Raw genomic sequence first — 53,471 nt, 5'->3', positions numbered from 1 at the left:
TATGTAAATCTGGTATACAATTCATTCATCATCATCAATATCACTACCGTCATTCTCATTACGAGGTACACTCGTACTTGGCTTGAGTTCTTGATAGAAACCATGATGAACAGGCGGGATGTAAGCCAGGAGTGACATCAGGTCCTCATACTTTGCCTTTGTGATGGCACGGGTCTCACTGTATAACAAAGGAAGTGGAACTTGCTTAATTGCCGATGGTCTGTCCCTGATCAGTTTCTTGAAACTGACTGTCTTCCATGGCTCAATTTCACTCAGGGAATGCTTATAGAGCATCTCACCAGGATGGTCAGCTGTAAACCTCATCCAATGGATTTTCAGCCAGCCAACCTTGTCACCAGCAGTGTTGGTCTTTCTGTTGACAAGCTGGGATCTCACTGGACTAAATGACTTGAAGTCACCACGTTTCATTACTCTTACAACAAATGGATTCTGCCTGCGAGCAGCCCTGAAAAGATTATGCCAGTCTTGAGGTACATAAATCATTCCCACTTTCACCTTCTTCTGCTCAATACTCCCATATTCACGATCATTCGGGAGAAATGAGTGTTTTTACTATACATCAATTTGTGGTCAATCAGCTCAGCTTTTCCAATACTAATACAATACAGCCTAATGGGCGCGATATTAAAATTTCTGTTCTGTCCACCACATGTATCAGAGAAAGCAATTACATGCTTTGCATCATCTGGCTTTTCTTCATTTAAAAAAACTTGAAGATGCAACTAGCAACATCCTCTGAGCCTTGGCCACCATCACTTTTAGGCCAGATGTGGATATATCCCTTCCCGGTTGACGACTCAAGAATTCCAAGGTTATAAACGGAAAGCTGTCTTTTGTAAAATGACATATTTGTGGTCAAGCGTGGAGTTGGTAACACCTGCTGCAAGGCGAATGTTATCATCGACACATTGGAATCATTCTTGGCAAGCTCAATATCAGCTTGAAGTGTGTTGTAATCTGACTGGGCTTTTACGGTGATGGAGCTCCTGCTGAACCTTGAGCTGCCGCAACTTAACCTCATCAGTTTCTATCAGTATCAGTCTTGGGGCTTCCAAAAGCCAAGTTGTATTCCGTATTGAAAATTTTTCTATACAGTTTCCTTCACTGGAGTTTTGTCGTCATCTTCACATTTTTCCACGTACAGCTCATACATTTTTTCTGATGTCCAAATCAGCTGAAAGATATCGCCAGTTTGGGTTGTCTTTTCGACAGTAATGGCTGACTTCAGCTGGCATGCTCTCTATATGAGATTTAAACAACCTAATGTTTTCCTCGGGAATTTTGTTAGCAGGCTCGTGCTTCCCCCGTTTATCTGACTCTGGGGTCCCTTTTTCCTGCAACTTTATCACAGCACGAGAGACTCGGCCATAAGGTACACCGTGAATGGCAAGGAAGACTTTCTTGCACACTCTGATGGAAACACCATCGAAATTTAAATAATAATGCCTTGTGAAGTTTCGACCGGAGTTATCATTCTTGCTATACCTTTTTTGCACTTCAGTGGTTTCTATGGAGCCACAAAGGTAGGAATTTTGGGCATTCCAATCGCCCATTTGCCAAAAACTACTGAAAATGCTCAAGCGACCCTCTTTACTCACTTTATCAAAACATTTGGGTGGGCAGTGACAATCGCCTCCGGTCCGTTTTGCTTCGACTTTTCGCTGTTCACCTACTTTGGTTTAGGTGAAATACTCTTTACCTTGATTCCTATCCGTCTTTCTCTACTTCCTGACCCATCCTTCAGGATTTGAAACCCTTTTTCTTGCACGAATCGGAGCTTCGTCGTCCGCCATTTTGAATCTCACAACACGTCTGCGCCCGCGATTAAATGGTCAGCTATTTCTTGGGTTAGACCACTTTTTCAGAGAACGGTCACGGTCAATAACTTCCTTCATAAAAACCTACACCAGGTGCTTGGCAGCAGAGACGGCGCAACTGGAGGGGGAGTGTCTTGGCAGTTTGCGCCCATAAGCAAATGGTTCTCATCACAGTTTTGGATGTTCTTCATTATATTAAGAAAGCTCCTTGAAAAATATCAAATTTTTGGGTTTAATGTCAGTAACTTACACAATCATTTAAAATGTTTAGCTGGTTACTCGAAAACATGAGCTGGGGGACCTCCCCTACACAAACCGACTATTATTTTGAAACTCTTTTTGTCAATTCATATACTAGTAGAGTACTCTTTTTGGTTTATTTAGCTAGTACTAATGCAGTCTTTTTCAGGTCTAACTTGTAAGTCATATCAATGATATTATCCCTGATAAAGAAATGGCCTTTTAAGACAGCAGATCCTCTTGGAAAGCTGCAGCCATAGTCATCACGCCATCAATGGTCACTTTGAGTAGATAATACTCGTAGTTAGGGTCATCGCCTGCTGCAACTGCAACTACGCTACCTACTGCAGCCATGTCTGCAATTCTCACAGCAGTGTCAAGTAGTGTAGCTTCTGTATCATCTACAGCTTGTCTTATAGCAACAGAAGACTCCCTCTCAAGCTTCATCTCCCTCCACTCATCTATCCACTCTTTGTTACAACATGTTTCCTTATCCCCTGTGATGCAGCCTATGCAGTAACAGGATCTATCTCTGACATAGACTCTTCCCTGCTTGGACGTAGTCTTCACACAGTGGAGCTTTCTAATTCCCTTGAGCTCTTTGAAGGTCCTACCTTGCCGCTTTCGGTTGACTGCTTTTTCGCCAAGTGTTGGGACGGGCATAAAAGAACACTCTGCGCATCATCCCCACAGCATTCGTTCGAGAAGCGAAAGTGGAAGCTGATGGTGAGGCAAAGTTCTGTTCAAGGTATTCCTTCATGTCCTTACCATTCCGGATAAGGGCAGTCTTCGTTAGCACTGCTTGGCTGACCTTCTGCTTGACATAAGATCCAGCAGCATCCTGTTCACCCTTCGCATGTGAAGTTTCAAAGAAGCTGCGCTGTATTTGGAATCATAGTCGGCAAGACAGCAAGACAAATCGCCAACGCAATGACGAGACTTATACTGCTCAGCACATCCGTCTGTAAACTCATGAAGCTTGTTAATCTTTAGTCTCAACTGGTCTTCAAGGTAATCTTTAATGTGCTCCTGAGGTTTGTGGACAGAATGGTAGTCCTGTATATCGTCGTCCGAGATCACAAAAAAGTGCTCCTTGATGATGCATGGCTCGTCTTCAGTGCTGACCTTGCCGTCTACGGGTTCCACTGCATGCCTGTACAAAATTGTTATGTGGAGAGAGACTTTTGCTACATCAAAATACTGTAGCTCATCCTGCTCTCTGCAGCTATATCCTCCGAGTAGTCATGGACACACGGGATATCATAAAGAGGCAGATTCTCAATAAGATTGTCCATTTGGTCACGCTGCCATCTTGCCATGAATGAATAGTATGGATATTCTTGAAGAAGATTTTGAAAATAAGAGAATAACTCTTTTGGTTTGGTTTGCTTTGTCACCAAAGCGATTTTCCTTTTTTTTCTTGGCCATTTGAAAGAAACTTCCCTGTCGCCACATACTCGTAGTGCTTCCAGATGACCTGTTCTTCTGTGTCATCTGAAAGCTCCTGTGGTAGAAATTCCATCTGGTGAACCCCACACTGGCCGCACTACCGCATTTCAAATTGTGATAGTCGAGGCTGTCTGCCTTCTGGCACAAAGTTAAGTTGGCCGCTTCTGTAAGGTTGGAGGGAATCTGTATGTCGGCGACACCTTGTTTTTTGCACAAGAATTTGAGGAACTTCATTCAGTCCTTCAAGACGATCTTTGTTTCGACATGCTTCCTGCACAGACATGACCTCCTGTCTTTTTCTGTAGCAGCCCTAATGTAAAACGGCTTTAAACTCTCAAACTTGTGCTGCTTGATTCTGACATCAGGGTGCTGCGCTTTGAAGTCCAGGTATGCTTCCGTTTGCGTTTTTTCAAGAGCGTGGTTTGCATGCTCTATATATGTTTTCTTTCCGACTCGTTTTCTTGCCAAATCTTTTTTTGTCTCCAGTTGGACGGCTGGCGTCATATGCCCAGTAGTTGAAGACCAACTGCTTGGTTTCTTGGCTAATGGAATCGCTTCTCGTTTTTCTTTCCAGGTACAGCCAGCTCTTTCTCTCCCCCGATAAATTTTTTTTCCTTTCCTTAACAGCTTTACTCACACTTCGGCGACTGATATTTACTAGCTTAGAAAGCGATTTTTTTGCCTTACACTTCCTTACATTTTCTCCGAAACCTAAACTTTTTAGTGCTGAGTAACGGGCTCTAGTATCTTTTGCAGCTTTATTTTTTACTTGATTTGCGCCTTCTGCGATATCTGCAGCAAGTGCTTTGAGCGCTACTGTCTCTTTCTCTGGAGTTTTCACAATCCCCTTTTTAATCAGGATTTTTCTCGTGCGCGGACTGGGGGAAATCCTCTTGAGAAGTTCAGCCTTTTTTCAGGTGTTTTGGGAAGGGCTTTGAAAGATTTCTTTAGCGCGCGAGCCTTTGCCATTCTACTTTTGAAGGCGGAGTTAGTTTCCTCGGGATGTGTAGAATAGGCCTTGTTGTAATTCTTCTCTTTTCTTTTCTTTAAAACGTCTAACTGTTTCCATTGTTTGTTTCCGTATTTTTGTTCTTCTCTCCTAAGTATCGACTTCTTGTTTTTCTTTATGTTGTTTTTTAGCCATCGTCTTTAGGTATTGTCGTCGCGACCTCTGGCTCCGTGTTACATGCGTCTGGCCGGTCTTTGATTTTCTGTGCTCTTTAATTTTGGCGATTTTATGCTCATGATGTTGTTCGTAATTTTTTTTGTCTGACGATCGCTTTTTTTGCCATCTTCTGTTCTCTTCATTTCCTCATCTTTTCTGCATTAGAATTCGGGGTAATTATCTTTTTGTTATCCATTTTTAAACGCTTTTGTTTCGCTCTTTTTCAGGCCACGCTATGTTTGAAACTATTGTTGCGACATCAAATGTAACGCAACGCTGCTTAGTCAGACCCATTGATGGCATGATTTTTTTATTAGAGCCATTAAAATTCATCAAAACACCCCGCATATAACTAGGGAAGGTAATGCAGTCGTCTAGCACGCTTTTGAAGACGAACAGCAGCGGAAATCTGGCTTTGTTTGGGTTCGCGAATGGTTTCTTTGCGCTTGTAATTTGATAACTGTGCTTCGATAAACACAAGTCAAGACAGCGGGGATGTTACCGAAACAGTAAATTCAAAGGATCGGCGCTTTTATTACCTGGGACTGTACAAATTTTAAGTTGTCTTGAGTATTCGACAAATGAACCGTCATGTTGCTGAGTTGTAGCAATCGGTATGTAACAGAAACCGAGATATTGACTGAAATATAGGTATGTAACGATGTATTTTGAAGTAAATAATTATGCATTAAACATGTTTCCGAAACAAGAAAACTCTCGTAACTCGTTTGAGTTTTAAATGTTCGTAAATATTTCTTCGCAATTCGGTAAAGGTGACAATGAACTTCCCTGAGACAGGCTATCTACTCACTGGACTCACGGGCATTGATGCTAGCGGCAGAGTTCTATAAGGCGAGTCTGTCAAAAGAGTACAGCGTTACAAATGTAGTTGGTATTAACTAGGCAGCAATATTTTGCTCCAGCTCTCTCAAAAATGAATAAGACATGATAAAAACTGGGGTTTAACACAGCCATACATTTATTTACAAACTGATATGATTGTATTTTTAAAATGGATTAGTTTAAATAAAAATATTGAAGATTTCCCTCCGGTGATTTATAGCAGGGGCATGGTAGGGATCCATCTCTCGTAACCACAGAAGACATTGCAGGTGTTGTTGACATAACTTCCAAGTTTAATGTGGTTTGCTTCTCTCCTGCATTGAATTTAACCCTATGCTATGACCAAGATTTTGGTCAAGCTTCTCTGTGTGGGAGGGAATCGCATAGCCCACTGTCCAAACCTTTATATCAATGTGAGATATTTCCATACTCTAGTACAATGCAACAGCATTGCGCAACTTCACAGCAATGAACAGGAGACCATGCAGTTTTACTAGTTCCGCATTTGGAAGTGATTGTGTTTTCAGCAAGTGCTCTATGAGAGACGATGAGCGCAGTGAAAATGTCTTTGACTTTGACCCGGTAAAACGATATGAGAACTCCATTCCTTGTGGTCTCTGTAAAGGTATACAAAACAAAAACCCAGTAACGGTACGAACAGTGCGAGCTCGATGCAAAAAAAAATCCTTTACATTTTTCATTCAACATGGAACATTTCCAGCCTCGAGTTTAACTCGGGATGAATTTTTGAAAGCGAGCATTTACTGTCATAGATCTGACGACTGCAAAATGACGCTTGGCTACTTTGCCATCGCCTGCACATCGCGTTACACTGAGAATCGCTGTTAGTAGAACTGAGACATTCTACTACAGTTGCAATATAGTCTGGATACACTGTCTGAAAACGACCCAATAACAAACCGTCACCCGTCACCGTCATTGGTCACATCATGTCAAATCCCAAAGAAACCAATCAAAACCGCGGGTTTGATGTTGCTCTCCTGTCACATTTTCGAGTTTTGAGTTGCAGTGTCGCGTGGTGAACGACAGTAAAATTGGCGGGGAAAACATGACAAGTATTCAGACCTTGATGACCGTGAAAACAACTAGTGAAAACTACTAAACAGCTAAGGAACACAAGGAAATCTTGTTAAGAGGTTTAATACTTGGAAACAATGTTAATGGTGACTACAGACTAGAAAGAGAAAACGGAGTAAGCTTACACTTACGGCAGCTGTTCAAAGGGATGAGGTTCAGAAGAAGGAGTTTGTCAAAATTGCAGGTATGTGTATTGTTATAATGCATGTCCAAACCTTACTTTAAAGGTTTCCTTGGAGAGTGAGAAGTTATGTACCTATTTCAGCCTATAGAAAAAACATAAAATGTTCTTTGCGCGCCTTATTAGCTTTAGGAAAACTGGGTAAATTTGGTTTGGAAGAGTTCAGGAGCCGATATCTCTTAGGGTATAAAATTCGACCAACTGCTATTCCTAAGGGAGTAATTAACCTTTTTTTTAATTCTGTTATCTCTTAGGGAATAAAATTCGACCAATTGCTATTCGAAGGGGGTGTTTTGGCCTTTAAAATTTCCTTGAACCACACCCAATTTGTTATCGGAGTCCCCCTCGCACATCTTCACGACTCCTCCCTGGTGCCGGAGGAGTGGTGGAGATATGCTAAAAATAACTCAATTCTCAGACACAAATTAAAAAGATCCTGGATCAAATTTATTTCAACAAGACAGCACAGCAGAATAAGAAAATATATCTGTAAAGGGATGTCCAATATTCTACTCCATATTTGACAGCCAACTGCCACAAGCATAAAGCATTGGAAAAGGATGTGCTGAGTACAAGCACCTGCATAAGATGCAGTGAAAAATTTAAACAATCTCCAGGTGCATTTTCCCATCAGTATTGTTCACCTTTACTTTGGATTCACTGAAAAGAATGAAAAGAATTAATTGGATTCAATGAAAAGAATAATCATTGGGTTTTTGGTAATGGTGCAAATAGAACGAGTTGTGTAAAATTGGTAAGAAACCTAGAAAAGATAACCAAACAAGGGATATTCAAAATGCAAAATACATATCAATTTCAGTTCTTAGGCTATAGGCATGAGAAATGGCCCTGACTTTGGAGTCGGATAAGAATGAGGCAACAACATTAAAGTACCTCTATTTACCTGTGGGGCAACCCAGAAATGCCGAGGGTGGTATTGGCAGTAAGGGTTTTTGTTCTTAGAAAAGAGAAAAGGGAGGCTAGTGGTGTCTTATCACTTGCCCAAGGCAAACACTGCAATGGTTTTCCTTTGATGGTTTGAATGACTGTCTTTTTGTTTGAATGGTTTCAATTCCATGGTTTTACTTCCATGCATGGTTTTGTTGTCCATTTTTTTGATTAAGGATGGTTTGTAAGGTTTTCCTTCCATTCTTGAAGGTAGCCAGTTAGGGAAGTTAAGACTGTTACAGAATGGAAGCTAATGAGTGTAAATTAACGAGGAATGGGTAAGTCACTGAAGTACAGGCTAGCCAGTTGGAGGCAGGTAAAGTGGTGAAAGGCAGGTTAAGTCGATAAGGGTATGTGAGATGATGGAGGTTGGAATACCTAATCAATATAGATATGTTCAAATGAAAGTATTGTTCTTTTGTTTTTTACTTGCTCTTGTATAGATAAGGGCTTCTTGGTCCCCCCGCATAATTCAATGCGGTATTAACGATCAATAGATCGGGGTATCACCCTTGCCAAGGGCTCATTGTCGCCAAGTTTTTATCTGACGCTATCTTGCAACCTAGGGCAATGGGAGGCTAGAGGTGGGATATCACTTGCCCAAGGTGAACACCTAGGGTAGTGGAGGGAGGAAACGCCTGACATCTCCATTCTACACCCCCATAGATGTGTAGCCACTGCCCCTCAGGGGTTTACATGTCAGCCTTTGACCATGGCAGCTTTATCTGAATGCGGGAGGGAATTTGGCCAGAGTTGACTAAAACAAAAAGAGGAAGCTGATTAAAAAAAATATAGATGGAATAAGCTAAATCTAAGGATTGAAAATAATGTGACATTTGATAATTTACCATGACTTTAGATTTTATTGCTGATTTACAGTGATAGTAATAGTAGTAAGACATGTGTTCAGTCAACTCTACACCTCACTCAATTTTCAAAAGGATATAGGGATCCTTTTGAATGAACAGACATATAGGTAGTGCCAGGCTATGAATAGGAGCTTTCAAATTCTAATGAAGTTGTTCCAAGTAGGCAGTGTAATTTTTTACTACTTTTAGATGAAATTTGCCATGAATTGCCATAATGCCATTACAATGGCATTATTATGATATAATGAATATAATATATAATAATAATAATAATCTTTATTGAGGAGAGCTTTTTCATTTAAAATGATTTTCAAAAAGGACCTCGACTTATAAATAATAACAATAATCTATAAAAAATATATGGAAAAAAAATTAAGAGAAAAAAAATATATATAGTTGATATATCGTTACATTAAAAAATACTATGATAAAAAATACCTAGGTTAAAAATTGAGAAATACTGCGTTTAAAAGTACAAATATTTGTGCATCTCTTAATGTCCTGGCTAAGTGAGTTAAAATCCTTGACTGCATGGTACTCAGTTCTTTGTTTGCCCCAGTTTCTTTTCACACTAGGGAGCCTAATATTACATTTGTTTCTGGTATTATAATTATGTTGATCTTCGAGTTTTAACAGATCCATTTCATGCTCTACGAGACCATTTAAACATTTAAAGACATATACACATCTTCTAAGAAAACGCCTCTTTTCTAGAGGTAACCACTTAAGTTTGACTAAAGCGTCTGTTGCCGACGAGTACAGTGGTCTATCAAGTATTATTTTTGCAGCCTTGTTCTGGAGGATTTGTAAATTTGACATGATAGTGACATTATGCTTATCGCCCCAAACTAAATCTGCATATTCGAAAAGGGGCAGAACTAGACTATTATAATAAAGAAGTCTAGCTCTAAAAGGCAATAAATGCTTAATGCGCCTTAGAAGACCGAGTCTTTGGTTGATTTTGCCAGATAAATATTCAACATGCTCTGACCATGTCAAGTCGGAAGATATGAATACTCCAAGATATTTGAAATTACTCACATTAGATACATTGTAATTGAATGAATAAGTTTCAAATCTCAGATTCTGCATTTATTTGATTGAATAACAGTGCAAGACAGAAGTATAAATGCTCAAATACCACTAAGCCAAAAAATTAGGCAGAATAATTATAGGAAACCAATTAAATAAAATGAACCAAAGTAGTCCAAGGCAAAAGATTGTTCCACACAATCCCAGAAAATGCAATAATATTGTCTTTTCTCTGTACCTTTCAGCAGAGCAAGCATGCCTGTTAGTGACTAGTAATTGTATTACAGCCCTAAGATGATGTCTGTTTACAACTATTATGCGAGAACCAACTAATGTAAAGGATCCAAAATGCTGTTGCAATGGAAAGAGTAGTAACATAATAAGTAAAATAACTCACTGTCAAAGTTGGGCGGGAGCTTGATGTGCTTGACCTTAAGCCGCAAAGGCTCCTCCCCTCTTAAAAAAAGGCCAAACGAAAACGTAACAATCGACCAAAGCCACATTCCTTTAAATCCCTGTGAACACAAACAAACAACTTTATTAGAGCGTTTTTTAAAGATGTCTATAATGCAGACATTACGTTGCCAAATGGTCAAGATGAACATATATTTCCAATGAAAGGAAACATTTCAAAGATATATGGTAGATCCTCTTTTAGAAAGTACTGAGTATAATAAAAATAGCAAAATATTTTCCAAATTTGTAATGTTGTAATGTTTCATAAAAGCTGCCTTTCCAGTAGGCAACTATTAAAGAATTTTATAATTACAATTTTCTAACTTCAATTTCAACCATGGGATTGACGTTTCTTTGTCTCCAGAAAATGTATAAATACAAGGAATCTCTAGTCCATTGCCAGCTCCACGATTTATCCTTCATCCAGTTACAATAGCCATCCACTTGTTTGTTGCATGCTTTAGAAATCGGCTAACAAAAGACCCATGCGATATTCTCATGACGAAAAGTCGTCGATATAAACGAGCATAATGAGCAACTTTGCGTAGAATTAATTGCTATTAAGTAAAACAACTCACTCTCATGATAAGTAAAATACCTAGTTTGAAAATGAAGCAATAAACCAAAATATTACAGCGTTGTTGTTATCACGATAACTTTTAGATTTTAATTAAGCTCCCGTAAGAGACCAACACCTATTGTTCAAGTTTTTGGCGCCCAGTGGTTGCTTATGAGAGCAATCTCTCGTAAGAGACCAGCTCTGTTAACAACTACAATTATCAGTTCCCAAGGTGGTCGCTTACGAGAGCTTCAACTGTTTATTGAGATTAGGATATTATCATTGTTTTCCTCTAATATGCTATTAGACAGATGTCTATTTAGTTCCTGCTTCTTCCATCTGATGGACCCTTGATTTTGTGATAGTATCGGAGATTATCCTAGAATCTACTAGACGCCGTCGTCCTCTCTGATGGACCCCTGGAATATTATGGAATATTCGACTACAGAATCTATTGTGTCTGTCATGTTTGTAGAATGGACCTATATGTGATATTACCTGTTTATTTCTAATGCACTTTTTTGTGATGGTAATTAAATTGTTTACCTCAACTGTCTTCAAACAGTATTCTCTCATCTTGAGCATATCCTCAAGAGAGAATGGTGGCGCCTTCTTTGCCTCATAGGGCTTCATGCCGGCCCTCATGTCTTTTCTAGAAGGTCGGCGTTTCCTTTTATTTAGCGAACGTGTCAATGTCTTGACACCTTTAAAGAAAATGATAGAAATAAAACCTTGATACTGGAAAGATATTATTTATTCCCAAGGTCACATAATTGCTTAGTAATAAACGAGAATCTAAGTATTCAATATTTGAACGCGTCACGTGAGCCTAAGTTTGTATGAAATAGATAAAGCAAAAAAAAAAAATGTAATCACCCGACCTGCATTTTGTACTCAACCTGCAGCCGACCTGCAACCTGCATCTTGTACCCTCCGTGATAGAAATAAATCTTGAGACTCCCGCCTAATGCGCGAGAGTTGACAGCTATGCTACAAGTACAAGCCAGTCCAAAAATCTGTTTCTTGTACTGGTATAATCATCATAACAGACACTTACCAGCATCCTCCATAGGGTTCCCTTTTGGGATGATGTCTATAATTTTCCCATCATGATCCCTTTTAACTTGCTCACTGTATGGGCCAACATGCCCAAACTTCGGCATCCAGAATCTGTATGACAGAGTCATTAACCAATTATATTATTGCAAAGTGTCTTAATCAAGTGTAGTTAATCAATATGGATGTCACTAAACCATCAAACTAGAGTAAAATATCTCACATTAAAAATCACTGTACCATCAAACTAGACTAAAATATGTCATTAAAATAATTAATCTCAAAATTATTAGCTACTAGATATGATACTATATGCAATATTATGTTTAGAGAAAAAGTGAAGACATCTATAATTTATCTAATATGTGATAATTCAATTAAGCAAGTAAATAGGAAAAATATATTCTATTTTGTTTTCGAATAAGCATTGGATATAAACAAGAATCACAGTATCAGAAAATATCACAATATCAAGAGGTACAGCAAGGGAGAGTTAGATATCTACTTTATGCACACAAAATAGAAAAGAGTAGTGAGTGTTTTGCAATCTTTGAATTGTGTAAAGCATTATAAACATGTTGTACGAGTTTATATGAAATATAATCAGGGCTTAAAATTTAAAAATGACAAAAAAAATTGCCCGTCCATCTCTGTTGGAAGAGCCAATTATGAAAATATATAGTAAATAAATAAAATAAAAACCTGGAAAAACATTAACATTTCAATATTAAAAATATTAATATTAATACCTTAATGCTGCTTCCATTCCTTTTATGGAAGGTGGCGCCAGACCCTTGCAGGCAAGACTGCCAATTTTGGTGCCCTTCGGTTCGCCTAAGTATTCTAAAATATAAAAACAAATGAGTAAATTTTTGCAATTACAATATTTAAAATTATTATGGTTCAAATTATATAAAATCAACACAAACACAAAAGATGTGTGAATAGATCCATTTGGGGAACTGGATATTTCAAAAAGCCTTAATCATTTGAAAAGTAATATGTTCCTTGAACAAGGACCACCACTATATAAAAAGGCTTAGCCACACCCCTTTTGGAAGAATAAAATTCAAATTCAACATTGCATTAATAAATTGAAGTAATTTTTATTGCACATAGGCGGGCTATCCATTGTTAGAAGCTTGGGAAAATAAACCAAGGAAATGAAAAGAAAAACACTTTAAAATTTGAATTTGGGTATTACAGTACTTCTTGTTTGTAAACAAAACAAACTTAATGATGTGATATTCGGCTATTTGCAATTTTTCGACAAAGCATCGAGGCAACCTAGGTTCTTTTAAGTTTCTTCCTCTCGTGCCCGTTTGTTTTTCAACTCTCACTCACCTTGGGCATGCTTACCATCGATAATACAGTGAATACAGACATTTTAAAAACTGTTACCTCCTTTTTATACCACCTCTTTTCTCAGTGCATGTGTAAGAATAATGAGTGATAGTCTTGAGCATTTCATTCTTGGTGGCCAAGCGAGACCCTGCCGATACGTTCTCACTCTCAAACTCGCTGAGATCCTCAGAGAGTCCCGCACTCTCAATATAACACAGAACATTACTGCTTCTCATTTTGGGAGCCATGTTAAAGCTTAGATAAGAGCAGGGAAGTGGTGTTAGAGAATGAATGAGGAATTTTCAACGGCGTGATGTAATGACGTAATGCGAGCTGGCTCTCCTATTGGCTGAAAATGGTATGAATTCCGTATGAATCGTACGAACCAGAAACCTTCAAATAATCGTTCATTATATAATTATAAAGCGCCTAGGGCAACTATTGATTAGGCGCTCTATAAATGAGGGATCCTGATTTTGACGAAAATATCTGGATCACTAAGAGCCCAACTGTATAGCTCACGGGCGCAGCTTTATTTGGTGTAATAGCAACAAGAGACTTCATGGTGGTGTGGATTTGTAGGACGAATAACTTTTTGTCAAACTTGCGGGAGATTCCATGTTGATTTCTGTGCAATCAATGATGGCAACAAGTTCTGGATAGAGTTCCTTAAATTTACCAGGCGTGTAATGCTTTAGCTGTTCTTTTTGGGGCCATACAGTACACAACACCGACAGTTCTTTCTTCAAAAAGAAAATTCAGGTCCTGAAAATTTTAGATGTAGTTGAAACAGAAATACGAAATCGATCGGCCAGATCCCTTTCTAGAAGTCTAGGTCTTAACAAAACAAACTTCTAAAGGCTCAATTTCGGCCACCTTACAAGCGCAAGTGTAAGGTCACCCTAGCCAAATGATGGAAAGCGCCTTTTCATGGGTGTTTTCGAGGACAATGTATGTTGGAATGTCGGCGAACACCACCAAAGCGTATTACACTTTTGATCTTATCAAAGAACAACATATTTATAATGTCCTTAGATGTCACACCGGTCATTTTTCTGTAGGCTGTTGACTGTGAAAGCTGCGTTTTTCATCCTCTAGAACGGTGATTATTATTGGGAAAGGTTCTTTGTCAAGAATTTTCTTACTGAAGTAAAAAAAACAGGTCTTAGAAGTTGATAATAGGCGACGAGCACTTTGATCCGACAAGCGCCACAGATAGCCAAGAAATACAAAGCTTATTTATATCGAACAAACAAACAAAAGAATAAATAACAAGGGAAATACCTAAAAGAGTCTCTTTAAGATACTGTAGCTTCTTTGTAAATGCAATATTTCCATCAAATCATCATACATTATTTTACATCAAAAGTTTGTTCTCTACATACCTTGGAGTTTTCACACCAAACAGTCCATTCATGCCGTGAAGACCGACATCTGAGCTTTCTTTCTCATTGTTTGGATCTATACCACCTTTGGGATAAAGGCTGTAGCTTCCAAAAGGTGAAAATAGAATAAAATCGCCTGAAAAGTCGTTGAATTATATCACGGTGCTTGTCACAACGGTGAAAACAACGCTGAACGGTAAATAAATTTTTTTTCCTTCGATTTTCATTCATTTGGGCCCACTGATCATTCTTTTATTTAGGGCTTTTATTCAAGGGCTACAACATCTCAGTATGTCCAACAGATTTGTCTTGGCGGTCTTCTCCGCCAACGCCTAAAAATAAGTATTGAGGCCAACAAAAAAGTCGTAAATTTTGTAGATGTAACCCTCAATCTCACACCCCTGTACGTCCATTGTGATAGCAACAACGCGCCTCTCAAATATCAAGAATATACCCTTGGCAATCAACAGGCGCCTTAGTGAGATTCCCTATGGCCAGGAATTCGACAAAGCAGCAAGGGCATACCAAGAAGCACTAGAGAAAAGCGGATACCAGCACCAATTGGAGTTCTCCCTGACCAACGGGCAACCAGCAAATCAAAGAAGAAAAGGCAAAGGAACATTACATGGTACAACCCCCCCCCCCCCCCCCCCGTTCAGCAGAAACGTAAAAACAACATCGGGGGTAAATTTATCAAAATACTCTTGCAATTAGCTATTCGTAAATGCATAACCTTGCTATTAAAATATGTGCGCATTATAAACCGGTCTTAGACGGGCCATTTCAAAACTCGAAGGTAGCGTTGGCACGTATGTGGGACCCATCGCTGATAGTGTTAAAACCATATATAACAACCACTAGGCGTCTTTCAATAACAAAGGAAAGAAAGAAGCAACAGCATTAAGAAAAAACATTAAGAAAACGCATTTGGGCGCTTAAAGACGCTAAAATACCCTACTCGATCCCTATTGGAGCGTCCTGGCACGTGCCCCCGCATACAACAATAGATCTAAAAGGTGCAACCTCTGCATAACAGAGAAGTATTGTATGTTGTGACGTTCAAGTGAATGCTCATTAAACTAACATAATGAAATCCCATGCCATGCGCATGCCGCCATGTACGAAAATGCTGATATTGCGTACAATTGCACCTGGAAAGAGAAAAATAAAGCTGTCTCTAAACAGGCCTGTCGTGCCTGGTAAAAATGGGAAGTGTATTTTTCTTTATACAACAATTCTCGATAGTAAAACAATCAAATCGTTCAAGTGAGCATCAATACTTTTAAGATTGATACGGAGAACCGATCACAATTCTCAGCGGGAGTGAAATAGCCATGATCATTGAAGGCTTACAAATTTTTGTCAGGGTCACTCGACTTTATTATTACTCACCGTGGGAATGATTGATCAAAATACTCATAATGAATAAAAGCTTGCTCATCCCACAAATAATCCATCAATACAAGTGACCCTTATGAAAATGAGGTCTCTCACCAGCAACATAAGCCTGTTTCATTTTCTCTTGGAGTAGCTATTTATTAAATCAGATACTCCTGTGTTTGACCTCCTGTCTTTTTCCTTCTCGAGACAAGCCTAACTTTAAGTCGATAGACAAATTGAGCAAAAATTGGCCGGTTTGGCTGATTTCTAGCGATTTTCCTGGTTGTGTGCGCGCATTCTCCAAAGTCGCCTCGAGACCAAGATAACTAGACAATATGTTCTCCAACTTTGTGATACCGATTTCATCTTTTTCTTCTGGAATATTAAAGAACCGTTGATTGAACTTTTGCTGTATCTCTGCAGCTCAAGCACTCTTTCTTTACATTTTTGCTGTTCTCTTGTAGAGCATTCGTTTCGTTATTCAAGTTGTATCATGCAGTTGTTGTTTCGGTCATTTCTTACGTGTTACACAGCCAGAAGTCCCTCCAGTAACTCGTAATCGCCTTGCAAGCACTCACTAGCTAAAATCTTCCTCTTCAATACCGAGATTTGCTGACAGAGAAGACTGTTTTTTTTTTTTCGATTAACATTTCTTATACACTGCGTGCAAACTAAAAACTGACTGTCAGACCCTTCTTTTACTGATATTTTACCTCTGCAATTTATACAGATGTAAGACTTATGAACATCAATAGATAATTTTTGACCAATTGCCTTAATAATTCGGCTATTATCCGATGCTTTTTTTTCCTGCATGATTTGTTGGTTCTTTGGATACTTGGAGGTAATCTTTGCATTCAGCTAACGTGTTACTTGGAAGAAATTAAGAAACTCCCTTCTATAGAAACTTTGCTTTTACGTTTAGTGTTTTCATGCTTCGCTACATCTTTCATAGAAAAGCAAGGCTGTAAATTGCAATTGATTCAGTTTAAACCTCTTTTTATGGGGTTTTTAAGTATCACAACAGATCAGCTTGTGCAAGGGCAGCCTCTAGGGAAAACACTTCCCAGTGAAACTGTAATCAAAGTCAACAAACATTGATTTCCACCAGTTTCATTGAACGGAGAGCTCGATCTTCTTCGCTATGCAGTAAAGATGGCAATGATTCCGCAATAGAAAAACGTAGATCAACAGTTGTTAACTGCTCCCAGTTCAATATTCTGTTATCTGGCTGTGTGATAGTAGACGTGGTCCTCATTTTAGGTGGCAATGACCGTGGAACATGCTCCCTACTTTATTTTAGTGGCAGGGTGCGCCACTGCCAATGTTTCTCCTATTTTTCTTTTTCGTGTCTTCCAGAGTATTTTCATGCATTTCCCAATTTACTCATCCGTTGAAAACTTTACTTTTATCTCAAACAATTTTGAAGGCTTTATCTACATATCAATAGATGCAGATACGAAGCAATCAACTCGAACTGTAGTTATCAGTAACATATACAGCTTTCCACAAAACGAATAAGCATGGATAAAATGGCCAGCCAAGTCAAGAGAAATTTTTATCTTTTAAGATTTAGATAAAGTTTCAGATAAATTTTGAAAGCTCCTCCTCCTAGCCTCTCCATACTTTTTCATTACTTTCATCGCTTTGCTTTATTTTCGAGGCCTTCTCCACGTCCAGTCTGATGTTTGCTTCTTCGCTGGTTGACATCGTAAGCAAATGAAATACTCACGAACAAGTTGTACTTTTTGACGGTTTGTTTTATAACGCTCACCTATGATGCAGTTATTTTTTTTCTAAAGAAAGCTTTGACGTTAACATTTTGAGTGCATTAGGCTTTCTCAAACTTTAAAAAAACGCCCCTGTATTCTCGTTGGTCATAATTCGATTGTTTGACACTCCTCGATTGATAGAGTAATTCCGTTGGGAGGGAGATGATGACCAGGCCTCTATGGTGCTCATTTCTTAAAACGAGCAAAAAAAATAATAAATAAATAAAAAAAAGACTGTATGGTTAGAATGTATGGTTAGGCTACCCTTTCCTTGAGCGTAGTTTTTGACTTGAATCGTTTCAACCATCATAGAAAAAGATATTCTAGTAAGATATTTAGGTAGATGTGTTCACCTTGAGCCAAAATAGTGCTCGACTTTGTCGGTTTTAGCAGTGAGTGACTCAGTTCATCCAGGCTTGTTTCGTTGATCCACTCCTCAGTTAAACCTTTCACAACTGTGAATGTATTTGCGTTTGTGTCTACATGTCGAGATGAGCCCGTTTCTCTTGTTGAGGGTTGCCATATTTGGTTTAGAAATTTGTGCGCAACAAATTTAAAACTATTTGATATGTATGTAACAAATACTATACTTTTCCCTCTTTCAATTCTTGTTTTCAGCATTTTTGGGTGGGTGATCGCGTATCAATGCGTCCCCAGAGCTTTACGCATGAGCTATCCCAGGACGTGCATTCGAACTATGAATTCACATTTGGGACAAAAATCGAGGCATGGGGTTTGTCATGAGTCCAGTAGAGGCAGTAATTCTAACGGCGAAGTTGCTTGCTGAGGTTTTAAGTTTCTCTTGTCAGTAGCAATGAATTACTCGCTCTTCCTTTGCAAGGCGATTATTGGAAAACGGACAATTACCAAGAGAAGAATATTTTGGTATGACAGCCGTGTTTGACTAAAACTCGCTCAAAGCTGACGTCCAGTGAATTTGTAAATTATCCCGGGGCGTTCAATAGATAGGAAGCGTTCATTAGAGAGGGGCATTCTTTACAAACTATGAAAATATAACAAACCCAAGTGCTCAGTCATGATCACGTTACATTAGCAAGCATTTCCTACCCACGTCTTAAGTCTCACCCAGTAGAAGCCAAACTCAGATTAATTTAAATTTGATTAGATTACCGAAATGACTATGCCGTTTGTTTTTATGCTGGAAGGGAGGGTAGGAGGTGTTTAATAAGGCGGGGGGGGGGGACGTTTATTAGAGAGGGGCGTTTATTACAAACTTGTACGCTTGGGGGAGGTGTTCATTAGATAGTAGGCGATTAAAGAAACGCAAGACACCAAGGCTAGAGCTAGCCAAGCGAAGAATGCTTGCCTGTACATATCTACTCAATAAATACTGAGAGCCTTGTGTTTGGACCACTCATGAGCGAGCTCTCATGAGCTTTTTAATACTGTATATTTGATACAATCAACTGCCCAAAGAGTGACCCAAATATTCAAAATCAGATGATGTAAAGGAAGAGGCATATTGATAAGGTGTGGAATGTGTGCTAGAAATCTGTTGAACTATCTGTAAAGACACGCCTACTAGCGAGCGAATAAAACAGTCTGAAGACCAGGGTCCTATCAACTTCGTAATCTTTAAGCCCGACTACAGAGGCCCCACCGATACAGAAACTGTGACCACTAAAAGTGTTGGAGATTAATGTCCAATAGACGTAGAATAACGGAAACAAAGTTCGTAATGTCCTTATGCGTCAGCGCTACTCCAGACGAAAATGTAAATAGATAGCAAGTGTTCTTGCGCACGTGTTGGGTGCGTAGATTTGCTTTCATCGTACACACCGCACAGACCGAATGTTTTGAATGTCCTGTGTGCAAAACGATCCACTACCCTTCTGATCGGTCTTTGATTGTAAGGGCCAGGTATTCCTGATTGTCTGAAGTCTGTTTTAATTCTACATCACTGATGCAAAGTGGAGTACTGGATGGTTCCGTGACAGTAAACTCACTACCCTGCAAAAGTAAGAAGTGAGCCGTAGTTATCGGTGCCCACTGAACGATACCGTAATGTTTGTGATTGATAAATCTGTGCATGCAACAGAGTAGATCAAACGTGACTGGAAGTTTTTGTTTTGTTGGATAAAAGTGCTCTCTCTCTCTAACTGCGGTCTAGAATAACATATCAACTTCATCTTAGCAGTTAAATTAAGATTCAAGACATTTCATATTTTACTTCCCTGCACTTGTGACTTCATTTTCTGCACCTGTGGCTTCGCCCTTTTTTCCGTGCTATGTTCATAGCTACTATAAGTACGGCCCTCTCCTTTTGTATATACCTCGGATAGTCCTGTGTAATATAAGCGCTAGGAAAGATCAGAGAGTTACTTAAGCTCTTTTTCTCTTGAAAGCCATGTCCCTGTTGTTGTCTAGACAAGAACCGCGCTATTATCGGGCGAGGGCGCTCGCCGGTGTTTTTTAGCTTTCCTAAATCTATGTACTGCATGGAAACTAGTTGTATTCACCTCCTTGAAGCCAAGTTTAGTAAGCACAATTCTGACCAGTTTAACACAGTCCTCTCCTTATTTGTTCCGGGATGTTTTGAAGTTAGATTTTCTCTTCTTGTGTAGGCTTCGAGAAGAATACATTGTTCTTTCTCATCTCGTAATTGCGCCTCCAAAGCGTCGATTCACTTGTGGTCGGCTTCTTTTTTCAGGTCCTCAATGTCCTGCCACGCTTTGGTTAAAGATTATTGTAAGTAATTGATCGTGCTCTTCATCTCTTCAAGTGTTGCATGAACTTCTTGTCTCATCACGTTTAAATCAGTGTGGACCATCCTTTTTTTTAGCGAGGAGTGTGATAAGTTCGAGAATGGTCGACATTCTCTGTCACTTGTTCGCTAGAAGGTGAATTTGATGCCTGGGCTGGCTTTTCCATCTCTGGGCTTTAAGAGCTTTTGACCTAAACATTTTTCAAAATTGCCGCAAAAAGATCGAGGGAGGTGGTGGAGCTTTAAACAAAGCTGCCAACCGCCATGATGACTCTGCCCAGTCTCTAACATGTGAAGCTCGAACTCCACACAAATATACTTAAATACTTTGCTAGACTTGTAGAAAATAGAATAACTCTTCGCCTGGGATAGCATGTAACAAGCTCCCACAGAAGTCCAGATATTGTTTCTGTGCTGTTGAATAAGTGCGATGAGTGTTCAGTGCTAATCCTTTCGTGAAATAATCTGCTGCTTTCACTCTGGCGGTGGGAACCAGTACTCTGGCGGTGGGAACCCGCGCCAGGAATTGATCGACCTGCAAGATATGTGGACATCTACTCGCACCCGTGGTGGTGATGTTGACGACTGACAAGTATTCTAATGTAGTATAATCGTCCTGGATTATAGTTCCAGTGCCCACACGGTGATAGCTGTAGTGACAGCATATATAAAGGTTATTGAGCGACAGTTTCGGACTCCAACTTATGAGAATGTTTCGCAAAACACAGATCTTTAAACACACTACCAAACAAGGCCGGGCGATGATTACCAAAGATGCAAGTGCTGTTATAACCAATGCGAACGACATGATTTATATCGTAAAGTAGCGAGTCCATAGTTTTTGCGTCGTACAGTCATGTAATATTGCTTTCCAAGTCATCTTGTCGAAAGGGGATTCAAGCTCTGGTGTTGTGTTTACGATCGGCCAGAGCGTGATCAACCCTGCAAGCTTTACATTGGTGCTTGCTTGCAGCCTTTCCCTTGTTGACAATTTCGCCGCTAGAAAAGCTTGCAGCCTTCGACGGAATTGTGGAACAATTTGGCGTACTTGCTTTGATCCTTTGATGAAGACTGTCCTGCACTCGCTTTCTTCTCTCCTTTGTTCTCCTCCCCCGTCAGTTTTGGACGAGAAGTACAGTCGTGCACTAGATAAAATTCGGATTTGCATCTAGGGCAACTAGAGCCTTCATTCCAGACGGCCGAAGAGTCTAGGATTGTTTTATAGAGCGTTGTTCTATCTCGCAACCTTCATCCTATGTCCACTCAATGGATTTTGATGTCCCTTGAAATAATTCATCTTCCTCTTCTTCCTTGGAACCCCTCATACATTTATGCCACACACCATCTGAAGTCACAACCGCTCTCTCCCAACTGCCAAGCTTGCCGTCCTCAATCACTTTTATCCTCTCCTTTTCCTTCTCACACATGCCAATCACTATCTCCTCTGGCACCGGATGCATCAACTTTATTACGTCATAGTACCGACTATTAGACACTAAATCAGTACCTTGGGATTGCGGCAGTGTTGTCCTATGATATCAGTAAACCATAAAAAGCCATTGTTGTTAAAGTCCCCCACCTGACTAATAGTCTGTAAAATTCGATGAATTGGCAGAACACGGGTGATTGTCATGGTGGCTTTGTCCTACTTTAACATGACAGACACATGATACCTTCAACCATGTATTTTAAACAAGATGTACATTTGTTTCCATCCAGTCATATCCCTATTGATAATCTTATTATTGTAATTGTAAAAACTGAATTTTCTTTGTAAAAATTGTAAAAATACTATAATTAACTCTATATATACATGATAGTCAAATTTTTAAACATTGGAGTCTTGTTCCTGGTCTTTGATTTGCGGTAACAACATCACTTGCTGGCCGAGGGGTTACAGCAACAGGTGCATGAGGATTCGCAAGTTGGTCCATTAAATTCCGTCGTCCAGTTGTAGTCATCGTGTTAGTTGCGTCCTTGCAAGAGAAGCTTTGAAGCATCCCTTGAAAGGAGGCAACATTCTTTGATGTCTTAAAGGCACGTACGCCCTCCCCTGACATTGCTTTTTGTCGGTATGACTAGAAGTACAACTGTAACTATAGAGATTTAAAGACGAGTAGGCCATAGTTTACCGTATAAGCTTGTGATTGCCATCAAGATGCCACAAACTATTAGGCCCTGTGAAAAAGAGCATCCGTTAAACACGAACGCGCGAACTTTAAAAGGGATAGCTCCGCTCCCGTTTTCGCAAGCTCTCGCGCAAGTCGTCGTCATTTATAACTTGACTTCGTTGAATCACAGGTAGCCCAAGCTCTTTATTTGTTCCTATTGATATTTAAATCTATATATCCATAACTGTCATAACAAATGAAGTCCACGAAAAAAAAAGAGGTTTACAAATTATCAAGGTAAACTGATTTTACCTTATCAGGTAGAACAGTGTATGCTTACAGTAAAACCACGTAGTATTTGAGGGGGCGATGAATCTACAAAATATTGACTACTGCAGGCCCAATGCATTCATCGGGTAAATCAAAGGTCTAATACTAGAAGTTTCTAATAGAAAGTCAATGCTCGGAGGACGGGACGAACATGTTTCAGTAGAGGGGCTCTCGAAAAAGATTGCGCTCCCTCCGAGCAAATATTTGAAAATAAACTTGATAATTGACAATAGTATAAGAGCCTGCAAGCCAGCCTGTATGATTTGTTAAAATAAGCGTGTACCTGGTACGTGGTATTTCGTTCTGGGATTCTGTCTGCTCCATTGCAGCACCCGTCCTACGGGGTCCATCTCCACCAGCTTGTTAGCTATGTTAGATCTAGCAGCGTAGAGTCCTCGTGATATGATTTCCCCCTCTATCATCCTTATTCCAATGTTTGGAGAAGTTTGTTGCAATTCAAGGATAATCCCCTCCAGCTCCTGCTCGGACACTGTTCTAGCTTTCCTTTTCTTGCCAATGTCAATGTCGTATTTGTTACGAAGCCTCCAAAGAGTTGATATGGAAACACCTTTTGCATTAAAATATAGAGATTAAAATGTATGATGTATTGATTAGAAATCAGGGCTGTAGCACGGGGTGGGACATGGGGCAAGTGCTCCCCACTCCCTCCCCCCCCAATATTAGCAACAATTGAAATTATAAAGAGACAGCATCGTGCCCCGTTCCCTCAGTATTAGTTTAAAATATCTTCCTTTCTCTTATATGTACTCACCTAGAGCTCTAGCAATGTCCATCCATGACAGCCTGTATCCTCTCATCACCTCCAGCTGCTCTTTTGGTATGATGAACTGCGGTCGTCCCACCTGTCCAGTCCTGGACATTGATAACGGAGGAAGTGATGTATCGTGCGCCAGAGGGATAATAGCACTCAAACGAGCAGCCGCTTCACTCACCTTTGCCTCCAATGCTGATAAGTTTTTGACTACATGGTTTTGTCACAGTCAAAAACCATCGCAGGCGCTTACTATTTGACAAAATTGCTTGCATTGACACAAACTGATTTGACAACTTGCTTGGTGATGCCAATTTGTCCGCTAATGTATTTATGCTCCCGACATACTTTTGATGCGCTGTCTCAACGAACCGTTCGATTGCTTCGGGGTCACAATGACCTTGTAAATAATCAAATTAAATGGTTTTAAATAACATGGTAGTGGAAAGCAAGACAATTACAAAAAACTTATAGTATTTGACACTAATAGAGTGGTTTTCGAAATCCCAATAGTCAAGCCAGAAAAAAGAGAAAGACAGTGTATTACAGTACCAAATAACCTAAATAGTATTTCATTGGTTTTTGAAAACCACTCTTATGACATAAATCATTATTTTCATTACTGAATATAATTGTCAAGTCCTGAAGACACAATTTTGAGCGCCACTCTCCAGTCCCCTCGCGGTAAACGTTCGAATTAGCGCGAAAGTATCACCAAATAAGGAGACCGACAGCGGAAGATCTTGTTGTACGAAAAAGATCAGCAGAAGTCACTATATTTTATACGTTGTCTCTGGAAGAGAACACCTTGAAATCTGAGTGCTATAGATTTTAAGGTGTTCCCGACCAAATGCTCGAAAGGTCTGAAAACCTCGCTTGTATGTACCTCGTATGTTCATAGGAATTCAATCGCCGGCGATCGCCAGCGAATTCGATCTTGCAAAACGGACGAATCAAATGTAGAATCGGCAGATTTGCCGCCGCGTGAGCAGACAGACCCACAGATTTTTAAAGGAGTTTTCTCGTCAAGTTTACGGTTGTCTAGCACAAAGACAGAGAGCTCAAAAACCATACACTGACCTCTGACGAGGGCCACGTGAGGTTGACAGCGTATTTTTTCTTAAATGGCTTGGTAAAATAAATAAGATACTACTAGTTGAGAATCGCTACCTTACCTGTTTTGAAGAGGCAAGAAAGCAGGATGAGTAGAGCGAAGACGGACTGAAAAGGTGGTATCATTTCTATTTTGTCAAGCTTATACTTTGTTAAACACTCGGCCAATGGCAATAATCCAGCTACTGCCTGCCCAGTGTTTTACATAGACGTCAGAGCCTAGATGTCAAAATCATCTAATACGTCATAATGGGCCGACACTTATGCGGCCGACACTTACACGCTACACTTATGGGCCGACACTTACACGCTACACTGTCCCTGAACAAACAGCTAAAAGAACTAGTGCGGTTTGGCCCTTAGACAATTACGATCAAAACGATGGATTCTACTATGTATATTATAACCGGAGATGCCCCAGATGACTTTATCTGTAATGTGTGGTAAGTCAGATTTCAAACCAACTTATTGACTCTATTTATTTTTATGGAAGGTTAACGGACTATTCACCTCCTTCTTTTTAGTGGCACTGTTATGCTGGTGCCGGTGGTAATGCCCAATTGCGGACATTCATGCTGCAGTTCTTGTGCCGAGAGGGTCAACAGAAAGTGTCCAGAATGCCGCGAAGAATTTGGCGCAACGGCGGAGTTGAAGGAGAACATCTCCCTCAAAAGGATAATAAGGCGCTTGCAAGGGAAGTGCAAGCGCTGTCCATTCAATGGGGAGCTTGGGCTTGTACTTGACCATCTCTGCCCAGAGAGAGAGAGACAGAGTGTACGGACCCAAGCTGCAACGTTAAGGTGAAAAGGTCGGCACTAAGTTCTCATTTACTAGTGTGCCCACAAAAAATGACGGAATGTGCAGAGTGCCAAAAGCGGATACCACGTGCGCTACTAGAGAGGCACTCCCAATATGAGTGTTTTCAGCGCATGGTCCAGTGTGTGCTTTGCACGGAGAACGTGAAAAGGTATTTATTTTATATGCTAAGGTATCTTGAGTACATACCACAGGTATACACTGGCTAATTTTCATATTTTTCCGGTGTGGAACTAGAACATACAATGCATATTCGGACGTATGAAATTTTTAACTAACTCTGCTGAATCATGCTTTTTTTAATCTTGTAGAGATGGATTGAATTTGCACTTAACCAACTGCGAGGAGCGCAGTCGAACCTGTGGTGTTCCTGGCTGTCATTTTCATGGCAACAAGGAACAGATGTTACGCCATAGAGTCAGCTATGCGTCGGGCCACGTTGAGCTGTACCGGACGTATGCTAAACGCCTAGCTCACGCCATTGCTAAAAAGGTAAACCATTTGTCGTGATTGATGGCCCGCTTTCTATGCATGCTCGCGGATCCAGCGCTTACTTTCTTTGGCCACGAAAACCTGCCCGCACAGTGCGCTGTATCTTTGAGCATTCATTCTAAGTTGCCCATTATTGTTTGATAAAATAAACTTAATCTTCCTTTTTTTTATGCAGAGCACCCCAAGCGTAGAAAAATTGCCTCTGAGGGTAGAGACTTTTCTCTGGTGCACAGAGGCGTTTAAAGAGAAAGCGGCCTCAGCAAGGGCGGGACAACCCCTCACAAGCCCGACATACAGGAGTGAAGCCGGGGAGAAATGGAGGCTGGTGCTGTTTGTGAAGCCATACAAACTTTATGCACAGCTCCAGTCCTCCGTGGCCCCTCTTAATGTCAACATCAGGTAAAAAGCACAGGAAGTATATAGGTGTTTGCAAACGATTCCTAGTTTTTTTTTAACCGGAAAAAAACTATTATCTGTTTTATTTATCCGTAGGCTTATCTTGCTCGATGACGCGGACGAAAATAGGGATCAGATCTTCACAGCAGATGGTCTTCTTATCAAGGAAGGCCAGATGTTCGGCAAAAGACGGTCTCTAAAGGATCTTGAAACATATGTCGAGGGTCCTCAAAAGACCTTAAAAAATTAAAATGATTATTGAACATATTTCATATTCTGTTACTAATTAGGTTCTGTGATTGTATTTTTCTTTGGTTACTCCTCTTGTTTTGTTAATTTCTTTTATTCGAGTTGTTTACCTTGTTTGAACAGAAAGTGTAAGTAGGATCCACGATGAAGAAATAAAGGCTAAACTTCAAAACACCCGCCCACTGTTTTGCATTTTACATGCGAAAACCCGACGCTCATAAACACGGTGCGTGTCAAATTCATGACATTCCACCATTTATTAATTAACGTGATAAATCAAACTAACCGGCTTGAGAAAACTACGCCCTAAATCAACGCTCTGAGTTGAAGGGGAGATTTGTAGTGGTGCAATCACCCACCATGTAATCACACTAAAATCGTAAATAAATAGCAAGGGTCACTCTTAAAGATTTCTTCTGAAATCTATAGTGAACAATTTCCAAAATGTTTGACAATGAAAACATTTTTGTCCTAGATTTTATACACAGCGCCTTTGGTGTTTTGCTGTTTGGAAAAGTTTTTTTTCCGATTTCTCAATCGAGGGGTCGCACTAGAAATGTGATGCTTTGACATATAGGAGGTGTTAAAGCCGCATTGTCACCAGTTTACTTCCGGAGGTCCGACAGAAACCTCAACCGTCAAAAGAATCTATTAGAATCCGAGATATTGAAAGCAGTGTGTCTACTGGAAGTTTCTTTGAGGACGTGACTGATAATTTAGAGCGGATGGCCTGTTTAATATTTTGAAATGTTTTTCGCATTTTCCGTTAAAAATCATCGGAGATTGTTAAGTAATCTACTGGAAGTAAACTGGTGACAATGCGGCTTTAACTAAACAGGAAATTTAAAAAGATGGACAATAAACCGCTCCTGTGTAGCAGTGCCGCTGTTTACTTTTCCCACCACCGGCGTGGGAAATATGTTATCATAGCTTGTTGACGTAATCATTCACAGTGTGTGCTTTCCCAAAGATAAGATAGATCATTTTACTGTAGAATTACTGTAGAGTTCGAAGGATAGATAGAGGCAACGGCGAGAGAGAAAATGTCCGATGACGAAGCATATGAACGATTGAATCAATCATTGGGTAACCTTTTAGCAAGTCACCCCAGTCCCGTTAGGGCGGCGGGGCCAATGTTCAATCCATCCTCGAGGTCCCCTACTCCACGTGTTTCGAGGGCCAGGAGAAGAGGAAATCAACCTTCTCGCACATTTGTTTGGCTGGAGGACGAAGACAGAGATCGGCCACCGTCGGTTCCGGCAGTCACCGCTAAGGTTAAGTTTCCATCAGATGCCTCTTGGTCTACAGTACTGGACCTAATTCGTCGCGAGTTGCCATGGGTTAGGGACACACAGAGGTAAATCTAGCATCCCGATAAATTACATTGAATTACCCTTTAAGACCAATTTGTTCCATCTCGGTCCCTATAATACTTACGATAATTTTATTATGATTTAGATCCCCCCTAGAGTTGTTAGCTCTTTCTTCAAATGTTTGCCATATCAGTTGCCTTCCCTCAACCACCCCCCCCCCCCTACACACACTCACACATAAAAACCAACACGTCATATTTTTTTACAATTCTCTGTGGCACTCCTTTTCAAACGCGATGGGAATCTTTTTGCGTGCTCGCCCACATATAAGATATTTTGTTTAAATGACTAGGCTCCACCATATATTAATGGCCATTCGACGTTTGGGGTGCGTTATGTCTGCGATATTTTTTTTGCTACGAACCCATTCTTTTTGCATCATTTTGAGAAAATATCATTTTTGTCAACCTTATCTCTCTAATGTATAATTTTAGAGCGGTTTTCATAAACCGGTGAAACGCTCTTTACCTTATTACACTTAATTTTCGCGACGTAAGGTCGCATGCGTGATCCGCACAATTGGCATCACGCTAGCCCGGTCGCAGCTCTAGATCCCACATGGATCTAAGCTGTGGTTTTAAAGCTCTTCGTTCGGGTCGAAGTCGCCCTGCAGTTTTTTTGCCGATGAAGTTTAACTGAGGCAAACCGGCTATGCCATGCTGACGAGTCCTAATAAGGACGAAACAGCTGTCCATGGTTGCCGAACTGCACGGGTAATAGACTGTGCTAGCGTCCCGTCTTGGCCCGGCTGGTGCCAATGTGTGTATGCTAGTTTGCTTCTAAAGTTCACATTTATGTATACATACTCGCAAGGATAGTTTGGCTATCCGACGGAGTTTTAGACTAGCAAAGGTCGCATGCGTGATCCGCACAATTGGTATCACGCTAGCCCGGTCGCAGCTCTAGATCCCACATGGATCTAAGCTGTGGTTGAAAGCACTTCGTTCGAGTCGAAGTCGCCCTGCAGTTTTTTTGCAGATGAAGTTTAACTGAGGCAAACCGGCTATGCCATGCTGACGAGTTCTAATAAGGACGAAACAGCTGTCCATGGTTGCCGAACTGCACGGGTAATAGACTGTGCTAGCGTCCCGTCTTGGCCCGGCTGGTGCCAATGTGTGTATGCTAGTGTGCTTCTAAAGTTCACATTTATGTATACATACTCGCAAGGATAGTTTGGCTATCCGACGGAGTTTTAGACTAGCAAAGGTCGCATGCGTGATCCGCACAATTGGCATCACGCTAGCCCGGTCGCAGCTCTAGATCCCACATGGATCTAAGCTGTGGTTTAAAGCACTTCGTTCGAGTCGAAGTCGCCCTGCAGTTTTTTTGCTGATGAAGTTTAACTGAGGCAAACCGGCTATGCCATGCTGACGAGTTCTAATAAGGACGAAACAGCTGTCCATGGTTGCCGAACTGCACGGGTAATAGACTGTGCTAGCGTCCCGTCTTGGCCCGACTGGTGCCAATGTGTGTATGCCAGTGTGCTTCTAAAGTCAACATTTCGCTATTTTGATACGGCGATATTTCGCGATTTCGCTATTTTCGTAAAAAAAAAACAGGTCACTTTATTTTCGCGATTTTGGGACAATAAAATCAAAACAAATTGAATTAAAATGTGCTTTAATCATCAAAACTGTAGCAAAAACATGAGTGTGCTCAATTTAGCCCACGCATCATATTGTTACAAATTGTTTCAGTTTTGATGATTAAGCACATTTTAATTTTCCACTTGTTTTGCTGAAAATAAAGTGATATGGCTTTTACGGAAATAGGAAAATCGCGAAAATAAAGTGTTGCGAAATATCGTCATCTCAAAATCGCGAAATTTTGACGTCGCCAAAAATTAAGTGTAATAAGGTATATATACCCAACTCGTTCCAATACTATATGTACTAAATAGACAAGGTGTTTCCATAAAGCTTATCAACATAATATTTCACCCAAAGGCTTTTTGTGTACTCACTTAATTTTTGCTCATCCCAATTTTCGAGACACTTTATTTTCGCATCACTTTAAAAAACCGGGAGAGTTGACAGGTATGTTAGAGTATGTTCCATGGTTTCACTCATCCTAAGAAATTTCCCAGATATTGCATACAATTTCAATAAATATATTAATTACATATTGTTTAACATATTGTAATGGTTAATAAAACTTGACTTGAGTGATAAAACTTTTTTCAGCATCACATTCTACAAAGCTGCAATGACAGGGAATCATCGCCTGATGCCAATTGGTTGCAATCTTGGTGGTCAAGAGATTTGCGACCAATACAGAACCTCGAAAACTAAGGTTTGACATAAAAGAAAAACATGGCAGATAGACCGTATTTATTTGTGCTTAAATGTAATGTTAAGGAGGCACAAGATCACTGCAGACTGTCATTTTCAATTTTTTTAATTGCAAAAAGAGGGTAATAGCAATGGTAAATTTCCTATTTCCAAGTTTGCTCCCGGGGGGGGGGGGACTGGGGGGTTTCAGAGAAATTAGTGGGAGACGCGAATCGCCCTTCCGAGCCCCCCAGCCCCGTCTCTAAATATCGAGCGTATAATGTTTCACGTACATAAACAATCGGCGATCGCTAATGTAGGCCGAATCGATTTCACGTACATGAGCTTTTGGCGATTGCTAATGTAGGCCAAATCGGTTTCGCGAACGGGGCGATTGCTAAAGTAGGCCAAAACGATTTCACGTACATAAACAAACGGCAAAAGCTAATGTAGGCCAAAACGATTTCACGTACATAAACAATCGGCGAAAGCTAATGTAGGCAAAATAGATTTCGCGTACACGAATAATCAATTAGGGCCGCAGGTGTTTCGCGTGCATGAATAATAATTAGGGCTGCAGGTGTTTCGCGTTCATGAATAATCAGGGCGTAGGCCGGGCGCGTGCAAGCCCAAGGACTTGCGCGTACACGACTTTTTGGGGCAAATAGCGGTGGGGCCGCGAAAACGAGGAGGGCCGCCAACCTACGGAGCGTGGAATAACCGTTTTTCGGCCGCGAGTTCGAAGCCGCCTGCGTGGCGTTTAAACCTGAGTTCTACTCGAACACTTCCTAAAAGCGGAGCCAGCATGACTTTTTTAGCATAAACTTGTTTAAAACCCCCCTTCCCTGCACTTTCATTATGCATCATATTCCACCACCCACAAAAATGGCACCATATGTAAAACATATAAAGATTGAATGTTCTATAAATACTGAAATTTTTATTAAAAGGTGTCCTAGGTATTCCCTCCTTTACAGAAAACTTGGTGCTATTTTATTCTCTTCAAAATTAAAAACAATAAACAAATACATATCAAATTCCTATGTATTAATAAGTATATCAGCAAATCACACTATCATAGTGGATTTGAGGTAAAAGTACTCATTCCCTGCCTGTACTGTCCAAATTACTTTGCAAGTTAAGTAAAGTAATTAAAGGAGGAAAAGATAGGGCTTTATCATTTTCTTTCTCTTGTGTAAGTTTTAAAGTAAGCAATTAAAATATTGGAAAAATATCTTTATTAACCTTCTTTCTTGTGCACTAGAATGTAACTTTGCTAAGGGTGGATAAAAAGCACTCCAACATATTTGAAAAAATTCTGAGTACATTATTTCATCATACAGTTAAGAACCACATATAAGAACCTCCCAAACGAAACGAGAAGCGCTTCAAAGCGCCGTAAAAGCGCTGCAAAAGCACTTCGCAGCGTAAATGCAGCCAAAATGAAGGGCTTTAGCAGCTATTAAGCAGTGGAAGCTACTTCGCAGCACGCTTCTATTCCGCTTCAAAGCGGTTGGAGCGAAATGAAGTAATTTTAACGTCTTTTTGAAGCGGCCTATTAGCACCTTTTAAGTACGTACTGCTGCAAAAACGCTTCAAACAGCTCCAATCGCTTCAAAGGGAAATATATAAGCTATGGTTGAGATATCACATGGAGATTGCACTCGCATCAGATCACAAGGCAGAAAAATCTTCAATGCATTGCTTTTAATTTTCAACGTCGTAGCTTGAGGGATTACATTATCCGAGTACTTACTATTTAAGATTGCACTCGCATCAGATCACAAGGCAGAAAAATCTTCAATGCATTGCTTTTAATTTTCAACGTCGTAGCTTGAGGGATTACATTATCTGAGTACTTACTATTTACATCATTTGGAAATAGAAAATTTTCCGCCAGTATAGTCCGCCAAGAAAGCGTCTCCGTGAAATCAAAGGAAGAAGATATATCCGTTATCCGGGCTTTCTTTGTATTGTATTTTCTTTCTGAAATGATTGCCACGCCAGCAGTATCGAGTCTCTCACGACTGCGAGGGAAACTGTTCAAGCGCTCAAGTGTTTGCGTTATATTTTGCTATATCAAGTATCGTACTCACGCTATCTGAGCAGGGCTTCTGGAATTACGCGTAATTTGGCTTTCTCCGCGTAATCCGCGTAAACCACAAATTTCCGCGAAATATCGCGTAATTTGGCTAACTTTATAGAGACAAAACATTTTAGTGCACAGCTGATGTGTTCTTTTAGGGTTTTTACCTTTATTTCTCGTAAAAAAAGAGATATATTCTTCGTAAGAGTGCGATATTTCTAACTGAATTTCGAAAACAAATAAAATGACTAGGCGTTCTTTGCTAAACCGCGAAGGCCTAGGACTAATAATAAAATACCTTTTTTAATTGGCTGGTGGCTAGAAGCCAATGAAAACTCGCCTTAAATATTGTCGCGCAAAAAATTAACCTTTTCAAGTTATTTCGTGCTTTCTTTCGGTACAAAATGTAGTTTGGGCGTAACAGTTGATAATTTAGCGCGTAATTCAGTAAAGAATCCTGCAAAATGTTGTTTTTTTAAGAAAAATGTATTGCAAAATTCCGCGTTATTTAGTGCGTAATGATTGATTTTCCGCGTAATTTAGCAAAGATTCCCGGAATTCGCGGAATTCCAGAAGCCCTGTCTGAGTAGCGTAAATCTCGACAGGTTTCAATGAGTGCTAATCTGACAATTTGACGAGTGTTAGCCTAATTGATTTGCCGCTTTTATACTACACCAAAATGTTTAAGCATTACCTCCCCGTTTGCGCGAAATCAGTTCGGTATAATTTCTTAGTCTGATTCTATTTTATTTGGAAACTGTGCAATAAATGCAAGATCGTCCCCTTGAAAGTGCATAAATAATAGTTTCTCCCGTATTGCTGAAATTGGGACGACCTTACCAGTTCGGCCTTTGTCATTCACAGCCAGTGGCTTTACAGCAGCGAGCTATTTAGCCGTCGCGTTAGTTAAACTATCTCTAACAAAGTGAAAATTAGAAACCAATTCTAAAAAAATACAACAAGGCAAAATTTGCGGTTGGACAACGAGGAGTGCAAGCACTAGATTACATGGATGTCGATACTGAAAAAAGCAGCTGCTCTGACCAGCCTGAATAGAGCCCGGATATGGGTCACAAAATGTGACAGTATAGTTATTCCTCGCTTTGGCCTTTTTGTACGAAATTGAATGATAAACAGATCCGCCTATCCGAGCTCTATTAAAGCACAAAATGTTGTCTCCGATAGGAGGATGCCCTAAATAACGCCCTAGTGCATTAAATTGCGCTGTTGTTAGTTTCTCATTTTTGGGACATCCAAGGGCAAAAATATTCGTTTCAATTTCCTGTTGCTTGTTAGCAAACGTAGGGTCAGTAAGAGCTTTATAGAACTCGTACTCTTTTGTTCCGGGAGATAGATCTCTAGATAAAATCGGCAAGGTCTGTGTCGTTACAACAGCTGACACAATCTGCAATTCTATGCTCTGGGTTCCGTGAAAAAGCTTAAGTTACCGTTGTAGTTTTCAAAAGGAAAACAAGAATGTGTCCATAACGGGCCAAGATCACGCACGTCATCGCAGATGTTAACCAGCGAGTGGATGTTGATCGTTTCCTTGGATGCAGGATATAGAGAGGAAAACATCAAACAAAAATGCTGCAATAGTTTTTCAGCATGATTGATTTGAGCGTGCGCGATATTTTCACAGAGTAGAATAAATATGGCTTCGCTAAATAAAACAAAATGTTTGTAATTTTCTTCTGGGAGAAATCCTGGTGGATGCTGAAGAAATGATCCCAACTCTGGTGGATGCTGAAGAAATGATCCCAACTCTGAAGCTTTCCAGTACTGCCTTTCATTTTCTATCTTCCGCGGGTAACGTGTGATGTCATTTGGTGGTCTTATTTGTGACAAACGCGCATCAGCCATTTTAACTCGATCACAAATGTTAAACGCTTCAGATTTATAGGACGAAGAAAACCAGAGATTGAGAAGGCTTTTTGTTATTCCCTGGAGAACACAGTGCATGTAATCTATGGATGTGCCCCGTTTGATATCGAAGTGTTGTAAACCAGCGAGCCAAGACGGCCCTTTTGTTCCTTGTACAGGTTTACCACTTCTTAAAGCCTCTCGGGCTTCTAAGAGATTCTGTTCTTTCGTTCTCATCGGACCAGTGGGGTCACCTCTTTGAAAAAGGAATGCATGGGCGTGCCCACCGCCCTTTGAGCCTGTCTTAACAGTGCAGCCCGGTTGATAGCATTTCGGACAACCAAATTTACCGTTGTATTGTACTGTATTACAAACACATGCTTTTGCAAGTGCAAGTGCCACATAGCAAAAAGGCACGTACATTAAATTCCATGCTTGTTTCAGGGCTTTTGACTTGAACGCCATTTGTTTCGAGTTCACTAAAGGTTGAATGGAATGGCTTTTAAATAACTCCACATTGCAGGTTTTCACGGTCCAAACCAAAGTCCAGCAAGAATACAGTTTTCTTTTGCAAATCGTTTCTTAGGAGGTAGTTCATTTACTACAAGGTACAAAGGCCACAGTGAAAACGAAGAAGATTTGAAAACCGGTATGCTATCAGTATTCCAAGTAAAAGAGATATTAGTGGGATGTGATAGAGGATCCGTCGCATTTGTAGAGAGTTCCTTGTAGAGTCTGCCGTCATAAATGTCACTAACGCTAGTAGAATCAGATTTTTTTTGAAATCTATATTGTAGAAGATCGAAGAATCCTGAACTTTGATAAAAAATGAAATATTCCCAGATTTTGAAAGGTCTCGATTACAAAATGTGTTACGGCAAAATTTTTTCACTTTTGTCTGCAACAAGCATGTAGCAGTATGTGCAGTACCAGTGGAATATTGGAGGTGTGAAAAGATTGCATTGACGAAAGAACTTTTTCAACATATTAAGCGAACGTAAAGATTCGTCTAATTACATACAGTGGAGCCACATGAGTTTTAATATGTCATTTATTGCTTGACCTGTTAACGAATGCCTCATCACAACCAGCCTTGTCAAAACAGGCCGGCAGGCGGCCAGAATCGCCGGCTACACTCATTTCTCGGCCGGGTACTTTTGCTCAAAATTTAAAAAATAAAAGCATGATTCCAGACGCTACTTGCCGTTTCTCTTATTAAATCTCTGTCAGTTTTCTGATAGCTTCTGTAATCTGAAAACTGTCGATTTTTCCCTTCTCTGATGTATGTGTGACATCGTTGTTTACGTTGTGCGAAAACTACCGGCAACACGTAAGTACAGGATACAATTTTTACAAAGAAAATTCAGTTTTTACAATTACAATAATAAGATTATCAATAGGGATATGACTGGATGGAAACAAATGTACATCTTATTTTAAATACATGGTTGAAGGTATCATGTGTCTGTCATGTTAAAGTAGGACAAAGCCACCATGACAATCACCCGTGTTCTGCCAATTCATCGAATTTTACAGACTATTAGTCAGGTGGGGGACTGTAACAACAATGGCTTTTTATGGTTTACTGATATCATAGGACAACACTAAATCAGTACCTTGGGATTGCGGCAGTGTCTAAAAGTCGGTACTATGACGTAATAAAGTTGATGCATCCGGTGCCAGAGGAGATAGTGATTGGCATGTGTGAGAAGGAAAAGGAGAGGATAAAAGTGATTGAGGACGGCAAGCTTGGCAGTTGGGAGAGAGCGGTTGTGACTTCAGATGGTGTGTGGCATACGAGAGGGCATTTCAGCAACAATGGGAGTTTCGTTATCAAAAATTATATGACAGGAGGATTGCTATGGTTTGGACATAAATGTATGAGGAAGTCCAAGGAAGAAGAGGAAGATGAATTATTTCAAGGGACATCAAAATCCATTGAGGGGACATAGGATGAAGGTTGCGAGATAGAGGTTGTGTGGCAGGATGGAGATTCGACGGCGGCTAAGTCAGTGGAGAAGGTATTTGGAATTGAGAAGAGAAGAGTGTACAAGTGTGGTGGACATGTGGGCAGAGCTCATGGAAAGGAGTTGGCAAAACAGAAGGCATTTTTGGGTATTCCTTGGTGTTAAGGGGAGCTTTGTTTTTGGTGCCCAAGGCCTACTTCATTATCTCGTTCTAAGATCTTTGTTTTTGGCTTTTGTTCCAATGCGTTTTTGGTGCTGGTGCTCCGTAACACCAAGAAACTACCGCATTTCCGATGGGCTAGTATCTATTTGGAAATAGACCTTCAAGAAAATGGAAAATGTGAAATGTTGGTGCAAGCGACACAGTAAAAACTGCGATTGCATGTTAAAATAAGGAATCAGATTTTTTGATTGGTTGCTCTTTCTCTTTTTTTTTTTGCATTGTGTTTGAGAAGCTTTGGGATTCCTGTGTGCGCTGCCGGTCACGTGGAAGCACCATGAAAAACATTCCGAGATCGCAAGCCGTTTTTATGCGTTTGTAGAGGAACAAGCATTGATAAAAAACGATGCCTATCAAGAACTTTCCCAAGCTGAGGTGAGGAAAATTTAAAACCACTCAGCTTGTTGTTTTGATCTATGTTACGAATTCTTTGGACACAAAGATTACGCAAGACTAGTTATAATCCATTCAAATAATCACTCAAATACGTGTTTTTTTTTTAAATCACCTCGCACAACAAAGAATGCAAGTAATAACACACATATTTATTGGTCCTCAAATTTGTTTTCAGCGTTGTATCGATATACATAGCTGATTACTTAACGAGAGGTAAAAGAAAACATGTTATATTGAAGCTGAAAGTGTTTGGCAAAACGGTCCAACATTTCTCATGCAAACTCAAAACATATAGCCCATCTCCCGTACATTCACAGAGCAAAAGCTACCCGAACAGCTAAAAATATCTGCATTAGCAACGGTTCAGACAGCTAACGAAGACACACTGGCAGAACTAATAAATATTCACAAATACTCAAACTACAGTAAGCTACTACGGGTAACATGAAGGATTCTTAATCTTTATAAAAAAAACCCGAAGATATCTCTTAAAAATGCCACCAAACATCTGAAATCAGAAGACATTAAAGAACCAGAATTAATATGGACAGGACACTGCCAGCAACAGATGCTGAAGGACATAGAATGTGGGCACTATAAACTTCTATTTCCTGTCTTGAAAGAAAACGGTATAAATGTTGTAAGTGGGTGTGGAAATCAATGGTTGGAAATGGGTTAAGACGATAAAGAATTGATTCTTCTACCCTACGATCATCCACGTCTATACGCCGAACATGTACATAAAAGGTTATCACGGAGGTCATCACGAAGTTCTAACGACATCGTCAAAAATAAGAACCAAGTATTGGATACCAAGACTACTGAAACGTCAAAGGGATCAAACTCAAATGTATAATTTGTAAAATACTTGACAAGAAAATCATTCATCAAGAAATGGGCAAACTTCCTGAGGAACGTCTAAAGCCTGCACCTCCGTTGTACAGTACTGATATAGATCTCTTCGGGCCTTTAAAAGCAAGAGACCAAGTCAAAAGAAGAACATTCTTAAAAGCCTATGGTGTAATTTTCAACTGTTTGGAAACAAGAGCGATATATTTGGACAGTAACATCTTATATAAAAATATATTCAATAAAATCCCTTTAAAATAATATTTGTCTGTACTTTCACTCTATTTTGTAATATAATTTGTGAAATGTTTGTTTATTAGAAACAATATATCATGGATGGTCTTGGTTGACCAATAACTAGATTTTGGCTTATACAATATGATCAATATGAGTTGAATATCAGCAAGACCATTGTACACAGTCATCTAGATACAATATGAACAAGAACAATAATACTGGTCCCAGTTTTACAACTAAACGAACTCTAAATTTAACTTTTTTGAATGAATTTCTCTGTATTATATAAGAAAAGCAGAGAATATCAGACATTATGCCTGTAGTTCAACAAAAACTCAAAATATGCAAATTAATGTTTTTCTGTAGTGTTTATACCTTCGACGTGTTTTGAGGTCTAAAAGAGAACCTGATGAATGACAGAGGTTGAATTATCCACAATAAGTTGCTTAGTTCCAGCAGTTAAGAAAAGCTTGTTCAGTTCTTTAGGTGATAAGTCATCTATTCTAGTGTCGCCTTTGTTGATGGAGATGAGAAAACTTTGCAGGCCATCATTAAAGCATGTGTACATCTGCATTTTGCCATCAGTTTTCTTGACAGTTAAGTTGCAAACCAGTTTTGTTTGGCATTCTGAAAAGAGCATAGTTGTTTGGCAAGTTGGCAGGGGACATGTTATCATGTCATCTTCACTATCATCTTGATTTAGCGTGGTGTTGCATACAACACAAGAGTTTGCTGCTTTCACATTGGCACCGATAATATTTTCAGCAAATTGCTCAGATGTTAAGTTTATGTCATGGATTTGTCGATCAGCTGGTTCAATTGATGTTGAAGTATTTGTAGATAGATATTTAACGTCATCAAATACTCTGATTCTATCATTCTTAAATGTGTACGTTTTTCCACATTCTACTCTGTCAATGAGGTCTTCCCAGAGAGTGAGTTTTATTGTGCTATGCTCATCACCAATGATACAGTCTGATTTCTTTAGCTGTTGACCTTGTTTAATGATCAATTGATTTTCGTGATTCTTTGTTACCACCTTAGCAACAATGTCAACTGCCTTGTATTCTGGCGCTGATAACGCTTCTTGCACCGTCACAATAGATGAGACAACTTGGGAGTTATATGAGAATTCTGGCGCTGCTGATGTTATCTTTGATTTTTTCGTCATTCTGAACTCTTCATAGGTACTGGTGCTAGCCATTCTTTTGGTGGCTGTGATTTTTATTGGTGATTTATTTTGGTATGGTTCAAGGAGATTTTTTCTTAGCTGTGGGTCATAGCACACGGCACGGACCTTTTCAGCTTCTCCAGTTTGGACAAGACAGTCAAAGTATGGTTTTCTGTTTTTTTTTCGCATGCTTAACAGGACTTAGGCTATGAACAAAACCCTCTAGTTGTTTGCACTGTATTTATAGACTCCATTATCAATTTTTGCCTTTAGTTAATGAAGCTGTTTATCAATACACAAATGGCTTTATGATCAGAAAAATATGTCTCCAAAATCTGAAAGCTTGTTTGCACTTCAGGTAAATTAGTGTAGATGTGGTCAATACAGGTTTTACTGTCTGTTGTACTACATGAAACTAGCTGTCTATAACAATTTTGTGTTATAAAAAAGTTATAAAGTGATGCACGGCGTGATTCACTGAACCAGTTCACATTGAAATCACCAATAAAAATGTTAATTTGTGTTGGTAGAGTCTAGTGTCTCTTTCATAGCATTACATAATTCTGTTATTGATACTGTTGGTGAGCTGTATACTCCCACTATTGTAATATGAGGTATGATCATAAACCTCAAAATAGTTATTTCTACACCATGTATATTACTACAAAATGGATATCCTGGGTAATAGTCAAGACGGCTATACACTGCTGTACCTCCATATGGCCTTACATTTTGTCTTGGTGTACCATCATTTCTGAACAATGTATAGTTTTTATCATCTAATAGATATAAATCATCATTTTCATGCTGAAAAAATCTTGTTTCTGAAAAAATATTTACATCAGTGCTTGAGTAATTTAAGTCATGACGTATGTCATCTTTATGCTTGTGCAATGATCTTGCATTGAGAAAACAGATTTTAATACTAGCTTGAGGTGCTTCATATATGGGACTAACAGAAAGTGACAGTTTTCCTTCAGTTCTTAATCGATGCATTTCAGTTTGGACGTCAGTATTAACAGCTATTTTGCTTTTACATAAGTCAGTTATATATAGACCATCTATAGTTGTTACTCTACTTAATCCTACATAATGTATATGAGGAATGGCTCTTTTGGTTTCAAAATTTACTACAATTCTACTTTCAGTATCACCCTGTGATCTATGTATTGTTTTAGCAGCAGCAGGTCTAAGTGGAAATTGTTTTCTCATCACGTGTACAGATCTTGTTCTACCTACAGCAAATTGAGTGCTAATAGGTTTGATTGGTGTCCATGTTGGTTCAATATCATTGACATATAGCTGTCTATTATCATGCCTGGTTTTTTGACCAACATCAGCATGATCAAACTGTACCCATATAATACCTGATGGTTTGTCTGTTTTATGTATTTGCATAAATTTTATGACACTACCAGCACCATTGGTCATACCATCATCATTTCTAGTGTTTAGTGATATCTCTGTTCTTTCACCAATTGCCAAATGCAAAACAGAATGCAGTTGTTTTGTTTTTCTAGGATCTTTAGGTATTTGCTTTAATATTTTGTCTCTAAGTTCTTCCGAATCTGTTCCAATGACAGTGTCATGTGCTTTAATAGAGTATTTTGGACCCTGAAGAGCATTATGAGCTTTATAGTTGAAGTCATTGACTTTAGCATTTTGAATAAATAAATGAGGTGCATCTTTGGGATACTGAGCACTAGTGTGGTTAAGAATTCCTTCGTTTAATTTGATTATATCCTCTTTAGTATGATTTCCCTCTCTTAATCTATTCAATAATTCAGCAAAGTCTTTGCTTTCCCTCTGTCGCATGATTTCTTTAAGTTCAAACATTTTGAAAAGTTCTTGCCATACATTAGGTGCAAGAACACCATATTCATCATTATCCATGTCTTTAAATATATAACCATCCATTACAGGTTGTAATTGAAACAAATCTCCTATAGCAACAATACTAACACCGCCAAATGGTAGCGAGCTGCCTTTGATGTCTTTAAGTCTATTATTGAATTGGACATTAAACATAGTATTAACAACCACCACTTAGAAAGCAGTAAAATGCCTCACCAGAAGTTTTTATTAAATGTAGTACATGATAGAAAAATTCTTTTTGCTCTTTATTCAACGTCTGTACCATACATCTATATTCATCATCTGGCAGTTCATTCATAATAAGTGTTTCAGTATTATCAACTGATGGTATTCCTAAATCATCTGATAGATTATAGTTTCCAGTGAAGTCAGGATGTAAGTCTTGATCACCTTCAGCTCGGTCTTGTTGTTCAAGATTTTGAGTACAAGGCGCTATCTCATCAAATCTATCCTCTAATCTATTCATGTCTTGTTGTATTTCATTAAAGTCCCCATTGCAAACTGCATATTGTTTCATTTGTTCATTGATGACATTGGCAAGTAACATATAGCGTTCTTCATAAGATGAAAATGTACCAAGAATATCAGTTTCTTCATTTCGCCATGGAGTAAATAGCATTAGAAGTTCACGATAATGTTTTTCCGGCTCAGCTTCCTTATTAAACCACACACTTCTAATTATCCTAGCCTTTGCTCGTTTTTTAGTTTTGCTACGTGGTGTTTTCTGAGCTTTTGTATCATCATCATCATTTAGATTATCATCAACAAAATTCTCTAACGGAAGACCATCAACATCAACTTGATTAGTTTGTTTTACATAAGGCTTTCCAGCACAATCATACCATGCTGCCCAGTCTGCAAGTGTGATATTTTCTAGTTTTAGAGGGCGCTTTGAATATCTTTTGAGTAAACCACTGGTATAGATTTCTTCAGAGTCATCATCCATTTCATTAATATTATCCATTGGTTTTAATAGGTCAACTCTTTCATTAGGTGGTGATGTATTTATAAATATTATCAGTCTAGATGATTTTCTCATTGGAAGCTGTAACACAATGTACACTGCTTCTTGTGCACTTATCTCAACATTATTGAGGAACTTACTTCCAATATCCCTTACTTGTTGTTTTATTGTTTTATTACCTTGCCTAGCTTCAGTACATGCCTCTCTTAAAAGTTCACTCATGCCTTTCTGGACTTTTGATATATAATTCACTATGTACACAGCACATGCATAGACATCTAAGACAAACTGTATATCCATGTTAGCTCTCCATGCAGAGAGACAATCAGGGTTGTAATTATTTATGCGTAATTCATTGGGATTTCTTTTCAGAAACACAGTAGGTGTGTTAATCGATGAACTTACAGCAAGTAAATAGTTTTGTTTAGTGATATTAAGGTTCACGAGTAACTGGTCAAATGTAATATCTTCACCTTCTTTGCTTTCATCTAGATACACTTGAATTGCCTTCCAATTATCTCTATATATTTTTATTTCCTTTTCGGGTGTATCCTCATCTAGAGGATATATTATCATAGTTTGCTTCATTGGTGGCTGTGGATAGTTAAATCTACATTTGCTACTTGTATTTTTACGGCATGTATGCGAATGTCTATGTACCTGTCTATTAACCAAGACTAGTAAATCAGCATTGTATACTGGCTTTTGGCAAGTTATTATCTTATCAATAAATGATGTGACATCTTCATCACTATCTATTTGAAATTGTGGTGCATCTTCAAGCCACATCAGCATATGTATATGAGGAGACCCTCTTTGCTGATATTCTACACGGTAAAACCAGTCAGATATTTTACCTAAAGGTTGAGCAGAACTGAACAAGAAGTTTGTTAAAAATTGATTAACTTGATAATCAAAGTGTCTTGCACATGTCACAGGGTCACTCTGAATTAAGCGACACCTGTCATCCCAATTAAAATTGTCTATTTGTTCATCAGTGTATTCCTTATTGTCTACAAGCTGACCAAGTATTCTAAGTAGGTGCATCCATTGTGTTTCAGCTGATGAGAAACTACAAAATAGTGTAGCAGGACCTAACTGCCTAATCATTGCAAACAGATCTTTTTCAGCTTTTTCAAAGTATGGAGGTGAACCTCTCAGTGCATTTAAAAATTTGTATCCATCATCATGACGAATCAATCTGTCTATTGATCCTTGCTGTTTAAGTTGTCCAGCAGTAATATTTTTGTTGTTTCCCTTACATTTTCTCAGAGCTATATGTGATTTTCCTAAGAGAATTTTCATTTGCAACTTTTTTGTTTTGTAAAATATATTTTCAATGCACACTGCAGCTCGTCTGTCAGACCGTCTCAACTCTGATTTACATATATCACTATAGTTAATATCGACTAATCTTTGTTTATTGTCAATTCGTGGTTGTCCAAGAAATATTCCAGGGTATGCTAACTCTTCACAATATTTGTCTCTAAAAACACTTAATGGTCTATTCCCTTCACCTGGAGCAATATTTAATATGTTTTGCCTTTCATTATCTTCTAAAAAGTCAGTTGCTGTAAACATAGTATCAGTAACACCAGCAATTGTTTCTGCTTCATCTTCATGTGATTCATTTTGGTCTAGCCCTTCAGAATCAATATCATTGTCATCAGTTTCATCTATTGTATCTGACTGTACCTTCTCATTAATTTCATCATTATCAGCTCTGTTGTATGATTGATCCAGTCATTATTCAGTACTATACCTTCATCTCTATATAAACTACTATGTGTTATAAGCCAATTTGCTGCTTGAAGTACTTTATATGGTCTTACATTTAGTGACAGTGCAGAACTCTTATATTTCAGCATCCGCTTTAAATTAACTTTAATTGTAGCAGTTTGATTTTGCAATCGTGGTAATATATTAACTGTATTAGTTACATCAGCAGGTACATTAACAATATTTCCATGTATCTTAAGCTGTCTCCCCCTAGGTGCCTGCATTAATTTTTGAAATGCAATTCTTGGAGCTAATAATCTACATTCTAGTTCATTGAGATCAAAGAAATCTGGTTTATCTGGAAATGCTATACCATTCGCTACAGCACATGGTGGGACTTTATTTTTTGGCAAATAATTAGAGCATGTTCTACAAACCCATTCTTTGTTACCAACACTTATCTTATTTGATAGATATTTCACAACATCAGGATTTGATTGTAGTACTACTTACACTATGTTTATACCATAGTTGATCACAACATATACAAATATACAGAGGGCCTTGGTTTACTATTTCATGGAACCGCTTTATTGCAAATTCAATGGATGAGTTAGCTCTATATTTTCTTTGGTATTCATTACGCTTTGATTTCTTTTCCGGTGATGCATTCATTTCTCTATTTTTTCTTTGGTATTCATTTCTCTTTGATTTTTTTTCTGGTGATGCATTCATTTCTCTATATTTTCTTAGGTATTCATTACACTTTAATTTCTTTTCTGGTGATGAATTAATTTCTCTATATTTTCTTAGGTATTCATTACACTTTAATTTCTTTTCTGGTGATGCATTCATTTCTCTATAATTTCTTTGGTATTCATTTCTCTTTGATTTTTTTTCTGGTGAAGTATTATTTTGTTTGGATTGCCTGTATTCCTTCATGTATTGCCTAATGTAGGTAGCCCTGTCTTGCTTTTTTGTTTCATTTGAATTAGAACTTTTGCTTGTACTTGCTTGCTTTCTTTTTTCTGGACGACTCGAAATTGTATTTTCCCTGTCAATATTGTTCGAACTTTGTTGATGTGAAACAGAACATGTTGATACGTAGTGCACTTGACCAATATGTCCTATGTATATTGTTCTAATATTATTTATTATTGTATTTGCTGGCTCAACTAATGTGACTTCCCTAATATTTGAATCTGATTCTATAATATGAATCTTTAAACTCATTGCATCAGCAACAGCCTGTATTATAATATGATTGGCCCATGTTCCTTGTAGAGACATATTAGTTAAATACTGTGACCAAGATGAATCTATGATACTTTCAATAAATCGTTCAGGATTGTCCTTTAAATATCTCACTCCTAAAGCTCTAATTTCTGCATGTTTATTTGAATTACCATATAGCTGATGTGATACTGATTTGAAAAAGCAATCACCTCCTCCACCAACATCTAGTGGTGTTAAACCATGTCGAAGCATTCGGTATCTTAACGTAAAGTCACCATTACTATATAAACATATATCTTCAATATTATTATTATCAGTTACAGGACCAGGATTCAATTCAATGTCCCCAGACAATAAAAGAGTTTGTTTACATCCATTATACCTCACTGATGTTTTACAAGTTGCTCTAAAAAAGGAGCTATAGAAACTATTAAGTCTGTTAATGTATTTCAATTTCCAATAGTTATAGTTTGTAGCAATTCTGTAAAAAACAGATGAAACGGGTGTGCCCTTAATAATCATCTTTTTGTGTCTTTTTCTTAACTTTCTATATCTGAGCAATCTCATAACTTTTTTTAGGGATATTCTAGATGGTTCTCTATCTCTACATTTGTGATTTAGTTGCTTTGAACATATTCGAGAATGTCTATGATTTTCTATACACTTGGAGATCTTGATAGATGGACAAGATGCATGTTTATTATTATCATGTTTGTTTTCAATACTAGGCATAGTTTTCTCAAATGCATTTGTTATACTGTTATTACTAGTTTTTGAGGTGAATTCGTCAACAAGATTACTTCGATCATTATATACAGTGCTAAAAATGTGATTTGTTTGCCCTGTTTTATCCGACAAATACAGCAACATGTACACAGGTATCCCGAAAATACTTTTGTTCACAAATTGGTTTCCACAATATTTGCCATTATAGTGCCTTTCAGTCACATTGCTGTGATTATTAGTTTCCCGAAGGAAATTTTCAGTGTGCCGAAGCACAGTTAAGATCACATTGCTGTGATTACTAGTTCCCCGAAGGGAATATTCAGTGTGCCGAAGCACATTTTAAGCCCCATTTCTGGGTTTGTTTGCTTCCCGAAGGAATTCTATGCTCTCCCGAAGGAGATTTTGAGCCCCATTTCTGGGTTTATTGGTTCCCCGAAGGGAATTGAAGGACACCATACGGCCATAAGGACTGGTCTTGTGTAATAAGGCAAGCGATGCAATCGAGCTTTTGTTGGCAAACAAACCACATAAAGCACCCCAAAATCTGAAATATTCTTTAGAAATACCAACATGACAAATGCATAAAAGGTTGTGCCTAGTACTAAACACAAAAGGGATAGAATACATTGTAAAAGAAGTATTAAATCAACTCACCTTCACAAGAGCTCGTGAAATCAAACGAGAAGTGCGAAGAGAAAGCACATGTTTGACTCCAATCATTTTTTGCTCGTGGACTATAATTCAAAACAACGTCGTAATCCGAAATCAATCCGATCCCTCTTCGCCAGCGACATCTACGACGACGATCACGTGTTCGATGAATGACCGCTAGGAACGCCTGCTTCAAGTGAAATTCTATTGTTTACAACTCTTTCTTTCACTCACTCAAACCGATGGCATAGTGACGAGAGGCCCCATAAGGCCTTTCGTCACAAAAATTGTTGCGCAATTGCGCCACATTTACATAATCAAACTTGTCGCCAGATCTTTTTTTGGAACAGACAGTGTCGACCAAATCGTCTACCATTCTCTCGGCCCAGATTCCTTTCGGTCCACGCTTTCTTTTCTTCGCGGGCGAAGCTTCGAGTTCAAGGACAGAACCTTGTCCCTCATCGCTGGATCTTTTGTCATTTTTTCTCAAACTGAAAATGAAAAATAAAGCCTACACTTAAATACTCATTACCGGTAACTGTTAAGATTTCATTATTGTCCCAGAACAAAAGAGCACGGGAATATGCTTACATTTTCTCGTGCGTACGCTCGGGTCAAGCGTACGATAAATACTGCTAGTCGTTGCAAGGGAAATGTAGTGATTACCAAACAGTACTATGTTGTTAAATTTCCTTATTTCTGATAGCTATTAATATCTGTGGTATGCCCTTAAGGCCTGAGCGGCTTACCTTTGGGTCTCTCCTCTGTCTTGTTTGCTACACTAATCGGAGTACCCAACTCTTTGTCCCGCTTCCCAGCCTAATTTTGTCTCGTCATACTCAAGTATAGTACATTTGTTGCACACCGGCAACTCGCATTTTAGGCACGTATATTTTGTGCCTTCAAAACAAGACCAGCATAATAACATCGAATAGCAGTTTGAGGAGTTGTAGGTCGGTACGTAAAGCGCATGCTCTTTAAGGGGGTTTCCGGCTTTTTGGAGGGTGCATTTGCAGATTTTGTGCAAAGGTTCGAATTTGAATCAATTTTCTTTCTCTTTTTTTATAATGTATTTATCTTATTCTGTTCAAGTTTTGTTTCGACGTATGCCCACTTGAATCTTGAATCTTGAACCAATTCGCAGCAAACGTCACAACGTTCATGTACCTATTTCCAAAACAATAGGTTCGGCTGAATTAGGTTCATGTTAGTTGTAGCGCTAGCACGGACTCGAATACAATTGAACCACGGTTTTAAACATCTCCATTTATTTTCCATAAAATTCACCGGAGTGGGAGAGTTAACGTTCAAAGTCTGTTATGAGAAATCTGAATTAGTTACATAAAAGACTCGAAGTTATATCATTTCAAAGTTTCTTACCCAGTGGCGTGTTGAAGTTTCTTGCGAGTCGTCTGACTAGTACTAAAATAAATTTGCATTATGGCGTTATACTTACCAAGTTTCCATTGGCTGCGTACAGCGTTCGAGTCCTGAATGAGCACAATATCGCCTACTTTAACGTTTCTGTGCGACGTATTCTATTTCTTCCGTAAAATAAGGCTTGGGAAATAGTTTGTTGTCCATTTATTCCACAAGACGCGTTGACAATAGTTTGTTTGAAACTGAAGCGTTTTTTCGGGCTTGCATTTTCATCAAATGGTCCTCTATATACGAGGTATACGAGATGTAGAGCGTCCAAGTAAAAGGTCACTTGGACATAGATAACAACCATCATCCAGGGACGTTGGGTGTCTCCCGATTGGTCGTTCGTTCAGAAGGTTGGCTGTTTCAAATAAAACCGTTTGCAGTTCAGAGAATGTCATAATATGTTCATGGAAGCATTAAGGGACCTCTTAACTCTTAACAGAACGGATGAGTAATTCTGTTACTCCATTTTGCCGGGGAGCATCGGCGGACGTAAATCTTCATTCAAAATTATTATTGATACCATAGTTTCTCAGCTTTTCCCAATCCCATTTTTGGTGATTTCTTGTAGCTCTATATTTGCGTCGACAAGTTGAGAACCGTTGTTTGAAAATAGTTTTGCTGGATAACCGTCGAGTGCTGCGAATCTTCGGAGTACCATTAAGAACAAGTCAGTACTAAAATCTGCGGCGATGTCATATTATAACTATATCAATATTTTTGAAAAGCCACAAAAATTGTCTTCACGTTATATATTTATATTGAAGTGGAAATAAAATGTTTATATTTTGCAAAATTGAACATTTTTATGGTGTTTAGCCACACAACCTAATTTTTCACATCTTTCTGTTTTTTATGCTTACACTGTAAATTCTAACTTCTTCAGAAACAATTCACTATGCTAAGACCTACACTAAAGTCTCTACTCTTTACGTTTCTTATGCATTATACCTTGAGTCACATGCAGTCTTTGACTGCCTATTTTTAAAAAATGTCTCCGAATGCAAAAAAGCAGCCTTGACCACCAAAACCGCAACTGGCATGAGAAGGATACAGAAAGACAAAGAATATGGTCATTGGTGTTTTGTCAACTTTATGAACTCGTGAAAACACTAGACTTGCCATCCTGACCTGGCAATAGAGCCGTTGGTTATAACCAACACCGCCGCCAATGATTAAGAAGAATTCGGGGGAAGACTAGGAGAGACAGCAGTATGTTCCAGTGAGAGGAAAGAAAAAGAACAAGTCAAAATCTGTGCCGGGGTATTCAGTAAGAGATCCGCCCATTCTATCACATCCGCAATCCTGGCGACGCCCAGAAAGAGGAGAGACGGCCACGAGAACAGCCGCAAGATCACCTTCAGACGAAGAGGACTACGAAAGAGGGCCGCCCATCCCACCCGCGCTTCTGGCGACGCTTAGAGAGGAGAGACGGCCACGAGAACAGCCGCAAGATCACCTTCAGACGAAGAGGAGGACTACGAAAGAGGGCCGCCTATCCCACCCGCGCTCCAGGCGACCCCTAGTGAAAAGTGGACGGCCAGGAGAACAGCCTCAAGTTCGCATTCGGATGAAAAGGAGGATTAAAACAATTAATCTATGGACAAAGCCGTTACTGATTATTAATTATTACATTAATTATGATCATCTAACGAACTTGGCGGGAAATTCATAATAACGCTCCGCTTTGATTGTTTTGCATTTCTCAAATAATAACAACAAAATGTTTATGTTTAGTCCGAGCCAAGTATATACTAATACAACTATTAATTGATGACTTTGATAACGATTTTTTACAATGTTTACTATAACAAAATATTTCATATAAGTGAACAGTGTTATTATTATGCAACAAAACATTCAATTTATTCATACATTGATCCAGTCTTAAAGACAGTCCGGGAAAGAAGTTTCGGTTTGAAGCCCGAGCAAAATGACTCAACACACTCCCCTACCTTGTTTTTCAACCCACAATTTTTCCATTAGAATCCCTCATGCTCTTGAGTCCGCGTCTGGAATTCAATCACAAGCCCTCCGTTACCATCCTTGCAAATGATTCTCGATTCGATCGCATAAATCAGTTAACTGAAAAATAATAGAATCGTTGGAATTCCCTGGGTAGCCAAAGCAAGCCCACACAAACCGACATTTTGAGCTTTTAGGTGATATATGTCTTTCTGGCCGATGGACTATTAAATCAACAAAGGCAAAATACTGCACCACCTTTCCAAATCCCCAATCAACAGATTCCCTCACTGCACTCATGCTGCTATTAATATGTTGCTGAACTGGAGTACATATAAAGCTCCCCTGTAAGGGCCTAGGATATGCTGCCAAATAGGGTATGCTGGATCTCCATATAGGATGAATATTTTGGGAATATTTTGGAAACAGTCTTTTGAAGGATGGTAACAGATTACTTTTAGAAAGCAAGAAAGCATCATTATCTCGACCAGCAGTAGGACCATAGAGATTTGATTTTATGGCATTTGGGCAAACAACACTCTGAAACAAATCAAGGGCTCTGTGAGCCAGCTCGTGAATGCAGATGTATTTTGCTAGTTATTTGTTTGTGTGCATAAAAGATATATAAGTTATTCACCCGCTAGGTCTGTATCGTGAAATACCGTGACCTCGGCCTTAAAAATACTGACCGAGAATTTCCACCTTTGTTTACCTTACGGGCTTAAAGTTGCAAGGCGAGGTTTCGCTTCTGACTTTTGTCGATGTTCGTGAAGATTTTGTTCGCTCATGAGCATTCAATAAACTCCATTTTGTATCTCCACACAACGCTTTTTAAAGCGTTTTTAAAGGATTTAAAAATCCTCCAGAAATACAGAATCTCCAAAAAGGACATTCTCTGGGTTTTGACCAATTTTTTTTAGTCCAAATTGATACGTCGTTCTCAACTCGAATTGATCGTAGAAATGTCTTCTTTCGCTTTAAATCCTCCACAGACGATAAGATGTATTCACTAAAGAACTTCCCTTGAATGTGGATACGTTAAGCTGTTTATGCAGGTAAATTCCTGGAGTGATTTGTTGTTTTTCTCCGTATGAGGAGACGATTTGCTGCCTTTTTTTATCCCAAATACACTTTCAGCAAACTTGAAATTGTCGAGCGTGTTGCAAAATCATTATGGCGGGAAATTGTCAAAATACAGGGAGTTTGAAGCCGCTTTTCCGTAAAGTCAATGATTGTAGATAAAATGACAAATAAAATGTCGTTTTAGTGTTTTAAATCTATAACCTCGGGAGTAAAAATCCAGTTTTCGATGGACATTTTACAAATCAACTCACTATTTCGAGCTTTGGAGGTGAGCGATCCGGTATCGCGGGGTCCGGATCGTAGGATACCGGACCTTACGAGAGCCAATCAGAGCGCGAGATTTGATGGATTTCGGACCCCGAAAAAAATAAATACAGGATACTGAAGAAGGTATCAAATTAAAGAACACAGTAAAGATGCTGAGAGTTTATAGAAATGTCTTTTTTTTTTTTCTATGTGATAACACAGCATAAGTACAGCATTATATGAATTACGTTTAAAGTTTCTGAATGTACGAGGATAAGGTCGAGTCTGACTGCACGAGCCCGGGTTCGAGTGCTCCCCCCTGAGCTCGCTGCAGTCGCACCCTATCGCATGTTTGTGTTAAACTTGCAGAGGATTCAGAGGAGTTTTTCGCTATTATGTTTTCGCATTGAGACATCACCAGCCCACAAGTTCCTTTGACATTCATGCAACTAATCAGAGAAGAGATCCAACGAGAGATGCCGGCCGGGGTCATGGGGCCACCATCAGACCAGACAGCAGATTTAGCCAGTAATAGCACCCGAACTGCTGTCAACGACCCCTACAGCAACCCCCGGTAGGTCTGGATATTGCATCCAGCGCTCTAAGCTTTCTTTCGACTTTCTCAGCGAATTCCTGCCTGCCACTGTAGCTTACTGCCCTCTTTCTTCACAGCTGCCGGTGTGTCTTATTCCGCTGTGTCACAAGTATCCCTCCCTCTAAAAAAATGGTCACTCAAATTGTCACCTGTAAATATATTGACCTGTGGGACTTGCCGCCCGCCAACTGCTCCCCAACTACTGAAGCGGAGCCGCAGGTGATGCTGGATGGATGGCTCATCCTGAGCACTCCCGGAAGCCCAAACAAGCTATCGAAGACATCATGTCCTGGATGAAGGAGTCGTTCTCCATCTACATGGCCATAACCACTCAAAGACCTCCACTAGTACCTCCTCCTTATCATCCGCACTTACCGCAGGTTTGCCGGGCAAGCCTGGCAGAACTATGACATTGCTTTCTGCCAGCAAGCGGCCGCTCTTCGTCGTGAAGACTGGTCGACAATCGACACCCAGATGTTTAACTTTCATATTGCTGGCTCTATTCCTCTTCTCCCCTCCGCAGCCAAGGTTCCACCGCAGAGTTTACAGTATATCCCAGAACAGGTGACGCTGTGTCGCCGACCACTTAGCCTGCCTTTCACCCATTTGTGTTCAAACATCAGTGGGGATCGAACTCCGGTCCCAGCGTACGTCAGCTAATCAATGACCGAATCTTTTTTTTCAGCGTATTCTTTAAGAAGACCAAAGTAAAATACCCGCAATTATTAATTGCGCATAGTGATTATGTATAGTGAATATCATAGTGTCATGCAATATGTTTTATGTTTGTTAATGCTCTAAAAAAAGAGCAAAGTTTTTATTCGATCAATAAGCGGATGTTGTGTGTTTCACATATATAAGAAAGAAATGCACGCTACCGCTATCTGTGTACGTTCTCAACATAAACAACAAGGCCATCTTTTACCACTTTTTGATGATGAAGGTTTTCGCTGACAGCAGTGGAATTAGTAAGGGTGTGTATGACTCTACGCTTCCTGGCATAGATCTCCGGCGTGTCTCTGCTGAGCTTCCAGCGCAACTATTAGAAGGCGATTCTACATAATAGTCGGGGAGCAAATTTCCAGAACTAGCCTAGAAAATGGAAAACGTAGCACATGTAGTACATAAGCAATCTGTTATCATAGAATTATTGCCACATGTCTAAAGAACAATTCTAGGCACGATGTACTAATCGAACGTTGGGACATCATACTGCTAGGGCCTGAAACGCGGCACCCATATGGTCCCCCTCTTTTCACTTGGCTAAACCCCTTAAAAACGAATCCAATGGTAGCGTGCCGTAGCACAAGGCAATTTAGTGAAAACTTGGTCAAGGATTAGTTGTTACTAATCCCATTGAAGATATGATGAATGTGGGAGTGCACGAGTTTCTCGGAAAGTCGCATGTATTGTTGTTATTCATTTGTTTTGTGTTTTTTTTGTAAGATTTGATCTATATTGGGTCTACCGATGCCTTAAATGGTGTTTTAAATATTTTCTTGTGAACCTGCATTTGCAAGTAGCACAGCCTGCAAACTGAGGTGACGCATATTATCTATGTAACTAACAAACATTATCATTAGAAAACTCTTTTTTAATTGGAATAAACATTGGGGTAAACATTGAAACTTTGATCAGTAATCTACTTATGTCTATATAAACTATGCTATCTTATGTACGTCTACATCTAGGTGATGTAAAAGATGGAGAGCATCCCGAATATACGGTGGCCCATAGGGGACAGCACACAAAACAAAATCGCACCGCAAACAAACAAAAGTCGCACTGCAAATAAAACAAAATAGCACTGCAAACAAAATCGAACTGCAAACAAACAAAAGTCGCACTGCAAATAAAACAAAATCGCACCGCAAACAAACAAAAGTCGCACTGCAAATAAAACAAAATAGCACTGCAAACAAAATCGAACTGCAA

General features: G+C 39.2%; 3 protein-coding genes, 4 long non-coding RNA genes and 1 pseudogene across 7 annotated transcripts in view; 3 read left to right on the top strand and 5 right to left on the bottom strand.

The window, feature by feature from the left end:
• Positions 1 to 2,214: 2,214 nt before the first annotated feature.
• On the bottom strand, positions 2,215 to 3,823 carry LOC116609916 (annotated as a pseudogene).
• A 3,416-nt stretch (positions 3,824 to 7,239) lies between these two features.
• On the bottom strand, positions 7,240 to 8,422 carry LOC116604868. Its single transcript, XR_004291277.2, has 2 exons — positions 7,719 to 8,422; positions 7,240 to 7,474 (listed from the first exon to the last, which is right to left on the bottom strand). It is a non-coding gene; the product is annotated as an uncharacterized LOC116604868 (long non-coding RNA).
• A 35-nt stretch (positions 8,423 to 8,457) lies between these two features.
• Positions 8,458 to 12,653, bottom strand: LOC116611569. The gene is made up of 3 exons (XR_007305223.1): positions 12,484 to 12,653; positions 10,061 to 10,178; positions 8,458 to 8,519 (listed from the first exon to the last, which is right to left on the bottom strand). It is a non-coding gene; the product is annotated as an uncharacterized LOC116611569 (long non-coding RNA).
• A 9,106-nt stretch (positions 12,654 to 21,759) lies between these two features.
• LOC125557309 lies at positions 21,760 to 23,483 on the bottom strand. Its single transcript, XR_007305222.1, has 2 exons — positions 23,065 to 23,483; positions 21,760 to 22,518 (listed from the first exon to the last, which is right to left on the bottom strand). It is a non-coding gene; the product is annotated as an uncharacterized LOC125557309 (long non-coding RNA).
• A 1,990-nt stretch (positions 23,484 to 25,473) lies between these two features.
• On the top strand, positions 25,474 to 27,027 carry LOC5503674. Its single transcript, XM_032371963.1, has 4 exons — positions 25,474 to 25,633; positions 25,794 to 25,974; positions 26,150 to 26,373; positions 26,467 to 27,027. Exons 1-4 carry the CDS (start codon positions 25,515 to 25,517, stop codon positions 26,618 to 26,620), a joined length of 678 nt encoding a protein of 225 aa, XP_032227854.1. The 5' UTR covers positions 25,474 to 25,514; the 3' UTR covers positions 26,621 to 27,027.
• A 391-nt stretch (positions 27,028 to 27,418) lies between these two features.
• On the top strand, positions 27,419 to 30,292 carry LOC116611565. The gene is made up of 2 exons (XM_032371961.2): positions 27,419 to 27,976; positions 30,176 to 30,292. The coding sequence occupies exons 1-2, from the start codon at positions 27,663 to 27,665 to the stop codon at positions 30,288 to 30,290; spliced, it is 429 nt and encodes a 142-aa protein (XP_032227852.1). The 5' UTR covers positions 27,419 to 27,662; the 3' UTR covers positions 30,291 to 30,292.
• A 4,359-nt stretch (positions 30,293 to 34,651) lies between these two features.
• On the bottom strand, positions 34,652 to 37,682 carry LOC125557474. The gene is made up of 2 exons (XM_048720118.1): positions 37,535 to 37,682; positions 34,652 to 35,070 (listed from the first exon to the last, which is right to left on the bottom strand). Exons 1-2 carry the CDS (start codon positions 37,680 to 37,682, stop codon positions 34,739 to 34,741), a joined length of 480 nt encoding a protein of 159 aa, XP_048576075.1. The 3' UTR covers positions 34,652 to 34,738.
• Positions 37,683 to 49,973: 12,291 nt separating this feature from the next.
• The window catches only part of LOC125557288, a 4,831-nt gene continuing 1,333 nt past the window's right edge, over positions 49,974 to 53,471 (top strand). Inside the window, exons 1-2 of the long non-coding RNA XR_007305207.1 lie at positions 49,974 to 51,515; positions 51,614 to 53,471. The exon at positions 51,614 to 53,471 is cut by the window's right edge and continues 1,333 nt beyond it. This is a non-coding gene — a long non-coding RNA (uncharacterized LOC125557288). The remainder of the gene's footprint in view (positions 51,516 to 51,613) is intronic.

Source organism: Nematostella vectensis, chromosome 12 (assembly GCF_932526225.1).
Source record: "Nematostella vectensis chromosome 12, jaNemVect1.1, whole genome shotgun sequence".
Taxonomy (NCBI): Eukaryota; Metazoa; Cnidaria; class Anthozoa; order Actiniaria; family Edwardsiidae; genus Nematostella; species Nematostella vectensis.
This window is presented reverse-complemented; position numbering and strand designations above follow the sequence as displayed.

Excerpts from the sequence above, each read along its gene's own strand:
- LOC5503674 (XM_032371963.1), top strand. The coding sequence starts at position 25,515 with ATGACGGAATGTGCAGAGTGCCAAAAGCGGATACCACGTGCGCTACTA. Across the intron at positions 25,634-25,793 it reads TGCACGGAGAACGTGAAAAG|AGATGGATTGAATTTGCACT; the intron begins GTATTTATTTTA and ends TTAATCTTGTAG. Across the intron at positions 25,975-26,149 it reads CTCACGCCATTGCTAAAAAG|AGCACCCCAAGCGTAGAAAA; the intron begins GTAAACCATTTG and ends TTTTTTATGCAG.
- LOC116611565 (XM_032371961.2), top strand. The coding sequence starts at position 27,663 with ATGTCCGATGACGAAGCATATGAACGATTGAATCAATCATTGGGTAAC. Across the intron at positions 27,977-30,175 it reads TGGGTTAGGGACACACAGAG|CATCACATTCTACAAAGCTG; the intron begins GTAAATCTAGCA and ends AACTTTTTTCAG.
- LOC125557474 (XM_048720118.1), bottom strand. The coding sequence starts at position 37,682 with ATGAATGATTTTCTTGTCAAGTATTTTACAAATTATACATTTGAGTTT. Across the intron at positions 35,071-37,534 it reads CCTCCGTGATAACCTTTTAT|CGAGACCTTTCAAAATCTGG; the intron begins GTACATGTTCGG and ends ACATTTTGTAAT.